We start from the raw sequence: 72,089 nt of genomic DNA on the forward strand, positions 1-72,089 counted from the left end.
GAAAAAATTGACACCGAAATTTATCTTCAGGTGGCTAGGTGGTTATTTTTTCTTCAGTAAGGCAGTGTTATTTATTTATTTTTGATGCGGAAGTGTAATTTCATATTTCGGCAGAATAATCTGGAAGCTTCCGATCCCGGAGATCAAAATTTTTAACTGGACTTGCTATCATAATAAAATCCTTACTGGTGAGACTTGGCAAAGAAAGAATTAAGGGTGACCAACCCCTGCCCGTTATGCAGTAATCATAGCGCAACGACCAATCATCGAATGCTTGGGAGCATTATGCTCAAAGCTTTGGGGTCTCCTCCTTCAGAATCTCAAGGTTTGACCCCCTCCATTACAGTATCAAGACTTGTGGAATGCATGGAGGCGGAAAAATTTGGGCAAGAAGCTGACCCCGGCAATCGAGAGCCTAATCGCAATCGGCTGTTGGAACATATGGAACGAAAGAAACGACAGACTTTTTAGGTTTGAAGCTAGATCGGCGAGAGAAACGGCAAGACAAGCTATCTTTCTTTTTCAAAGTTGGACCTCTGTTGCCAATGGAGATGACTCTAAAGTCTAAATGGGTGGGGATATCTCTGCACCATCTCTTGGACAGTAGAAACGGGGTCGACTCAACACTGCCTTCCCAAAGGCAGTTAAAGATCTCTCGGGGACGAGAGGCCGAAGCCGAGGTATTCTTTTTCGATCTTTATTGTAGACCCTCTTATCATACCATCAAATGGATACGCAAATTATAAACATGAACGCGTGAATATCGTAACAAATGCACACATGTTACTTAAGAAAAACAGGAAACAAATGGACACGTACTCCAAATCATGCACATATAAGCATGCTCTTATACGAGAGCAATGATGCAATGTTCCAATAAAATCTATTTTAAGTCACTAATAAGAAAATAAAAATATTTTTGTATATTAAAATGAAAATAAGTATTTATTTTGGCAAAATTATGTTAACGCAAAGCCTACATTATATCTATAAGAAGCACGCCATCTAACTCCACTTCTTTCCTCCTCCTTCATCTTCTCTTTTTTCTTCTTTTTTTTTTCTTTTTTTTTTTTCCTGCGCGCCGAGGTCCTTATGGGTTGCCGGGTCCGCGTCTAAGAAAGCTGGATCGGCTAAAAGGAGAGTGAGGCGCCCTCTGAAAACCAAATCAAATGGAATGAGGTTTCCACCCGCCAATCTCATTCGTACTCTCTCTCTCTCCAAAACTTTCTCCACCTCCTCGACCAGCCTTGCCGCCCACTTCGCCCGCGTCGTCGAGTCCTCCTCCGTCGCCTCATGGAACGCCGCCATCGCCGACCTCGCCCGTTCCGGCGACTCCGCCGAAGCCCTCGCCGCCTTCGCCTCCATGCGCCGCCTCCGCCTCCGCCCCGACTGCTCCTCCTTCCCCTGCGCTCTCAAGGCTGCTGCTGCCCTATCCTCCCTCCGCTCCGGCCGCCAGCTCCACCTCCTCGCCTTCCGCCTGGGCCTCCACCCTGACCTCTTCGTCGCTTCCGCGCTCGTCGACATGTACTCCAAGTGCCGCGAGCCTGTCGACGCCCGCCGCGCCTTCGACGAGACCCCCCACCGTAACGCCGTCCTCTGGACTGCCATGATCGCCGGCTCCGTCTGGAACGGCGCCGCCCGCGAGGCATTTTCTCTATTCAAAGAATTCTTGGCAAAGGAGGGAGCTTTAAGCTTGGACACTGTGGCGGCGGTGGCGGCGCTCTCAGCCTGCTCCCGTGTTTTGGATAGGAAGGCCACGGGAGGGGTTCATGGGCTTGCAGTGAAGGTCGGGCTCGAGATGGATGTCGGGGTGGGGAATACTTTGGTGGACGCCTATGCAAAAGGTGGTGATTTGGGGATGGGCCGGAAGATGTTTGATGGAATGGCTGAGAGGGACGTGGTGTCATGGAATTCTATGATTGCTTTGTATGCTCAGGATGGGCTGTCAGCAGAAGCACTGGAGTTGTACTGTAAGATGTTGAGTGGTGGGGTTGTTAGGTATAATGCAGTTACGCTCTCAGCAGTGTTATTTGCTTGTGCGCATGCTGGGGCACTGCAGATTGGGAAGTGCATTCACAATCAGGTAATGCTGATGACTTTTAGTCCAAACTTTTTATCTGGTTTATAGGTTTGCTTCTTCTGAATTTGGGTTCATCTTTTGCCAATTGAACAGATCTGGTTCTTTAGTTTCAATAGATTTTGATGTGACTGTGATGTTCGTTCACTTCACAAGAAACTTTTCTATAAAATATTAATATTTATAAACAAACATGAAGAGATAACTGGGAAGAGGAAAATTTTAGAGAGAGAATACATGTCAAGGATTATATAGAGCAATTCTGAAAAGAAAGAAAATTTGTTCATGCTTTGCATATAGAGCTTATTTATGTTACTGAATGAATTGTGTTCTGTTAGTATGAAAGTTGGAATGTTCTGGTTTTCTCTTTTAGTTTGATAAGTTTTTGGTATCACAAGGGCTGCATGTTTGATTCATGATTACGTAAAAGCTATGACATTATCCATCTTTGTGAGCAAAACATGGGGATATAAGTGAGAAGTTAAAAAGCTTGAATGAATGAATAAGAAAAGCATGATATGGCAAGGAAGTGCAAATTCATTAGAGGAACAAAATTTGCTCTGTCAGTAGAAGCAGAATTGTATTAGTGAATGAGTCAGATGGATGGTATTGAAGCTGGACTCATTGGAGTCAACGTGAATGAATCTACATGATGTGTTTGGAGGTAGGCAAGCTTCACACTGTTTTCAGTTTGGATAAGATGACTAATTTAGTGAAAAAAAGTGAGTTATCCCTTGGCTGAAATTCCAAACACAAAGCCTAAAATAATATGTGGCACTGCTGAGTTATGAAGAATCTTGCTCTAACCTGATATATTTGCAGCCCTTGTTGTAAGAGACTCTTAATCTCTGGGTTCAAAAGTTACCCTTCCTGGAGATAAGTGTACCTTTCAACAAGCCCAACATATAATGTGATTTGCCTTTGTATTTCCTGGCATTGTTTAAATTTTTGTCAAAAAGTATCTTAGCTGGTTGATGCATCATCATTTGTCTTAAATAGCTCTGATTGCACCTTCTAATTATTTATCATGGTTTTAGAGATGGTCCTTTCACAATATATAATGTTGAAATGTTGAGATAGATTTAGTAAACATAATTAAGTACAAGGCATAATCCTATATCAATTTGAAATCTTAACAACATGTCTATCATTCTATTTTGGAGGTTGGCTTTATGGATTCTAATCTGACATTGGTCATTGTCCAAAGCCAAGTCCTTTAAAATGATAAGTAGATTATGTACTCCTTCTTATTAAGTTTATCCAACTTTTCTCTGGTGTTTCCCTCTTTTTTACCCTGGCTTCTGGCTTGAATTTAATAACCACTCCAGGGTATAGTACTTACATGGTCTAACCATCTCATGTAGTTGCTGGGTCATATCTGTCTTATGCTTATACTATAAAGTATCCACTACTCTTTAGGCAGATCTAAACACTTACATTGAATGTTTTCAATATTTTGTGATGCAGTATTGTTGTACTTCTTATAGATTTCCTGACATTGTAAATGTACTGCTTGGGAAATCTAATTTTTCTACAACTGGAGCTTTTCTCAGGTGGTAAGGATTGGTTTGGAGGAAGATGTGTATGTTGGAACATCAGTAGTTGACATGTATTGCAAGTGTGGGAGAGTAGAGATGGCAAGGAAAGCCTTTAACCGTATGAAGAAAAGGAATATCCTCTCATGGTCTGCCATGGTTGCAGGTTATGGCATGCATGGCCATGGCCGAGAAGCTCTTGAGGTTTTCTCTGAGATGAGGAGATCTGGAGTGAAGCCAAATCATATCACCTTTGTATCTGTCCTAGCAGCCTGCAGCCATGCGGGGCTTGTGGATGAAGGCCGTCATTGGTTTCATGCCATGAAGAAAGAATTTGGTATTGACCCAGGGATGGAGCATTATGGATGTATCGTGGATCTCCTTGGTCGTGCTGGTTGTCTCGATGAGGCCTATGGTTTGATTAAGGAAATGACAATCAAACCTGATTTTGTGGTCTGGGGAGCTCTTCTCAGCGCATGTAGGATTCATAAAAATGTTGAGCTAGGAGAGATTTCTGCAAAGAAATTGTTCGAACTGGATCCAAAGAACTGTGGATACTATGTGTTGCTTTCAAATATATATGCAGATGCTGGAAGGTGGGACAATGTGGAGAAGATGAGGGTTTTAATGAAGAACAGAGGACTGGTAAAGCCACCAGGGTACAGTTTAGTAGAGCTCAAGGGTAGGACTCATGTATTCTTAGTTGGGGACAAGAAACATCCCCAGCATAGGGAGATCTATAATTATTTGGAAAAGCTAACTGTTAGGATGCAGGAAGCTGGCTATGTCCCAGATACAGGATCTGTTCTCCATGATGTAGAACAAGAAGAGAAAGAATCAGTATTACGTGTTCATAGTGAGAAGCTTGCTGTGGCTTTTGCAATCATTAACACAGCTCCAGGAACAACAATCCAGGTCATTAAGAACCTCAGGGTGTGTGGGGACTGCCACCAAGCAATCAAGTTGATTGCCAAGCTTGTGGATCGGGAGATTATTGTCAGAGATTCCCATCGTTTTCATCATTTCAAGAATGGCTTCTGTTCCTGTGGTGATTATTGGTGATTGTATATGATGGGAAGATATTAAGACTGCAACTCCCATGTACTGCTGCCAGGAAATAAATATAATCAGGGGGGTGCTACACAGAAACTTTCAGGAAAAGAAGTTTACACCTTACAATTAAGATCCTATTTTTAAGGAGATCAGGTTTTTTGCCAGTGAGCATTCTTAATAGTGCTAACAGAAGCATTAACTTAATTCCTTCCATAGTTTTTTGAGAATGGGATTTTTACATGTTTAATTCTTTGGCTGCTAAAGTAGAAGCCCGGGGCCCAGATGATGTGTGACATTTATAAAAATTAATAGAGAGAAGGTTATCATGGTCAATTCAAGCTTGCAGGTTTAAGTTTTCTCCTGCCTTGCTCCAATGTTAAGTTTACTGTATTTTTTTTAATAATTGAAACATAAATATTATGTTTCCTGAAACCTATGCCGGATAATAATCACAACCTTTTTAGAATATAATCAGTTTTTTCAAGCTACCTAGTGTTTGATATTTCTGTCCATGCCTTATACTCAGAGTAATGATTGCCAACTTTCTTATTAATCTTTTTCACCGCTTAAAGAGAATTGAGCTTGAGAAGAAAATTTAAGTCCAAAGTAGTGTTTCTTTTGATACCTTATGTTGCCTACTTCTAGTGACAAGCTAAGAACCTAGTAGACTAACAAGTGGCTATGTTAATTAATTTTTTCTTCAAATGTTTTCTTAGTATTTCTTGTTCTTAGTTTCTTTTTAGGTCGCTGGTCATTATCTTTTTGGAGCAAAAATATTTCTCTTAAAGGTGGATTTTATTTTAGGATCTTTAGCCAGTCCATTATCCCTATTTTGATGGGTTGATATCTAGATCAATTCTTTCAGCAGTGTTCATTTGATTTATTTTCATATCATATGTTTTATCTATTGCCTTGCCTTCTGCTGTTCCTTTGTGGTGTCTTCATACTATGTAGAAAGCTTCTTTATTTTATAATAGTAATTTTGAAGTTAACAGTTAGGGATGATGATGTGGAAGAGCCTTGTTTCTAGTAATCTAAGATTTGGTTTGGTCAGGTTAGGAGCAAGTTCCTTATGGTGCTTTTGGAGTGAATAGAATCTCTGATATTTCATGGTTTTACATGTTTTCAGAAATGGCAAAATATGATTATAAAATATGGGATTTATCATATTTGTGTGACATCAGTTATTGGTTGTCCTACATCATGGTGTTTTGTTGTGCAATTAATTTTTCATGAAGCTCTAAAATCATGGAATAAAATTGTTACTATGAGTAGAATCCTCCAAGTTCATGTTTTATTTGACTTTTCAACCTGTTGTGTTAACCAACTAAAAATTTTAAATTAAGAAGGTGAAAATCATAATTTTGACATATAAACCCCAAAGTGCAGCCAGATCTGATTTTGATGGTGCTTCTACTTCTTAAAAAGATCTTCCTAGGATATGCTTCTATTTAGGGGTTAGTAGTCATATGACAATTATTTCTTCGCAAATTATTATCAATAGAGAGGTAGGTATATGTGGATCTGATTGAATAGGGGTTTAGCCTGATCTAGGTTCAAGTTGGATGACTAGTATTAAAACTTGATAGCATCATTCCAATTAATTTTAGATTAATAAGTCTAAGGGGTAGCACCACCTGTTTGAAATTATTTAAAAAACATCGAAAAAGTTATACAAGAAGAAAAGTAAAAAAGAGAACGTGTATGTCTATAAAGAAAAAAATTATTGTTAGCATTAATTAAATTGTACTATACTAATGCTCCCTTCCCCAAAATACAAAGTGATGACAAAAGCACAGCCCCTGATTGATGCCACACTCAATCCTCCTTCCAATTTATTAATTTTTTAACCTCAACCTTTCCAGTTTGCTGCACAATTACTCTGAATATCTGTCTTTTCCATGGTCATTTTATGTTACCATTCCCCTTTTGTCCAATAAATTCTCTTTGAATTTCTATAGTATTTTGCAACGATGTGATGATAAGAAAACAATCCTTTGGGTGTCCCGGGTTATGAAACATAGAAACAGTCTTTCTGCATATGGGGCTAAGGGTATGTATATTTGACCCTCTCTAGACCCCCTAGTGATGGGAGCTCTGTGCACTGCGCCGAATTTAATTATCTCCAATTCCAATTTCATCAGGTCCATGCATATGTCCAACTACAGTTGCAATCCGTGCATTTGAGTCGAGTTGAAAATACATATACGCTGCTGTCCTCTTGAACCATATTCTGTGATGGGTGGCTTTTCTTATTCTCATCAGCTCTGTCATATGTTATAACATGCAGCTAGGGACCCCTCCTGAACATTAAAAGATAATGTATCCATAAGAAGTCCAATATAAGATGATAACATATTTGTAAGTGCTGTTAAGACCGTCATAGTCATATCATAACTAGTACTTATCTGTCACTGCACTCTATACATGTCTTTATCATTATTGGGATATATAATCAAAATACTACTTTTTTTTGTTGGGTGCTAAATATTTTTTCTGGTACTCCATTTTTTCTTTCCCAGGATCAATAAATCATTGCTTAGGAACTTCATCTTCACTTGAAATCTGTTCAACAATTTTTTTGAATGACAGCTGGGTTAAATTTTCTATCCTTTCATCATGAGCTTAAGTTGATTCATGCAATAGACAGACTCTATTTGGGTATCTGCTTTGGTTGTACATGGATAACCATGCACTCCAGTGAAAATTCTGATGGAAACAAGTGCGAGTGGATGCTGAGAAGAAAATACGTGGAAGTGGAGAAGATTAGTCCTTGGTTTTCGGAGATAAGAGGATCCGATAAAACATTGATTTATCTTATCACTAGAAGACCAGATGACAGTTTCTGTAACAGGAAAAACTCTCCCATGGCTATCACTCCAGCTAACCTCTTCCCTGCCTTCACCTGGTATGATGTATCTAGTGGATATCTTGTTGGGGCATCCAAATAGGTCCTTCATATGTTTGGTATCATCTGTTCAACTACTATTTCGTGTAAGCTTGAAGTTTTACTGGGAAGTTTCACATATATCTAATTTGCCATTCTCACTTATATCACCTAAAACCTTGTTGAGTTGTTGTCAATTCTCTGCAAATCCTAGTTTCTGTTGTGGGAATCATTATAGCCTCTAGATTTGTCACCCAGACGGGTGGAATTAATTCCACTCTGTAGATGTCTTAAGGAAACAATTTTGGAAGTGCTCACAATTCTACAATGTGTCTATGGTCTTTCTCTCCAATCATATCATTGATGCATTTTGTTTTAAAATTTCTCACCATGTCTATTTCACTAGCAATTGCAACTTCTTTCAGGTAGATGAATTGTCTCTTTTCCTATCTTTTTTAATTGCATTGTGTTTGGATGGGTACTTATTGTATCGTTTTTCTGTTGTTATCGATTCACATAACAAAAACTAATAAATCTTTTTTGCTTCAGATAACTCATCATTCTTAGACATCATGCATTGTTTTTCTTTTGCAGAAAAGTGATCTGCTTGTGTAGAACTTATTCCACTCTGTGCAATTCAAGCTCTAAATAACAAATTAACATTTCCTAGTGCTAAATGCAAATTCACCTCCTTTTTAAAACTCTGCTTCTATACCTTCCATTTGGTGCCTGCTGTATTTTCTTACCAATTTTCTACCACATTCAGGTCAATGACATTGGTGTGTCGGACTGGCTTTCCTCCAGGTGCAACAAATTGGGAGCTGTCTCAGAATTTCAGTGCATTATTCAGGACATCTTTCAACTCCATGCCGACTCTTCAAATGATTTCTGGAGTCCAGTTGGGGAGTAGATGTTGGAAGCACTAAGCATATAGCTTTTTTGCTGTATAAGTTGATAGGGTGTTTCAAACATGTATCAACTTTGACATGAAAGTGATGTACTGGCTATGTTGGTGTCAAAATTTTTTTGGCCTTCCCATTTAGATTATTCTTTCTTCTCAATTATCAATTGTAATTAAATTTTAAATATCTTTCTTTTTTGTCATCATTTGGGGAAGGCTTGTCTCATTATTACTTATTAATCGAGCTAGAAAATGCTACTGTACTAGTGGATGATCTTCAGCCCATTGTGGTGATTATCTTTTCAAACCACCTAAATTGCTTACTCTGTTCTTTTAATCTTGATATTGCAGTTTACTCCATTGTTCCTTTGTCTAAATGAGAGAATCAATCAGCAAACAAGAGTAAGAATATAGATCTCTGATCATGTGGAGCAGCACAAGCAATCCCGAGTTGCCATCATGGTGCTCATTTCTTATTTCCATTCCCACCAAACTACAATTAGAGGATGTCATCCTTTGGAGACAGCGTATGTTTTTGCTGCTGATTGCTAGTGCTAGCATTGATTATTATTGTTTAGACTACTCGGTGCTCTGGAAAGCTGAAGGCAGATTGAGTCAGTTGGCCCAACCAACTGAAACTGCCATTGTGGGATAAGCTGTGTTTTTCTGATTGAGAACTTATTTGGGTAACCCACAAGGATTGGGTTGAATCTGTGGATTGAACAGTCTATTTGGGCATGGTCCATATCAACCAAACATTTTTCCAGCCTAATCTTGTAGGATAAAAAACAAAGATCTAATGCAGACTAACAGGCCCACAAGCAGGGACTTTAGGCTGGGAAGACCGGATCGTTAAATATATTTTTTTTTCCTCTGAACCCTCCCTCACCCTCTTGTGGAGGAAAATATATCTTATTTCTTTTGAAAATAAATTTTATTTTATATGATGAAAATGCCTCTAATGCATAGGGAAAATATTCATCTAAATAATCATTCAATTATGGGACATGTAAATGTTAGGGTTAATTAGTGTATTTATTCAAGCATCTAAATATTCCGTAGATGTTTTGACTGTTGGTTACAACAATGGGGTGGAGAGAAGGGATGTAGTTGGATAGGAAAGGAGAGGCTGGTGATGATTTTTAGATGACCCTAAAGAATCAATATAACTTACAACTCAAACCAATTCTAAAACTGGATCAGGTTTTGGAGACTTTTAGGGCATGCCTGGAAAAGCCCTAAAATAGAGAAGAAGAGCAAGGAGGAGAGACTGCAGGATCATGCCTGCCTGATGCCCTAGGAATGAAAAAAAATGATCTATGGATTAAAAAAATGAGCTCGAAAAGTTTTCTTCCTCACGAGGATTGAGCAAGCACGACAACCCCACTTCTTTCTTCTATTTCTCCCATGCTCATGCTCTCTGCCTTTCTTCCCCAGGCATCCTATTAGGTTACAGATCCTATAGGATTTGTCTACATAGGGCCTAGAAGTTTGCGACTTTAAACTATCAAGTGCTCACTTAAATTCAAAGAATCAAAATGGAACACGTCATGTAAGTTTATGTGCTAATAACTATACCGTTGGTGTGTGTGTGTGTGTACATATTCAAAATGGTACTTACTTGCTCGACTGCATGGGAATCAGAAAGTACGGAGCCAAGGGCTATATGTACAACTACTAACTTTTAAAATATAAACATTTAATATATATGACATGCATGCCAGGGACAAAGTTCAAAGCATCCTTGCCTTCCTCTAATGAAAGGTAGGCAGAAAAAAGAGAACATATCAATGTATGCATCAAAGATGTTTAAAAAAAAGTGCATACTGATTTCTAAAAGCTTGCTTTTAGATTTCATTGACATTCTCAATTTTTTAGCAGTTGAAACATAAGATGGAAGAACAAAATGTTAAAAGTGAAAACAGGAGCTTTATTTAATTGATAAAATATTCTTTTGAATCATAGATGGGGGCTACAAGAGCATAAATTGATAAGCCTAGATTTTTTTTCGGTTTTGCTGGAGTTGGCCTATAATTAAAAAGTCTACTTAGTAGAAAGATAGCGCGGTATGTTGATTGTAGCATCCGGGAAAAAGTGGGTGGGCACTACAGTGCACTTTAGGATAAAAAAGGTTCCCTTTGACAAGGGATTTGTATCACAAGTGCATTCTGGTGGTAGAAGGACAATTTTCTACCAACCTGCACTGACTATTTTTGTGTATCCCACACCCTAGTCATGGGTAAATAAATTGAAATTGAGATCCTAAGCTGCTACATAAAGACAGATGGCTCCCAAACATCCAAAAGCTGTGAAAGCTGCTACATTATTTGATCATAAAGACGGATGGCTCTCAAACATCAAAAAGCCATGCATCGCACGTGCCACATAACACAACATGATCTGCCGCATCCTATTTGATAGCCATTCATTTCTATAATTAGCTGATATAGCAGCCAACAAAAGTTGCCCAACTCTACAATGCAAAATGTGCATAAAGAATCCGAACCCAATGCATTGAACTCCATCTATAGAAATGCAATCATACACACCAACTTGTAGCCCTAGAAGTAGGGGATGGAGGAATCTAGGCCACCACAAAAGGGGTACACATTAGAAGCCACCCATATGCGTGGATTGCTCACCTTTATCGGTGTTTAGGATGGCCAACAATTGTTGGCTGTCGTGTCCTTTGCGAGGTTTATGTGAGACATCAGTGGATCGTGTCACATGGTCGCTCCCAGCACAAGAAGGCGCATCTTGACACACCCCACCAGTCCCGTTTCATCTTCTACTCCTTTTTTTCCCACTCTAGCCTCCCCTTATTGTAATCCAACCATGCCAACAGTAGGAAGAAACAAAAGTTTGAATAAAATATTTATCACATCAACACCAGTCCATATCATTAGAAAAAAAGGTCAATCTCGGTGTCTTAACCACGGTTATGGTGGTAACCATAGTCCCAAAGGAACCTATTTCTCAACTTGGTTAGCATCCATGGGAAATCAGTGACTTCAATTACTTAAAAACCTATCATTTGATCTCTGGAGAACCATTGAGGTTAATGTCACCCTTGAAATGAAATTCTAATCAGTTTTGTCTTGCATTGCATACAGTAGTTACTTTTTTTAAATAGGACGGAGGTTGTATCGTTCGCACTAAAGAAGGATTCATCTTTCTTTACACGAAATTCTTCTTCCTTTACAAGAATCCACAACTCGATTGTGCAATAGTGGTTTAGGTATCTATGCAGCCAGATGAACATGGTAAAAAGATCAATCATTCTTTCACATGAAAGATATAACCTTTTCAAACATGCCATGTTCAACGATAAAGCTGCATTTAGTTCTGCATTAGAGGAGAAAAAAAGAAGTGGTCTAATACCTTCAGTATGGAGAAACTAATAGCCACTTCTACACTAAAATATTTAGGTACATAAAAGGCGCATCAAATTTCTTCCTTCTTTGCTTGCCATCAAGAAATCTTACCTTTTTTTTTAAAAAAAAGTATAATAATAATAACAAGGAATATACTTTTCCAAGTGGTCAACAAGACCCACAAAACTGCAGAATAGAAGAATAGACGACTTTTAATTATGGCAATGCCTGCCTAGAGCGGCATCCTCTTTATTAAAGTGACAGGAAAGGAATCCCTATATGCAGTTTTAAAAAAGCAGGGTGGGGGAAGGTAGGAGGCTACTCCATTCGAATATATATCTGTAATTGGTACGTCTGACAAGTTGTAACAAAGCAATGAAGTTCTTGTTTCAGTGCCCATGTTGCTCATGCTTCTGCTTCATGAAGACCAAAAAGAGCAAGCCGAAGGAGAAGGTAGCCAAAGGTGATTAAAGTAAGGGTCTTTGAATTTGTTTAGCTTCACAATAATGTAAACATGCTGTCCATACCTGTGCTTGGGCTCTCTTGGACAGTATTCATCAATTGTAGCTATCTGTCTAAGGGTCAAAAAATGTAATGATGTCTTCTTTCCGATAACGATGCCCTACTCTGTTAGTTTCCTTTGTCTTTCTCATTCCCTTCATTATTTAGCATACCCATCTCCTTCATCTGTTGTTCAATTGATACCAGACCAGTCTGTGCAAGAAAGCTGCCAAAAAAGAAAGATCGTTAAAGGTAAGGATTAAGGAAACATTGTAAAGTTTTTATTTATTGCATAAGTTTAGCCAATTCAGAATTCGGATTTGGAAAGCACATCGTTTTATCCATGTGATCCAGTGGCAAAGGAAAGAAAAGGTTTTAATCTCCAATTAAACAAGTGGATGCCAGTTACATGATTTAGATTCTTCCAGCCGACGAAGGTTTGCATAAATATGAAGCAGAAAACCTGGCCTCTGATGGACAGGCAAAGGACGTAACAGCATTACTGAACAGAGTGAAGAATGCAAATTGTAATTATATAATCCGAGATGCAGTGAGTACAAGGAGGTTCAAGTAAAAGCTAATGATTGACATATCTCTTCAGCCAACGAATAGAAAGTTCAAACACTTTGCTTTCAGAAAAGCTGAAATATGAGGCATCCAACACCAGTTACCATAATCATTCTATATCTTGTAAATTCCATAATTTAACTACAGGTCTGTCGATCCACAATGTACTTCAAGCCTTTATTCAGCAAAAGATTAGTTGATGGTCCATCTATTTAAGTAAGGATACAAAGATTATCATTACTTTGCAGACATCCTAACACAGACTAGCTCCATGTCAATTACTTAGCAAAGTTAACAAAAATTATAGCACTTCGTAACAGGAAAGTGAAGTCATATGCATCTAACATGCAGATCTTAGTACATACAGGCTGCAAGAATGTTGTCACCAAAAGCAGATTATTGGCTGATTTGTCAGGACACAGAAAAAAAAGAAAAAGGAATAGAGCGAGCAAGCGAGTGAGTGAGAGTGAGAGAGAGAGAGAGAGAGATCGGATGCTTCGATATAGTTGCTAAAGTGCAAAAGATTCTGCACAGCTGAGTTAGAATTATTAAATGCAAAATTACTCAATTTAAAGTAAAACTTTGCCGATTTTAAGGGAGAGATACATGTGTATGAATCTAGAAGCTTCAGAAAACAGAAGTCATGAACAGTACACTATGTTTTCTCTGATCATTCTGCATGACACAGACAAGATATTCAATCATAGCCTCAAGCACCTTTTTGTTCATGCACTGTATGGTCATGAAAATTCTGCAACCTCGAGTTGGATCAGGTTAATTGAAGTAGATTGAGGATGATATGGTAAATCTTAACACCACTACTTAAAAATAACAACTAATATGCACATGCTTTCAGAACACAAAACATAAGAAGGTATACAAAAGATAGACCATTATAATTAACCTAAATTGCAGGCATCAATGTGTAATATTATCTTACAAATTATCACAATTTAGCTGTAAATTTTTCATTCTGGAATATAGAATACAAAGAACTGAGCTAATATTTCTTCCACACTTGCCTTAGCCACCACTGCATGATAGATGCAAACCTAAATAATTTTTTAAGCATCTATTCAGCTAAGGCACCAATTATAATGATTATTAATTTATCTTCTGATTCTTTTTCCTATTATCATTTATATCTAAGTAAGCAACCATTTTTATTAAAGATAACAATTTCCCCATTGGAAAGGGAGTCCATTAACCTGACTGCGGCCTCAGCTTCAACAAATGAAATGAGCAAAAACTAATGGCTCTTTGTCTAAGGGCCAGCAACTGGGAAGATTAAGCATTATTGGAATATAAATGAAAGATCTCACAAAACATAATTATGCAGGTGAATGGTTTCACTATAAAATGCATTGTTGTGACTACTGAAAAAAACCAAATGGGAAGAGGTAAACAACCAGGTAAAAGCACAAGAGGAATAACATGCCACCTCAACTCAATATATCTTTTCCATGCTATGACCTTCATAGAACTCTCTGAAACAGATAAAATTAGAGAGAATGTTCTCATGTGGGTTCCTACTAGTGTCCTGCTATCAAAAATACACTTATATGCATATACATATATATCGGTGCACTAGAATCCGGTCAACTGGATTTCGACTCAGATCCCATTAGGTCCTGATTAGACGATGGCGGTCCCACATCGATGCTTAGTTGGGTGTAATCTGCTACCTCTAAATTGCTTACACACTAAAAATCATATAATTTGGAGACTTCTAGACATGCATCTAGTGGTCAAAAATTAGATAATTTAAATAACAAGAAGCCATACATGTTTTTTGACCACTCGATGCATAGGCTAGAGATCTCCAATCACATAATTTTTTGTGTGTAAGTAGTTTATATATCGTTGATCACATCCAATGGCTCGAATCATTAATGTGGGGCCCCATCATCCAAGTCAAGACTGACCAATTCTAATTTGAAGTCCAATCACATAATTTTTGCGTGTAAGTAGTTTAGTTGGAGTTGATCACATCTAATGACTCGAATCATCAAAATGGGACCCTATCATCCAAGTCAAGACTAACCACTTCTGATTTGAAGTCTGGCCAATAGGTAGGGAGTAAATTGCTTATGCACTAAAAATCATGTAATTTGTAGACCTTTAGACATATATCTAGTAGTCAAAAATTGGACAATTTAGATAACAGGAAACAATATATGTTTTTTTGACCACTTGATGCATAGGCTAGGGATCTCCAATCACAATTTTCTGTGTAAGTAGGTTAGATGTAATTGATTACATCCAATGACTCGAATCATCAATGTGGAACCCAATCATCCCAAGTCAGGACTGACCAATTCTGATTTGAAGTCTGATCGGAATATGGGACCCCATCATCCAAGTCAAGACTGACCAATTCTGATTTGAAGTTTTGAAGTTCGACCAATAGGTAGGTAGATAGGTAGGTAGGTAGGTAGGTATGTAGGTATGTCCAAATGAACGTGCGTACATATGTAGGTACGTCCATATGAACGTGCGTACGTACGTGTGTATGTATTTGTGTGTGTGCTTATAACCTACCAATTAGTTCAACCTACCAGTTAGTTCCTCTAGTTATTAATCTTAGCTCCCGCTCTCTTTATGGTTAGGAATTCTCTTTGGTCCTTGAAATATGAGGTTACGAAGCTTTTTAGTTGTTCTATCATTTTATACATCACCATCATTCTCCCACTCAAAATTTTCTATTCCACAAAGCATCAAGATGCAAACTAAAATGATGCTACTCAAAAGTTTGTTGCTATACTGCACTTTTAGTTTATCACAACTTCTAGGTATAGCAAAATATCCCAACATCCCAAGTGTTTTAAAAAACTCAGTGTCCATGTGAATATATGCAGCATTGCTCAAAACCATATTGGTAGATAACGGACAAAGAATTTCAAATACAGGGCAGGTTTTAAACATGTCCGCTTAATCACTTATGATTCCTCTTATTTTCTCAAAATATGAGGTCAAGAAAAGTGTTTTAATTGTTTTATCATTTTAAACATCACCATAACTTACGATTCCTGGTCAAAATTCTCTTGAACGAAGCATCATAAACGCAAACTGAAATGATACTACCGGTATACTATGCTGTTCATTTCTCACAACTTTTAGGTATAATAGAATATCCCATTTTTTTAAAAAAAACAGTGTCCATGAAAATATATACAGCAATGCTCAACAATGATGTTAAGAAGGTTTTAGGCAGGTTATAACACAATACAGCAAATGTTATAACACAAAATAACTTAAAATATAAGGCAGGTTTTAGGCACCAGTTTTGCTTATTCACTTAGGAATTTTCTTTTATTTTCCCAAACTATGATGTTAAGAAGTATTTTAATTATTTTGTCATTTTAAACACCATCAACAATCTCGTAGTCAAATTTTTCTCCTTAATGAAGCATCACAAATGCAAATTGAAATGATACTACTCAAAAGCATTGTTGTTATATTGCATTATTTCTCATAACTATTAGGTATGGTAAAACATCCCACATTTTTGAAAAACTCAGCATACAATATGAATATATGTAGCATTCTCAAAATCATCTTGGTTGATCACCCAAAAGAATTTAAAATATAAGGCAAGTTTTAGACACCAATTTGCCTATTTATTCTACTATGCAATGCCAACTCCCCATGCATAAGACATCTTACTTCCATGTTTCCCTACCCCACTTTTTCTATCCCCAACATTTCCTCGCCCCACCTCACCCTATCCCACGTTTTGTCTACATGTTTCTCCTCTCTCCAATTGGATGTTAACCATAAGATCAAAGATTCCAGTCCTTTTTTAATATTGATTATTTATTTGTATTTTCTTATTTTTAAAAAAAAAATAAAATAACATGTGCATTGGACATGCCAGATTCTAGTTCACATATAAAAGGGAGTGATAATTACCCATTCAGCAGTATGAAAAGCATTGAACCTATGATTACAAGCAAAAGAACATGGCCAGCAATAATGAAGTCGCTTGATGAATACGCTAGCGAAAGCAAGGCAGTAAGACAGACTCCGAGCAGCAAAAATATAATTTTGAGTGCAAGCCATGTGGGACCCTGGAAATCAACAGAGAATGAAGATCAGATATCTTCACAGTCTAACAGTTTATATATATATATATATATATATATATATATATATATATATATATATATATATATATAAGGAACTAAAGCCACTGACAATGGTTTGGAATGAAAGTATTTAAAAAGATATGGCTGATCAGGGTTTAGAAATTTTACACACATTAACACCAGATGCTAAAGCTCCCAGCAACACAGCTTTTGCAGATGATATATCATTTGAGCCGGGCCTTTCCATTATAGTTCTACAATAAACTGGAAAAGCAATCCAACATCATATACACTGAAATTGCACTCTCCTTTAAAAGAATCAAATAAGAATGTATTACAGATATAATTAAAACAAGGGGGGAATGATTCAGGTAAAATCAGTGACCTTTTAAACAGATCATAACTATGCATCCCTTGGTGTTCATGCATAAAAAATTTGGAAAATTTTGTCATCAGTGTATTCACATAAATAAATTACCTTATTTAATCTTTTGATATAAAAAAATGAATATATATGCATAAACAAAAGCTGCAGTAGCAGATTGTCAACATTTTATGCCCCAGCCCTATGGATAAACATGTTTTGTGGTTTTCTATAGTATGCTCAAAGAAGATGACATGCTTGCCATATCATATCCTTTCATATCATCGATACTTGATAGCCAATCCATCTTTGAGGCTGTCCAGTTTAGAAACAGAAGATTCATTTTCCTCACACTGGCTTTTCATCTAAACTAAACCCTAGGCAAGAAAGATCTTAAACTAGTATGAATCCACCCGAGCTCTAAGCTCTAATGTTTTGAAGGGGATACATTCTAGACAACCATTTTTCCCTAAAGACATCAAGGTACTTGATTTGGACTTTTTTCCTGTTTTCCGGCACATCTTTGATAGTTATGGCAGTTCCAAAAAACCTTAGCCAATAAAGGATGAAACAACGGATCTATGAATGCATGCATGCACACATATAGATGTATGGATGGTGAAAAGATATCAAGCAAAATAGAAGAAAATTCAGTTACATAGAATACCCACCTAAGCATCTAGAACCAGATGAGGTGGCTTGTGCAACGTCTTTTTATTTGTAATATCCCATAATTGAAACCTAAACAATATTTTCCTCCTAGAAATCTGCATTGTTTTCCTCTTCTAAGCATATCATTTTGCATAATATAAAGAACCAAAACCCAAACAAAATTTTCCTGCATCCCCCAAAAGAACCCTCCATTGGTTGGCTCTTCTAATCATATCAATTCCACCTAACTTTACAATGAAGTGGATCCTTCTTCTCTTCCTCACATTCCAGTCTATTTAGTCTGTGATTCAAGACTATGATTCCGGCTAGTCAAACCAAATAACTTTGAATGCAGGTTGTCTCACCCGAATAATGCTAACTGGGAATGGTGTTGTTTAAAAAGAAGTACCAAAAGTTCCTCTTCCAGACAAGGGGATTGTCACCAAGATTCACTGTATTGGTATTGGTACTTACTGGTGCATATAGTATGGTATGCCTAGTACAGCATTCCACACCCACTATGGTACAATACATCCCCATATTGACACAAGATCGGAAGATTCTTTTCTCATGCCCAGCCATGGTACCACTTGAAATCAGATGGTATGCGTTAGTACAACATGAAAGTGGATAGAACCGGTATGTTCTGCCCGATACATGCTGGTTTAGCCCTAGTGCCAATATCAAATCTAGATACTATACTGGTACTTTATTGGTACAATATAGTATGGTATATTCAGCACCGAGTGATACAAGTTGGCATAGCAAACCATGGTTGGCACCCCCATCCTGCTGGGGTAGGTCCCAAGTTTGTACCCAGATTGTAGCATTCCAACCATTTTTCTCGAAAAGTTTCAAAAAATAAAAGGAAAAAGAAAAAGAAGAAAAAGAAAAGATGGTCCGCTTCGAGCCTCATTAGCTTCATGCATTTCTTTTTGTTTGATAATATACTAATTGTTTCCTTTTTGAATTTTAAGCTTCTTGGCGACCATGCCATTTTCAAGATAATATTTACCATTTTATTAAATGATGTCTTAGCACTATGTCAAAGTATCTATGCCAAAAGAAAATTGGCTGGCTTTTTGTTGTTCTCCCATGAAAAAGGCTTTGATTTTTATCATGACAATTGAAAGAAATAGGGAAAAGATAAGATCTTTAAATAAAAAGTCAATTAATTAAAAGGTGAGGATTGATCCAAAGATTGTTGCATATGAAGCATTTCTTACCAATTGCCACCCACTTCCTTTAAATATTCTTCATCAGGAAGTGCTCATGGCACATGGTGCATAAAACTTGCTTGATTGGCATAGTAGAGCAAGCATGCACGTTGGATCTAAGCAAGAGTAGTGGTAACTTTTAATTTCCAAGATTTTATATCAATCAATTTTTTTTTGCTTAAATACATATATTAAAATGCAGAAAACATATTTTCAAATGTCTAAATTTCAATAGGACTTTTACTTATTTAAACAGTACATAAGCGTATATTGCTTAATTTATAATTCTCAACCTCTTCAAGTTTCAACCCGATACTTCCCCCCCTACATAAAGATTTGCAGCTATTAAGAAAATAATTGATAACTTTTCGCTGAAATTATAAACTATCATATGATTTTTCTTAAAAAATTGCCTTTTCAAAAGACTAAAACACTAAAACTCAAAACACAATAACATTTGAACAATTCTTCGCTCACTTCCATTGGCTTCCTACTAGCAATCTTTTGCTCGGTATGGTATTAAACACCTTCCCTGTCCAGATTAAAGAATCAGAGCCTTCTGTTGCTTAGAAAGACAATCTAAATGCTCCATTGAGTTGATTCTTCCACATTTTTTGCCCTCCTTTGATCTGCAGCAAACATACTTCGATTGAAGTGACCATTTGCACCCCCTCTCCAGGCACGATAACTTCAAAATTATCAAATTGGAGTGTAGATCAAGAATGTCATCTTCATTCAATTTGGTCAATAGAATTGATGTCATATTGATCAAATATTGATATGGATCAAGGAACAGAAACATTGGAAAGAACCAGCTCAAAAGACATCTCAAATATGTTTTTTTATCTAATGGAGGCTTCCCATTGCTCGAAGAGGATGATAGGAGGGTGTTCTGAGCCCAGATCCAACAAGCAGTCACATTTGTGAAGATGGTTCATATCTTATCATGTTTGTAAGTCCATAATGTCAGTCTATTGTGCTAAGGACAACTTTAGAATAAAGAAAGAATAATGTTTATGAGTACTCTTCACACTATAATTCCATTAACAGTGACAAGGTTTAATTGACACATTTTCCTTTCTCTAAATCCCAGTTAAATTAGATACTTGGACATACATAGTCTAAGTTTGAGTGGATATGATAGGGTAGAGGTCCCAATTTTTAGCAACTTTTAAACTTTGCCATTGGATAGGCTTACAGAAGAAAGGGCAGGATCTCTACAGAATTATAGGACTGACTGATCCTCCTCCCTTCTCTTCTTTTCTACTCAACTATATTCTTTTTCCTTCTAATCCTTCTCTCTTTGATCCTTATTTTCTTTAGTTATTTATTATTATTGTTACTCTACTATAAAAAAAGGATGGCCTAGTGCATGAGGCTCCTACCATTGCAAGGTCCAGGAAGAATCAGATGTATGCAGCCGTACCCCTGTGTGTGTAGAAGTTGTTTTTGTGTCTCGAACCCGCTACCTCTCAGTCACAATGGAGCAGCCTTACCATTGCACCAATGCTAACCCTCTACCCTAGTATAAAAAAAAACTATATTACTTTTTTAATGTCATATGCCTTGTTATTTTTTGATTTTATGTATCTTTGGTGATTTGTAATATTGGTGTGCTTACTCTTTTATTTATTTATGCAAATATAATTCTTCTCACTTTCTCTTCAATTCAGCAGAATTATTTGTTTCAAGAAATTTGATTTCATTTATTTATTAGCTTTGACCTTCAATTACTGAATTTGGTTACAAGATACTTACAAACCCTTAAATTAAGTTATTAAATCTTTTATAATCTCACTCCCACCATCCTCCCTCATCAATCAAACCTTGAATCCCAGTTGTTCTTCATTGTTGTCCTATTCTCAAATTTTGAATATCAAACAACTAAATTAACTTAGAACTCCAAGTTAAGCATTTTTAAGTCCTTTTGTGCATCACAGAATCATTCATAGGAGATATTGCAATAAGCTAATGCTTGGTAACAAAGCTAAACATTTTGCTCGCTCTTGTTATTCTTCTCTCCTTTCTCTTCCATCTTCCTTCAATTTCAAACATTTTTCCTTTTTATTGTCTTAGGAAAACAAGGTTTTCAAAATTGAACTTGATTCAAAATTTGAAGTGAAAGCACCAGACAAAATCACCAAGAGGGCTTGGCATATGAGAAAACTTATACCGCAACATTAGAGTCTATCATGGCTTTTAAGAAATCCACATTAGATATTCTTGTTGGTAGTGCCCTCAAAAGCCATGAAAAAGGTGCAAAGTGACATCTAAAGGTGCACTCATTCTTATAAGTTTTCAATCCTTTTCAAGTACTCACCCCAATTTCTCAAAAAGCCATCCACACTTCCTTTATAGTAATTGCATTTTTGGGTTCACTTGGAGTAACAAGTAGCACATGTAAATCATTGAGGAAGTTTGAAGTGGCAAATTTCCTTGTAGATCATAATGTGAAATCTTCCTCAACTTGGCATATAACCTCCAGAGCTTCTTCCATTGACCTCGAACGCTAAATGAGAGAGAACTCCTCTTCATTGAGGAAAAACTTAAGGGGACGGATTGCTTTCATAGAAAATAACTATCATTAAATTAATTATACCACAATTGAAAGCTGGAAGGACATGAAAGATTCAATTAAATTAGCCAGTGCAAGGATGGCTTGAAGAAAAGAAAAGCAATTGAAGCCTTTCGCCTTTAAGTTTCTTTAGATCTGGAACAATCAACACCAGAAATAAGCCGTTCAAGTCTACCAACAATCTCTTAGCAACAACCTAACAACGTTTTTTTAAGAACACAATATGGGCACTGAATTCAATACTTGCAAAGGATTCAGCCACTTCTGTCCACAAAACATTGATCAGTTGGTGATTTCCATTGACAAGGCTAATCTCATTGACCAGATAGCAACAGAAGCAAATTAAGCAAGAAAAAAAAAACGGGAGGCAGCATAATCTCCATAGAGAACTCATAGAGGGAGTCGAAGGAGGGAAAGGAAGCAGGCGGAGGAGGAGATGGAGGCATGGGAAGGGATCAGGGGAAGGGGAGGCGGAGGAGGGGGAGGTTGCGATGTGAAAGGGGAGGGGGAGGTGGGGAAAAGAAGAAAAATTTGGAAGAACAAGTACCTGTGCTCGTTCTCCGCCGTCCGCCGGTGACCGCCGGTCCCGTGAACCCCCAAGAGCGAGGAAATAGGGTGGAGGGTTTCGCACGACAGGAGGGGATTTGGGAACGGCCCAGTTTCCTTTAATTATCCGCACCTCACCCGTTTCCTTTAATCGAACGCAGCCATTTTCATTCCAATAATGCTCCAATTCTTACTATTATTATTATTATTATTATTATTATTATTATTATTATTATTATTATTTAAATATTATTCTGAATTCGATTTCATGAACTAAATATACCATAAAATATGGTTATTCCTATTTTCCATGGGAGGTTGGAGTGTGGCATTGCAAAGCACGCGATGCACCGCAGGTTCTTCACAACTTCGGGATGGTTATCTCTCCCTTCGATGGATGTTAATGTTGCTGGGAGCTGGTGCCCTTCCTTTAGCGCCAATCCGTTATCGTCGAATCTGGACCGAGGTGGGAGTGTAGCTCAAATGATCCTAGGGTCAGCTAGAGGCGGGCTAAGCAGGCCAGTTGACATGTTGATATTGGGTCCCTCCAGAGATGGCCTACAAGAAGTTCGCTTGTCGAAAGATATATAGTAGGAGATCCTTAGATGTTTAGTTAGAATAACGAGACAACAACATGGAAAGAAGAGAATTTCAGTAGGGTCTCTCTACCAGTAATATTGTGTGCGAACCTGACGTCTCCGGCCTACTCCTTTATATAGAAGAGTCCATTTTATCGTTACATGGCCTGATGTGGCATGCAATGATAATCAAATAATAGTTGTTAATGCGACCATGGCATTGGTGCCAATCTGTATGGGCGGTGGCAACATTGGTGGGGCGCAGGCCGTGGCGTTGCCACGACTGTAGGCTGTCAGAGCTGTCGCTTACAAGGATTGTTAGTCCTTGTCAATACATGCTAATTGTTCTTTTCAGTTAATGACTCCTTGGTTGATTAGCTCCTCAGCCGAGGCTGAGGTAGTTCACTTTGGTTCACTTAGCTGGGGCCAAGGTTGTTCCTCGGCTCATGTTCGAGATAAAAAGGATAGGTTTGCCTTGAGGTTGAAGTGCCTAATATTTTCCCCAACAATAGCCATCATGTTTTGCCCATCTTGGAACATAGTCTTTACAACTCATCCTAGGAATAGAAAGCATCATGTTGGGATGCCAAACACAAGGGTTAAAGGATGAATGACAGCCACCCATTTTCTAGATCGGTGATGTGGTAGGGAATTAGGATGCCAAACATGATGATTAAGAAAAGAGTCGCAGTCCATAGATAAGCAAAGTAAGGGCCATCCAAGCATGGATAGACTTTTGTGGTGCAAAATACAAACCACAGAAGATCCCAACTCTGACTCCATAATGTGGCTATGTTTGGACAAAATTATCGTCTAGAAGTTTGAGATCTTATTTGAGGTTGTTGTTGATAGTAAAACTTTTGCAAATTAGAACTTTTGCTATGAGAGCTTTTACAAAAAGCTATTTACTGTTTCATAACTATATTCCTAAAGTACCGTAGAATTTGACATTTGTTTGGTAATTAAATTGAAAAAGTGCTTTTGGTATGATAAATGATAATAAATAATATTGCATAGTATTGTATAGTATAGTGCGATATAATATAATATTATATGCTATTATATATTAAATATTATTACAAAGTATAATATTAATATAATATAATATATAAAATTATGGCGTAACATAACAAAACAATATAATATAGTATTATTATAATTATCATATGAAAATACTATATAATATAACATTATAATATCATATAATACAATATACTAATGTATTATTATATATTAATGTATTATTATATAGTATAACATTATTATAATGCGATATTATGTATTTTATTATTGTAACATAATGTAATATAATATGATGTTGTATAATATAACAATATGATATGATATAATAATAATGTTTTATTATATATTAAAATATTACTACATAATATAATATTAATATATGTAATATAATGTAATGTAATATAATATTACATAACAATATTACTGTATAATATAAAATAATATTATATTTTATAGTATAATATTATAATATAATATGATATAATATAGTAATGTGTTATTTATTACTATGACAATATAGTGCTGTGTCGTATGATATTATCATAATATTAGTATAATATTACAATGTATAATATTTATGCATCCTTATCTCTTAGGATCCTCCCATCCCTTGGCCATCTCAAGGTAAACTCTGACGGTAGTATGTCCTCTAGTGGAGACAAAGTTGGAGCTGTTTTTGTGATCAGGAACCATGACTCCATGCTGATTGCTGCGGAAGACGATGCACTTTCAAGGTATCAGCTTTTCGGGTGGAGCTCAGGGTATCGTGGGAGGAAATTTTCTATGCGAGACGGATGTTACTGGCTGGGAGTATAATTCTCGTGGGAGGCTCAGTCATGATGATCAAGTGGATACGAAAAAAGGGGCAGATGAGTATAGACCTTTCAGGCCATGCATATATACACTGGGATAAATAGGGCAGCTAACTCAATTTTTTTTTTTTTTTTTTTTTGTCTAACAGTTTGAAAAGATTTTATGGACCTGCCATGCATCTACTCTTCTACCGAGCCGGCGCAGCTAGTGCGAAAGAAAAAAAGAAAAAGGAAAAAAACCCGTCGCAAACGGGGACCGACCCTTTCTCCAAAACGAGCCGGGACTGCGAGCGGCTTTGCCTCTTAACCCCTCAAATATGAACCCCCGGCAAAGCTCTGACTTCCCGACCATCTCCTTCTCTTCTCCCACTCCATTTTCTCGATGGGAGACGGAGCGAAGGGCACCATCGCCTCCCTCGATTCCCTCTTCTCCCCCGAGGAGGTCCAGAAGGCAGCGCTGCGTGTCGAGGACGCCATTGCCGACCGCCGGAAGGAGCTCGACCGCCTCCGTGGCTTCATCTCCGACAACTCCGCCCTCATCCACCTCGTCCGCAAGCTCCCTGACGAGCTCTCCCATGACATCATGGAAGGCTCCTCTTTTCTTTCCTCTTTTCGATCTCTTTTCCTTTCCAATCTATCGATTTCATCGTCACAACCTCCAATTTGAGATCTTTTTGGTGATTGAATCCCTCGGCAGGTCCCATTTGGGAGCGCGGCCTTCTTCCCCGGCCGTTTGATTCATACGAATGAATTCCTGGTATTTTTTTAGTTTTCTTTTCTTCAGTTCTATTCAAGAATCGATTCTTTTTTTTTGGTCTGTATTTATTTTTAATATTTGGTGTGAATTGTTTGTGGCATCTTAGGTGCTATTAGGGGAGGGGTATTATGCGGACAGAACAGCGAAGCAAACGATTGAGATACTGCAGAGGAGGGGAAAGGCTTTGGAAGCTCAGGTTGAGTCTTTGAAGGCGATGATGTCGGATCTCGAAGCGGAGTCTAAGTTCTTCAATTCAACGGCTACCGAGGCTGCTGTAAGTCTTGCGGTTTATGAAGTTTTTTTGGAAAGGAAACAGTCCTGTCGTTTTGCTTGTGATTCTTTTACATTTGGAAAAAACGAATATTTTGTATGTTTGTGCCATTTGGTTTTGGTTGAGAATATGAAGCATTGGTACATATTCATCCACTCGACCCATTCTTCTCTCATTAGATTTTTTTTTTTTTTTTTTTTTTTGAGTAGAATCGTAGTTTAATTTCGTATGCTTGAAAATTCATTCATTTCCTCTCAAACAGGAAGGTCTTGTAGAAATAAGGGAGGAATACATTGAAGATACTCCAAAAGATGTGTCTGAATCTGGTAGATATTGTAAGCCTCAATTGCTCATTTGTTTCTTCTCTCGCCATCTGTATTAGCTTATGTGCAATGCACTTGTTTTAGCAATCATCTAGAAATGTTTAGTTTGCATGTGTTAAAAGTACTGTTAGTTGTAGTGTCTATTCCACAATTTTGTATATTGTGTGTACATGCTTTAATAATAGGGTATGACTTGTGATAAATTTCTAGTTGCGACTGTCATTAACCATGTGTTAGAAGTACTGTTGTGTTTGTGTACTGTCAGATAATTGGAATATTTTGTCTTGACCTTTACTAAACCTTTGAAGGTGTCTTACATGGATATGACCATTTGCGTCGAGGTTTCCTTTATTCATTATCTATAGGCATTCCTGAAACTCCTTGTTATTCTTTTGTTCCACTCGCTAGATCCCGCAACTTTTCATTTAGTATCTGTCAAACAGTTCATTGTAGGTATGGAATCTTCAATCTTTTCATAATCTCTCTAAGGGGCTCAAATTTAAAGTTTGACTTTCAGCTGATGTCAGCAACTAGAATCAAGCTTTCCTTTTCCATGTGATAAGATAGTGTCTTGAAATAGGTCTCTTGAGATGTTTGTTTTTTCAGTTAATTAGAGATTCTAAGATTAGTATTATGTGAGTTATTTGGACCTATTCATCTTAACCAAGTCACTGTTCAAAAGCTTTTATCCGTCTTAAGGGCATTTTGTTCTTCCTACATTCCTAATGCCTTTATCCCAGATTATATGAACCCAAATTGGGACAAATTTAGTCCTTTTTGTTGTGCAACTGCAGCTCCCCTTTTACATTGGCACTCTTTCTTAACCTTTTTGTCTATTTTCTTCTATCTATTTTGAGTGTTTAAGTCTTCAATTATGTTGATCCTATGAGTTTTGAATTTTGGTTTCGTGCGTGCTTTTCTTTTCATCATTTTCATTTTGCTCCTTCCCTCTTTGTTGTATTCTGTTTGCATTTCCATTGAAAATTTGGCTTCATTTTTCCATTGAAAATTTGGTTTCGTTGTCATTGTTATAGCAAATTTCGAGTATGAACCATGTTCCAAGAGAGGTAAGGGTGACACATATGATGAGGATTAGGCAAAATAGAGTTCATGTGGGTGCAATATTTAGACTTGAAGCATGTTGTGCCAGCTAGCATGTGGCCTTAAAGATCAACTTTCAAGCAGACAAATATATGCTGAGGCAACATGCAAAGCATCCACTTATAAGAAAATAAAGAATCAATTTTATTTGTTGTAACTGCTCAATAGGTTGACAAGCCCAGTATGTGCCTGCTTTCTGAGCCACCTGTGGCTTGCTGTTAGTGATCGTGTGACTTTCCCAGTTAGATCAAAATGAAGTGGAAGTTCACAAGCTAGGATAATGTAACCAGCAATTATCAACTCTTTTAGAACCAGGTGTGGGAAGAATGTTGTCTTAGAAAAGAGGGGAACACAAAATTAAAGCTGGTAGGATCTTAGGATGCTAGGTCTGATATAAGGGCTTGCCAGAATTTCATGTTTTGACCTCAGTTTTTTTTTTCTTTTGCTAAAGTTTGACCACAATTTTTCATAAAGATGAACTCAAAAGGTAATATTCTTACGGAAAATAAGTAATGGATGAATGTTCTGATCTAGCATTAAAGATTCATTTTTGCAATCAAAAACAAAAATCAGGTGCTGGTTGGGATTTTCTAGAGTAAATCTGATACTCATATGACATGAAAGAGCTATAGGAATAAAGGTATATCTATGATTAAGATCTATTAGAAAAAGAGCAGGTTATGACTATACAAAGAAGGGCACTGGGAAGAGCTACTACACACACTTTGGGGCCTATTGCACATAGGTTTTGAAGGTCTAATGCCTCTTACGGGATCAGAACAAAATAACAAGAATATGTTCTGTAGATTACCAATCTTCATTGATCAACTGTCTTAAGTCTATCACACAAACAGTACCCTCATTTATAACAGCAAGAAACCCTACCACGCCCACCCCCTCCCATCAAGCTGTCAAATAAGATCTGTGATCGTTTGCTGTCAGCCCTTTATTCAGCATAACTCAATAGAAACTAAAGATAACTAGAAAGAAAAGGTAAATACTACAGATTGACAACAAAGGTAATAGTAAATATAAGAGTAGTCTCTAAGTTGCAGCCCTCCTATGTATCAGGGCATGAACTTGAATCTCGATCAATATACATGGTAGTTGCTTCTTGCTAAAGTATGAACACATATATCCTCAGTTATTGATCTAATAATGGAAGACTGAAGATGAGGCACAGCTTCACATGAATGAGCTGGCCTTGAATTGGCTCAAACTAGTGACAAAGATGCATTAACAGATCACAATGTTGTTAAAATTATTGATTTAATGGTGCTTTTCCTTGTCAAAATAGTTTATTTTATATCTTTCTTCATTGCCAAGCATAAAGTTATGGCTAAACTAGTTTGTTGTCACGCAATCTGATATTCAATACTTGGCTGTGCTAGCCTGGGCCACACTACAAGCTCTGGGAGAGGTTCATATCCATCCAGATGTTCATTGGATATGGTATGGACAGACATGTAGCTTCACCAGCTAAATGTTACAATAAGTCTGTCTATATTCTTTTTGATACTTGAAGTGAAAGTGGAGGCCAAATGAAACCAGGTGTCTTGAAAGTTGGTTGTAAGGCAAGAAAAAGCAATAATTTTTTGGTTGTAATTATCACGATGACTCTGCAACTTGTGTCTAAAGATATGGAAGTGCAAAGTGACAGACCAACTTGGCATGCTATTGCACTCAACCAATTGAACATACATACCAGATAGATAAAAATATTCTGCATCCGAAAGGCAATGTGAATCTTAGAAGGTAGATTTTAAGAAAGAAGAGGGTTAATGGCTCAAAAAGACAATGTTGAGCATTACTGTGTGAAAAACCTGTACACACTGAAAGAGATTATGTAACAGTTCAAGGACCACGGGTTGAAGGTAATTTGTTGAAGAAATAACTAGAAAACAAGAAATATTACGCCGAAAAAGGATACACAACTTCAAAATAAGAGACATGATGGTCTGAAAAGACCCTAAATAGTTTGAAAACTAAGTCTCCATGCATAGCATAAATAAAAGAGTCATAATAGTTGAACTCAAAGCAGTAGTCAAATCAGTACAAGAACAAGGGAAAGTTAGTAGGAACAATTAACTTTAAAAGTTCTTAAAGATAGAATGAGAGAAAAGAGGAGCCATAGGATGTTTAATTTGATGTTTCAAGCAAAACCAAGTAGAAATAAATTCCTGACATTCTAGAGACATGGATGCATTTTGCTGGCTATTAGCAATATTACTTCTCTCTAATTAGAGCTCAAAGTGCCTTTGGAGGCAGGAGGTAGGGAAGGATCATAATTCATAACAGATCTTACATAGTAGATTACGGTCAATGTTGACAACTGATGATCGGGAAAACTAAAGAAGATAGTTTAATTGTTATTTGTTGTCCACAAGAAATTTTTCTCAAGTTAGTATCATCCAACATATAGGAGGGGTGGCAATCCGGGTGCGTTCGGGTTAGATAAGAGTCGGGTTGGACCCGGGTTGGGTAAAAAATTTGTTAACCCGCACCTAAAGTGTCTATTAAACAGGTCAAAAATTTGGATATAAACCTGACTTGCTTATTAAATAGTTAACCTGACCCGACCTGCATAACCTGTTTATTAAGTAGCTCAAATCTGGTTAAATAGGTCAAGTGGGTTTTTAATAGATTAAGGCCCTGTTTGGGGGAGCTTTTGGAGGGCCAGAAAGCACTTTCTGGCCCTCCAAAAGTACTTTTAGATGAAAAACTGTGTTTGGTAAATTTTTCAAAAAGCTGTTTCAGCTTTTGCGGGAAGCTGAAAACAGCTTTTGGGAGGAAGCTCCAATTTGGAGCTTTTGGGAGGAAGCTGTTTCAGCTTTTTCGGAAAGCTATATTTTTGACAAAAATGCACATATTAAAATAACATAATTACATAGTTTATCCCTGTATAAACCTAAAAATCTGCTAGAGCCAAGAACCCAAGCCGTCAAACTCCCTTCCGTAAGAAAAGGTATTTTTCTTTTCAATTTTTGTATGCATCTCTTGAACCACATTTTAGAAGAAAAAAATTTTAATCTTTTTTCATACCTTCCAAAATCAATCTATTGTTTTTTTTTTATCATCAACCTCGCAGCCCACGCTGAGGTCCTCCTCGAGCGTGGACCATGAAGAAGAGCCCCTGGACCGCAGAAAATTATTTTATGGAAAATTATGAAAAATTATTATGAAAAATTATTTTATACTAATAATTATAATATTTTATACCTTTATTTTTGTATTATACTATAAATATAATATCATATTATATTATATCATAATACATTAATATGTTATGTTAAATAATTTAATATTATGTTATATTATGAAAAATTAATTTATACTAATAATTATAATATTTTATACCTTTATTTTTGTATTATACTATAAATATAATATCATATTATATTATATCATAATACATTAATATGTTATGTTAAATAATTTAATATTATGTTATATTATGGAAAATTAATTTATACTAATAATTATAATATTTTATACCTTTATTATTGTATTATACTATAAATATTGTATTATATTACATTACATTATAATACATTAATATGTTATTTTAAATAATTTAATATTATGGCATATTATGGAAAATTAATTTATAATATTAATTATAATATTTTATACCTTTATTTTTGTATTAAACTATAAATATAATATAATATCATATTATATCATAATACATTAATATGTTATGTTAAATAATTTAATATTATGTTATATTATGGAAAATTAATTTATACTAATAATTATAATATTTTATACCTTTATTATTGTATTATACTATAAATATTATATTATATTACATTACATTATAATACATTAATATGTTATTTTAAATAATTTAATATTATGTTATATTATGGAAAATTAATTTATAATATTAATTATAATATTTTATACCTTTATTATTGTATTATACTATAAATATTGTATTATATTATATTACATTATAATACATTAATATGTTATTTTAAATAATTTAATATTATGTTATATTATGAGAAATTAATTTATACTAATAATTATAATATTTTATACTTTTATTATTGTATTATATTATAAATATAATATATATTACATTATATCATAATACATTCATATGTTATGTTAAATAATTTAATATTATGTTATATTACCAAATATTAATTTACTCTAATAATTATATTACTATTATGCTATATTAACATAATATTATTTTATATTACAATAATATTATACTATATCGTATATTTATGTATTAATTTATGTTATGTTTTATTATGTTGTGTTGTATAATACTATGCAATGTCCTTTATGGTAATTTTGTCATATAAAAGTACTTTCTCAGTTTGTTTACCAAACACAAAACAAAGTACCACAGCACTTTACGAATGTAGTTACCAAACAGCAAACAACTTTTTATAACAGCTCTACTTCAAACAGCTCTACTTCCAACAGCTCTACTTCCAACAGCTCTACTGCCAACAGCTCCCCCAAACAGGGCCTAAATCAATTTAAACGGGTTAAACAGGTTAAGTGGGTTCGGTTAAACGAGACAGAAATGGGTTAAGCTGGTTTTAAATGGGTTAAATGGGTCGGTCATGACCCGACCCAATTATTAAATGGGTCAAAATAGATTAAACGAGTGAAACCCAAACCCGCCTAACGCAGGTCGTTTGTGGGTGGGGTTGACGAGTCAGGTCAAAAATTTTCACTTCTAATTTAAGTTGTAAATCAAAGTTATTATTAAGGTGTTGAACAGGAAAACCATGTCAGTATTGGAATTGAGAAACCTTTTTGGCAATTTTTATAGCTTAACTCAATGCAATAAAAATTAAACAAGGTTAGCTAGCAAAGGTAATGTTGTGCATTATCAGATTAAGTGGTCATATTTCCAATCTTTGTAACTAATCTGAAATAAAGTTCTCATACTCTCTGGCCATGTAACTTGATAAGCATATTGCAGTAATTTGGTAGTTTATTTTGAGGTGCTCACCAAGCTTTTGTGATTATACTAAGATATGGTTCTTTTTTCTATTATATGTGAATATAGTACATGACCAACTAATGTGTGTGTATGCACATGACAACAGTACAGACTAGGTATCTCCATCAGTCTGTAATAAGTTGGTCAAGTGAAAAACTTTGAATTAGTGACTCCACAAAATTTTATTCAGGACATGAAAAAAAATGAGAAGGAAACTTTATCTGTATAGAGATGTCTAAAAGATGTGAAGGAAGTTTTAAGTTAAGTTAGTATGTGCATATGGTTAGTTATGAATGGTCTGCATATGCAAGGGAGAATTCTGAGTTCTTGCTCTGTTGGATTCCGGGCATATCAGTTCCAAATCCTCTGGACTCTTCCAAAGAAGACAATTCAGGAAAGCCTGATGAAGACGAGGTGCATGCTCGAATTATGGCAAAGCTAGATGAACTTGAAAAGGAAGAAATTGAAGATGGAAGTGCATCTGGCAGTGATGAAGATGCTGAGGATAGTTTTCAGAGTAATGTTAATGATGACAAAAATGAAGCTTCAAAGGTAAGGTTTGATTGCCTGAATTGAAGACATGCTTTTGTGATTGATCAGTCCAGAATCTTGTGTGTTGTGATTGAGTTGGTTTCCATGTATGATGACATAAAAAATAAGTCATCGAACACAATACAAAAGTTTAGAGGTCAGGAAATGCCCAATTCTACTGCTTGGCTCTCATTGATGACTTCTATTTTGTCCCAAATTTTTCATTGCATTAACTTATTATGTGTATGTTTTTGAATTCAGATTGCAGATTTAAGCATGCAATTTTCTACCAAAGGTTAGTTCAACAGTATCCTGCATACCCTACATTACTTGTCTTACAATCTGTTTATATTGGTGGGAGTTGAACGCAATTTATTAACTATTCATTTTTGTCATATTATGTTCAATCTGTTTACATATAAGTTTGATATGATGATATGCAAATTTCATGATATTTTGCTTTTTCTTTTAAGTTTATAATCTGTACAAGGTAATTTGAAGTATTGAAAGAAGTTCTTCTGATTGCTGTATTATATAGTCCCCAGGACTAGGTTTTGATGTATGAAGTGATACCATGGTGCTGGTTGATGGGGAAGAAAAAGTAGCACTGGTGGATGTTGATTCAATCTAGGTTAATCAGAAGGTTTCAGTTGATTGTAGTGCCTCGCTTTGCTGGTCACAAGGGCCCAATGGACAGCAGAATTGTGCAAATGGCTGGTTATGTAGTAGTGAAGGGCTCGGAAGGGGGAAGAGGTAGATGAACAGGGTTAGAAGAAGATGATAGAAAGAGGAGATGAGAGTAGAGAGAGAAGTAATAAACAAGCTTTAGAATAATCATTTATCTAGCCTGTCCTCTTTATGCCAGAGAAGTAGATCACCTATATTTCTAAGGGCTCCTAAAATGGTCATCTCTCTTGAATCTCTCCCAAATCTCACTTAAAAAGAAAAAAGGAAAGTAAAAAATTCTAGCAGTGCAAGTATCAAAGTAACATTTTCCTTTGTTTTATTGGGAAATATGGTGAGCATCACCATCCTGACTTAAACTCAGGACTTCTCCAAAGAGAAGAGTGTTGCTGACCAGCTGAGATAATTTTTTCAGTTGGCTAAAGCGACATAATGTTAACATTAAATTTTCTTCTTGAAACTTCTTGACTGGTTTCTGTCATGTTCTTCTTTCAGCTGGTTCCTTTCAGTGTGACAAAGAACAGCCTGACAGTATGCAGAAGTCTCCGTTGCCACCTGAGCGAAAGGAAAATCTTCACAAAGCTTCTATCCCGAAGCTGGAGGCAAGTGTTTATATTGATTCGTGGATTTTTATTGAATTGTATTTGACTTTTTTTTTTGGTAACAATGGCATTTGACCTTTTGAGTACATATGACAGGCCAGCACAGATGGCTGGCATGAATGTAGGAAGAACTTGTGTTGCCACTGGATGATCTCCATGATTGCGTGGAAATTTTTAAATTTATTGAAGCAATAGGAGTCTATGATTTTCTTCTTAACATGCTTATATGTATTGTGTGCCAGTTCTGGTTTCTGCTTTTATTGAGATCTGTATCTTCATCAGTGATCTCTTCTGGTCAAATCCGGCAACTGATGCAGGAGCTATTTTGCAGGATTCTTCTGAAAATTCTGCAAGCCAAAATTCTAAGATTGGTTCAAGTAGTCACAGGGTGTGTCTCCTGTCCCTTCTATGCCTTAAATTCTTCCACTCATGTTGAGGATTTAAATCTCATTACGAGTATACCGACTGCCATGTGCAGGCATTTACAGGCTCTATTGTTGAACATAGTCATGGACTCGCACCCGTCCAGTCAGCCAAAAGCCCCACCCCAGAACAGGTACACTGACAACTGCACAATATTTTTCTTGTGTGTATTCTCCACTTCTTTTGCAGTAACAAAATCAGGGACCCCTACAATGAGGTGTTACATGTATTCCCTGGACCATGGTTGCACTCTGGTTCCTCTTACCACTTTGAACTATTAGTGACAAAAATTTATTATTCCTTTCATGAAGTTTTCTTCTTGCTATTCCTCCGCTACAAATTCTAGCAGCTAAATTCCAGCACAGCTTGTCCAGTACAACAGAACTGGTCTAGCCTCTGATCTTTGCAAAGGAATTACACCTAATTAGCTGAAACCTAGGTGCCTTGGATGGCTACTTCAACTCCTCATGAAACTAATGTTGTTTTGCAGGCTTCTGGGTCAAATCCGTCCAAGCCTGTCTCCAGGTTCAAGATGCAGAAAGGCATCCGCTGATACTGGACAGATACTGGTAAATTATCTGCAATAAAGTGCACTTTTCTTTCCCTTTCTGGATGTCTATGCAAGTTCTCAAGGGGGAACAAAAGAATGTGAATCATCCTTCTATAGAAGGACAGTTCTATCTGCACTTCTTTCCTGGGCTGCGAGTTAATGCTCTAAGATCTTTTTCCTGTTACAGTGCTGGAACCAAGCATCCCGCATGTTGATGCCGAAGTCTTCTATCACCTGCACATAGTGGGGGAATTGGAGAAAACGTGGTTTTCAAATCCACAGCATGTCAACTTCAGTCAAAAGAAGGCCACGTATCATTGATGAAAACCTGGGAATTTGACAGAAATGTTTCTATTTGCCCCTATCTTTTGGGGAAAGAGATTGTGGTTGAAGACTATATTTAGTTGGCTGAGTCTGAGTAAAATATTCTAATGGAAGTTGGGATTGGTGATCTTGCGGAGATCTGCTCTGAAAACATTATGTGCAAACTGATTGTCACCTATACAAAATAGCCTATGAAATCTTAATCCCGCTTCAGGTAGGAATCAGATCAGTCGAACCATCTCGTGGCTTTTCTCCACAACTTTAGCTTCCGTCTCAGCTTGAACGAAAAGGTTCATGGAGTGCCTAGCTAAAGCACTCAACTGATTCTGGAGAACGGTATAATTTCAATTTTTGGGTTAAATATCAATTCCATTTATAATTGTTTTTTCGTCATTTCTTTATTTTTTGATATATAGTTCCATTTATGATCCGTTGGTAGAAATCTTGTTTACCTCTGTTGTATGTGACATGGCTTTCGGCCTGCTTGGTTTGGTGTAAGTGGGCTGCTTAGAAGCCCAGATCACAGCAGTTTATTCGGCTCTTGGCTAGAGCCGGTTCCCACTTTTTCTTCTGAAATTGGGCCATTAGGTATTCAGGTGAGATTCTCTTCGGACCAATCAAATAAGGACGTGTTTGGTTTGCGACTAGAATCTAAATTAGAATAAATCAGAATAGGGATCGGAATGGCCATATTTTCCAATATATTTAGTTCATGACTAGAATCTTTTTGGAATCAAAATAGGTATCAGAATCTCTCCAAACCAAATGCCTGTAATTGGACTCATTTATTCATGTTCCCATTTTAGAGTCTAATGTCCTCTAACGAAACATGCCCTAATTGGGGTGGGTACTCTTGGCCCAAATTGAATTTGAATGCCTCGGGCAGCCGAACAGACTTTTTGTCATGCCACAGAATTTTTGGTAACATCAAATAGAGGTCAGCAAGTTCCATGTAAGATCAATCTCTCTCTAAATGCAGCAATGCATGAATCATCTTCTAAGATTTTATCACAGTGTACTAGGTATTCAGTTCATTCTGCATTGGAGACGTGTTATACTCATTCACTTGCCTTTTATCTAATGCAGCATGAGAGCGGTCAAAATCTTTTTGCATGCCAAATAGAAACTTGTAATCATCCAGGGGAGATATGAACTGCTTTGAGAATAAGCAGGACATGCCCTTTTTTCTTGAACAAGAAACTCAACCTCTTCCACATTTATCACATATTTTATGTGGAGTTTCTAAAAGATAACTAAATTAACCTCCTTGCAACCAACCTGCCAGTTCAAGCCATTTTTGATAGATTTGAAAAAAAAAAGGTAAAAAAGATGATATAAAAATTAGTAGGAGCACAATCCTGCTGAAGGTAAGATTTTGAACGATCTTGTGATGCTGCTTCTTTGTAGTGCATTGTCTTGACATTTTCCCCCCTTTTGAGTGATACTCAGGATTTGAATCCTAGACATCTCTAATAGTTGTTCGTAATTAAAACTATCAAGCAGTGAGCTGTTTTTGAGCAACTCAAGTTGGACTCAAATTTAGACTGCTTGACTTGAAAACGAGTCAAGCTAGTATTAGGTTTGGCAAGTTCATGCTTGAGCTGACTCATTTATATAAACATAGCCACAACGATCTGGTTTTTCCTAACTATTTGGAATTGGTTTGATAGGTCTTCATTCTCCAAGTAATTTTATTTAAATTGAAATAAACAAGGTAAGACAACAAGCTAGTACCTGTGTGCGTTGGACAGCGCATATTTTCCGGGTCTCTTTCCGAACTTGGTACTAGCTTTCTTCTCTTCTTACCTTGTTCTTGAGTTTCCAAGGCTCTTTCCCATCGAAGTCCTTGTTGGGCAGGTGCTATTCGGGCAGATTCAACTTCGAGCTAGGCTTTGCTGACTTGAAAGTCCAGGTGGAAGTAGTCAGAATTGCTGACAAGCGGAGCTCTACTGAACCTACTTTATAAATGCAATCGCCGGATGATTTCCCATCTCCTGAAAAATATCCTAAGTGAGGTGGACTTTATCCATACCGTACTGGCAGGTACGATGAGGTTTCTTAAGAATACCAATTCTTTCGGACCGAAGCGCTCCCTTGTAGGAGTTTGATTCCATATCACCTTATCTTCCAGCAAGGGAGGGAAGAGAAGAGGTGGTGGGGAAAGCGCCGGGCAGGGGCTAAGCAATGGTTTTAAAGACCATGCGGATAAGGGCAAGACCATCGGCGGGATCTCGATTCCTACTAAGCCTAGTCCGCGAACTAAACGATATAAGATCCAACTGAATATTTATATTATTGTAGCTATTATTAATATATAAGAGCTTATTTCATATCATAGTTGTTAAAGACCAATACAAGTTACATGTATACATTTCAACTACAGACTCCATTTTTTTTCAAAGAGAAGCTATAATATTGAGATATTATGGTGAATAGTAGCTTGAAGTATATACACGAAAGCCTAGAGAGGCCTCTTGATCTTATTGGATCTTTTAAATAAGCTATTTGAGAATAGCTTGAGTTTGATTCAAAATTAAATGATTTATGTCAGGGTTGAGTTGGTTACAAAAAGAGGAAAGTTTGAGCTAGCTAGGCAACTTTCTTTAGCTTGACTTGTTTATAACTGCCCGTAAAATAGAGTATTGCCTAGAGTTAATCTACTCATATGGCCAATAATTGCTTACCACCTCAGCAATCCCGCCACCTCAACCATTCTCTCATATTCATTTTCCTCAACCTTCCAAACCCTCCTCTCTCTCTCTCTCTCTCTCTCTCTCTCTCTCTCTCTCTCTCTCCGCCTCCCTTTTCCTTTGTATTGTCAGCGGTCCTCTTCCCTGGAGCAGGGTCAGAGGTTGGTGCGGGAGAAAGATGGAGGTGAGGGAAGCAAAGGGAACTTGCCGAATCAACTCTTTGGAATCGGAGGCCTGATTGAGAAATGCCTGATTCACTTTCAAAAAAGAGGTCTTTCTTTCTAGTTATAAAATCTTCAATAAAGAACGGATACACCTAATACATTGAAACTCATTGCTTATAGATAGTTTCGATGGAGGTCAAAGGAGGCGCGAGGGTGGGGAGGGAGTGCCAGTTGGGGAGGCCGAGGGTGAGGATGGCATGGAGATCGGAGAAGAAGGCGAAGCCAAACTCGACCTTAAGGCAGGTGCACTCGGCATCGGCGAGGCCCAGATGGACATGCATGGTGGAGGGCTTAAGGTGGGAGATGAGGGCCTCCAGATTATTGCTGTTTTTTGGATGGTCAAACATCTCCCACAAGATTATTGCCATTTTCCCAGAAAGAGAGGATATTTTTAGACTATAAAGTAGTGGCATTATTAGAAGAGACTTCCTCTCTATATCCTTTAGGCCGTGACCGTTGGAGGAGGATGGTGAAGACCATGAGCTTACCATAAGAACCTCCTACTCCATTCATGGGTCTTACTTGCCAGCTTGGGACAAGGCAATCCACTCAAGGCCAACCAAAATATTATTAGATGAACTAGATCCAGCAGACTAGTCCAATAGCCACTTGCCATAGCATCCTTCCTTGTATTTAAACAATTCAATATCAAAATAGAGGTGAGAATTTATCCTGTTAACTATAGTACGCATGCCTTAGGATATGGACTGGTTCAAATCCATCTAATAATTTCTTCTAAGAATGAAGGAATATACAATGACTTTGCTATAAATCTTCAAAGTTCTTCCAATCTCACAAGTCCTTGTTAATTGGAATCTCGGCCACTCTGACTCACAATCTTGATTGTTGTAGGAACATTGTTTTCAATTCTATGTTAGAAAACTCTCTTTTTCTTTTTTGAAACATTGTCCAGAGCTATTTACCAAAAAAAAAAACTTGTCCAGAGCTTTTACATGAAATATAGCATGGCCTTTTTCTATTCAACTTCTTCTAATGTTTGGTTACCACGAAAAAAAATTCTTTCACCATTTTGATTTCTATTCAAATTCAACACCCACTAAAAGTTAAGATTTATCACTACTAAAGGATAAGGATAAGACTTATCACTACTAAACGATAAGGATTCTTGTAGAATAAAACTAGCAATGATTCTTAACAAGTTCTCTCTCTCTCAAAAGAACTAAACAAAAAAAAATTTCTTTCACCATTTTGATTTCTACTTAAATTCAACACCCACTAAAAGATAAGATTTATCACTACTAAAAGATAAGGATAAGACTTATCATTACTAAACGATGAGGATTCTTGCAGAATAAAACTAACAATGATTCTCAACAAGTTCTTCCTCTCTCAAAAGTCTATGCCAATTTGAATCTCAGCCATTGTGACTCACAAGCCTCTATGTATAGATCATCACAGGAACTATACGTTCTTCATTTTCTCTTAGAAAACTTAGGGCCTCGGCCATCCTATAAATCTACCATAACCTCTCTTTGCGATCCCCTACCCTACGAAGCCCAAAACCCTAGCTTGTTCTCAAGATTGCCGAGACCCATGCGAAACTCCTCCTCTAAAAGAAGCTCAAGGAGCTCAATCGAAATGCCATCAAAGGCTTCTCAAAGCCCTTCAAACTTTTTTATTCATATGTTTGCACTAATTTCAAAACATCCTTAATATATGTCTCATAGTCAAGGAATACCCATCATGCAGATATCAAAGTATTTTGAACCCTTTCATTTATCCGCTTGTATAGAATTCAAAGCACCCTTAGTGTATAGCCCACAGTTAAAGATCATCTACTACACAGATCCCAAAGCACTCGAAGCTTCTTCATTCATTCATTGCATAGATCTCAAAGCATCCTTTGCATGTGGTTCATAATTAAGGATCACCCACAGTATAGATCATACCGAATTCCTTTATTTATTAACATGCACAGATCTTGAAGCATCATTAGTATATGACTCATAGTTAAGGATCACCAACAATATAGATCTCAAAGCATTCTGAATCTCTACAATCATCCATTTACATAGATCTTACAGTATCCTTAGTATATGGCACATAGTTAAAGATCACTCATTGCACATATCTCAAAATACTCTAAATTTTTCCATTTATCCTTTCATGCAGATCTCAAAGTACTCTTAGTGTATGGCCTATAGTTAAAGATCACCCCTCACATAGATATCAAAGTACTCTAAACTCCTTCATTCCTTCTACATAAAACTTAAAAGAATCCTCAACATATGGCCTATAGTTAAAGATCACTCACTGTACAAATCTCAAAGCACTACTCCTAGACACATCTTAAATTGAGAGGCTAATATGTATGCACTTCGGATGATAACAATATTTTCACTTTGTTTGACTATTTAAATAATAAATTTGAATCCTGTGTCTAAAATTTAAAATATTCATCAATCCCTTCCATGCGGTGTGGGAAGTACCACGATAATTAGGTTCTCGTAGGTTCACAAAATTGGGAGTAAAGGTTATTATTTTGACAAAAAACTAAAAGACAACTACGGACTCCGGAACCATAAAGTGTATTCGATGGCTTTTTGATCGACCGTATGTAGTTTTTCTATATATTTTAATTGAGGAAGAACAATATATAGTAAAAATAAATTATTATCTTTTCAAATTTTTAATTGTTTTTTTGCATTTGTACCAGGAAGACGATTTCCTACCAGAGTCCCAAGCCGAGTCCTGTGGCCCTCAGGGCTCCTAACCGAGACTGCATCATACCACGTTGGAATTCTATTATTGTCCGATGTGGGACTGCAATTAGGACGTTATGTTGGCTACGAATCTAGGCAGAAGTGTAATAATTGAATCATCCAAAAGGCAAATAGGCTAAGAATTACCAAGATAAGTAAGAACGAAAATATCACATGATTTTAATTAACTAGATGGGATGAGGCCAAGTTTTTTGATTGACAGAATAGGCCTTGAATGGGCCTTACCGGACCCTGATGGGCCTTATTGGACTAAGATCGACAGGCCCAGCCGACTTTAGCCCATGGTTGAAGGAAGATGAGGGACAGAGGATGGCGATCGCGATTTTCTTCCTCGGGAACTTGTGGGAGCTCCGTGGACTCCTTGAACGGCCGCCGATCACGCTCAACTGCCGTGAGAGTCGCAGCGGTGAACGAGCCACTTGCCTAATCCCTTCAAGAAGCCCTCCTATAAATTCTCCCTCCCCTCCCTCCTCCAGTGGCCACGCACAACCTCAGTCGAGCTCCGCCACCCCAGATCTTCCTCCTTTTTCTAGCTGTTCGATTTCCCATGCTTTCCCTATTTCGAGATCCATCTTTCCATCGGAAGCGCCGTCGCTGCTGCCACAAGATCGCTATTCATTGTGGGCGGAGTCTATTCATTTTAGGCCCTATTCATCTATTGTGGGCCGTGCTCATTTTGGTTCGTGTTCATTCATTTTTGACCCTGTCCATTCATTGTGGGTCGTACCCATTTTGGGCCCTGTTCATTTATTATGGGCCCTGTTCATTATTGGGCATGTTCATTTGGGGTCGTGTTGGGCTTGTTCATCCATTGTTTGCCGTATTCATCTTGGGCCCTGCTCATGCATTGTGGACTGCATTTATTTTGGGCCATATTCATCCATTGTGGGCTGTGGTTATTCATTTTGGGCCTTGTCCATCCATTGTGGGCCGTACCCATTTTGGGCCCTGTTTATTTTGGGGCCGTGTTAATTTTGGGCCCTATTCATTTATTGTGGGCCATGCTCATTTTGGGCCGTGATCATTCATTTTGGGCTCTGTTCATCCATTATGGGCCAAGTTCATTCATTTTGGGCCAAGTTCATTCATTTTGGGCCCTGTCCATCTATTGTGGGCCATGATTATTGTGAGACTTGTTCATTCATTTTGGGCCTTGTTTATCCATTGTGGGCCGAGTCCATTCATTTTAGGCCACGTTCAACCCCATCTTGGGCAAAGAGAAAAAAAATAAAATAAAAAATAGTCCCTAACTCTCCTTAACCGAGTAGATCCGGACATTTTCCCTAATGGTCGACTCGAACCACTCGGATCGGGCCCGTGATCAGGATTAGACCAAGACTTGGACCGAGATTCTTTCTTTAAACCTCTTTCTCTCTCTAAGCCAGACTTAGGGATCTTAGTTAAAGCCCTTGCTTTCTTTTTGCTCAGATCCAAATTGACCCTTGGGTAGACGCCTTGCACTGCCTCGATACCCGAGTGATAGACCGACCCAATACTCTAACCCCAGCTAGATTTGACCATTTTTGATCTTCACCATTAGATGCTCCTAGCTTGAACCGACCTGAGCGGTCGGGCACAATTACCCTACCAACCTGATCTAGGGGCATGACGGCAATACAATTAGTCTAGATTATAGAAACGTAGGGCCATGCTGCATGCCACTGAAGCAGTTAATGCTGAGTTGTCATCCTTTGTATGGAGGGCATCGTATGCTGTGGTATCTCGAACTGACTGGCATGAACATGATTTGCAGTAATTCAGACCTTGAAACGTTCGTATGCATTCGTAATTAAGGTTGGATTTAGAAAGTCGGCCTAATCATTTGTCTAGTAATATACTCTATAATCGTAAGTGTGCATATGATAGTGTTAGAAGTATGCTCTATAAGCCAATTTGGCAGACGCATTGTAATTATTTTGGGACATAAAATTTGTACTTAACCTTTTTATTAATAAATAAAATTGGGCATTCTTTTTATTCATATTATTATGTGTCCATGAATCGTCTTAGGAATTAATAAGATGATAACACATATTCTTAAAAGTTGAGAATTTAAGACATGTGTCATTAGGTAGTTAATTCCTGAATTGCTCCTGATCGATAGATCATCACAAAGGACGGTGATCGATCCGATAAGATTAGTGCACATATCACTTTTCTTGTTAGACGAGTCTTGAATTCACAGTGTAAGGACACTGGAGTGATTGTGCAAGTGCTTGTTAGAGAACAAGGGTACTGAGCATGACCAAGGCAAGAAGCTACTTGAATATCTATCCACTCGTCTATGACTTACTTGATGCTGCAGTTGTATGACTAGTACTTAGACCTGTGATGCCTCAACTAATTACAATAAGGTTGCTGTAGTTTGACGAGCATATAAATATGGGCCCTAAAGGTCCTTGTGGTGCAAATTGGCTGCAGTAGGTTCGCTGTCGGATTAGGACTGCATCTAGATGGGATCTATCGACCTTGATAGATTAGGAGTAATCTTATGTAATTTATGAGACTAAGTTCGAAAGATCTTGGCCAGGGCAGTTTTGGAAAAAGAGTTTTTCAATCTCGAACTTGAGTCAAATAAATTTGACATGTGACAGACGATGGAGTTTGGCGAGTTATCCATAACCTCCATTTTGTTGGGATCCACGATAAAGGTAATATATCATATGCTAACTGCACCTAGAGATTCATCTATTCCGTTCTATTGGGTTGCCACTATATGCTGCTAGGTGTCATTAGTGGATTGTGAGACTCGAAGGCATTCACTGGATGATTAGTGAACCCTGAAGAGAAGAGTTGAAATTGTTTTAACCCATTGAAAGAAGTTTCAATGATATTGTGATGGAGATCGCAATATATCTCACTACTAGATAGAATAGAACCTATGGGGTCACACACATTAGAGATTTTGATCGTTTCGATGGTTGGATTGCGATTTAGAATCACAATAGATCTTGATTGTCAATTTGATTGACTTAACCCACTAAGAGTTAGTGAGTTAAAGAAGAAGGATTTGCAATTGGATTGCAATTTGATAGATTCAATTGGGCTTAATCAATTAGGCTTAAACCTTATTGGATGAGGAACTTAATTCATGAAGTCCAATTTGGATCCTAATTGGATTAGGATTCATATGAATCAATTTGGAGGACATATTGGGTCGTAATTGGATTAGGATTTAATTAATCAAGAGGGACCACATATTTCCTAATTGGATTAAAGAAATTTAAGCATGAAAGGAAGGGAGTATCCCTTCTTTCATGCGGGCCAAAATAAGGGAGAAAACAAGGAGGGGCGTCCGCCCCTCCTCCTTGTCACACGCCCAAAGGAAGGAGGGGCATCCCCCTCCTTTCCTTCTTTGGTTCCACATGCCCCAAGAGGAGGGGCAACCGCCCCTCCTCCTTCTCATCTTGGCTTGCCACACGGCGCAAGGAGAGGCCCTGTTGTCTCTCCTTGATTCTCTCCAATCCCTTTTTAAGTAAGGGGTGTGAAAGAATTAAGTAAGAGGTATGCAAGAAATAAGCAAGGGTGTGGAGAAATTAGGAGCGGTGAAACAAGAAAAGACTTGGAGAAATATTTTTCTTGTTTTGCTAAGGCATAAGATGCCTATAAAAGGAGGGGTGGCATGAGGGCTTAGTAGTATTGGAGATCCCTTGATTCAGCTGCCCACCCCCTTCCTCCTATCCTTCCAAGCATGAGCATGAAAAGGGAGAAGAAGTAGTGCCGTCGTCTTCTTCCTCTCAAAGCAGTCAAGGAGTTGATTGAAAGAGAGAGAAAATCAGCCACCAAGAGAAGATCTCTACAAGGAAGCTAGCACCCCTACGAGATCAAGATTCTTGGAGCGATCTACCTCGTGTGGATACTATTAAGTGCACATTTGTGCACTTTTTAGCACTCTTTGGGATCTAATTTTCTAAAGTTCTCTTGCATATAACTCTTAAAAAGATGTATTTCTTTATTTTGGTTTTCTTATTGTAATTGAAGGTCTTTCCGGGCCAAGCCTACCTAAAACTTGGGTCATTCCCTATCTTTCCACTGCATCATCACAATTCGTCTCTATTGTTATGGACAGAAGTTCATCTAAACCAATTGCGATCAAGCATAATTCAACCATGAATCTCTTCTCTTTGCACCACTTTCACTTCATCATAAAAGAAAAGATATTTTTAACCTCCAATCCCATGAGCAATAGCTGAAATTACTATTCATTCCTAAAGTTACTATTCATTGTTGAAATCACTGTTCATATGAACATTGTTCCGTGAAGAAACTGTTCATATGAACAGTGTTCCGCGATGACATTGTTCATATGAATAGTGTTCGGTGATGACACTATTCATATGAACAGTGTTACAAAAAAAAACTGTTCATTTTTTTCATTGTTTTTCTTCTTCCTTCCGCGCCCCCAGAATTTTTCCAATGTCCCGCGTCCGCTCCGTGTCCCCGCAATCGGATCCCCCGAGCACCGCGTCCATGATCAACTCCCTCCCATCGATCACGCGATCCGGACGATCGGCTCCTCCCAGCGTCTTCCACCCATTTTAGCCGCATCCAACCTTCCAGATCGGCATCTCAGCCTCCCGCTTCCAATCCAGCATCCACGAAGCTTCCGATGATTCCGCATCTCTTCCAGATTCGAGATTCCCAGCATCAACGCCTGCAATCAAGAAGCCGCTCCAGCCCGTGGTCCCAGCCATCTCCGCGGTGGATCCACGTCTTCCTCCAAGTGATCCTGCGGCCAGCTCCATCGATCCAACTGTTCACGTGCGATCCTCCCAACGATCCCACGGCGTCCTCGCCTCCCCTGCGTCCATCTCCTCCATTTCTCGCCATCTAGGAGGGATCCTCTTCCATGATCAGCGCCCAGCGATCCTGCGACCGTTTCGATCCTCAGCCGGCTTCAAGGGGTAGGGGCGAGCTATATAAGGAGCTCTCGGCTGGGCAAAGGGGGGGAAGGAGGGGAACTCACATCAAAGAAGAACAGAGTATGCTCTATTCTTGAAAGAAACAAAAGAAAAAAAAATGAGAGTTCCACCGTGGGAGAGAAAGGGAGAGAAACAATGCAATTTTCTTTTTTTTTATTTTATTTGCAGAAGAGAAGAAGCATTAGGCTTCCAATCTCCATTTTTATTTTTGTAATCAATTTTCTTTTTATGAAATTCATTAATTTTCTTTCATGCAATCCATGTTCTAGGTTCAGTTTAATTTCTGCTCTGCTTGGTTAGAGATTAATTGAATATCCTCAATGAATTATTTTTTAAAAAATAAACCTTACTGAAGTTTCTATTCTCTATTTGTGTACTCCAATCGCTTCCTTGTGGATCGACCTCCTACAACCACTATTCATCGAATAGAGGATGGTAAGAGTAAATATATATATATATTTATTTGTTTGTTGGTTAAGATTTTGACAACGACATCCTTTTTAAGTCATCCTCAGGTCTACAAGAAAGCCGATAACAAATTTTGGCGCCGTTTCCGGGGAGGCAAGGCGAGTCACAAGGAAGATTCAGCGAACGCCACTAAGATCAGGTGTGAAATTTTCAATTTCAGCTTTGATTTATTTTCTTAGATTATTTTAATCTTGCCTTATTTAATTCTTCCTAGATTAAAGTAAAGAGAAAAGAAAGTTAAAAAAATTAATTATTTTTTTTGCTAGTAATTGATAGGGTGCAATCCTCCGAGGTTATCATACCTCTATTGGGGCTCCTCACGGAGTAATCTCCAGAGCTTATTCAACGGGCATTCGGAGATTGACTGACGAATAAGGATTAGTTTTTAGTTTACATTCAAGTTATTCTTATATATATTTTTTTAAATAAACCAAAAAGAAAACATAAAATTTAAAAATTTAAAAATGTAAAAATAAATAAATAAATAAATAAATATATATTTGCTTGATCATTTAATTAAAGAAATTTAATGTCATGCCATAAAACTTTTAAAAATAAATTTTTTGATTGTTGCATGTAGTGTAAAGCATTTGCATAAAATATTTTAAAGGCAGAACCCATTAAAAAGATAAGGTCGGGATTTCATCGCTCGTCCTTAGTCCAAAAATCATCACAGTGCATAAATATCCTAAGCCTAATCATATTAAAAATAATTAGACATTGGCCTTAAGGTTTTCGAGCTCAATAGGCTCTTGGAAAGAAGCGACTGAAGGCCACTCCAGTGAGAACTTTAGTAATTGGTGATGTCTAGGCTAGTTTTATAACAGTGAAAACTGTTATGGAAATTGTGGTACTTAAGTGAGCCTAGTGCACCACCACACACCCTGAGACTTACCTGTTCACTAGTTACTAGATCTTCTTAACTGGTAAGCTCAAGTTTAATCCGAAAGGGAGATTAGGAGCTATCTAATCTAGGAGAGAATTTTAGAAATTTTTACTTAATAATTCTCCATGCAACTAGATTTAAGAAGCTACTAAACCTCACTTAATTTTAAGACTAATAGAGCCAAATTGTTGTGTCGTGTTGGTTGTGGTCATCTGTGTCTAGCCCTTCTTTTCTCTTTCCGGATGTTACTAGATCTTCTTAACTGGTATGCTCAAGTTTAATCTGAAAGGGAGATTAGGAGCTGTCTAATCTAGGAGAGAATTTTAGAAATTTTTACCTAATAATTCTCCGTGCAACTAGATTTAAGAAGCTATTAAACCTCACTTAATTTTAAGACTAATAGAGCCAAATTGTTGTGTGGTGATGGTTGTGGTCATCTGTGTCTAGCCTTCTTTTCTCTTAGGATCTTGTTCATTTTAGGAGTCAAATCTAATGAATTGTTGATAGTATATGCATGGTAGAAGGTCATTAAGGGGTAAGTTAACACTATTTGATCCTGAGATTGACAGAACTTTTCATTACACAAAACTTTTCATTTGTTCCTGTCTATCATGAATGAATTAGAATTGTCTGGCTGAAGACATAAAACTTAGCGCTCTTTGGAGGCAACCCAACATGTAAAGATTAAAATTATCATTAATAAGTTACTAACATGCAGGTTTGGGCGTATTTTTTCCAATCTTCAAGTTATTCAGCCATATCAAAGTCCAATATCATGTAATGTCTCCTCTACCCTATTACCGTTTTAATTTTCTCAACATTGAGGACAATGCTGAATTTAGGTATGGGGGTGAGAATATTTTTGATTTTTCTTCTTTAAATAGTAATAATAATAATATAATATAATAAAAAATAATAAAAGAAAAAAATAAAAAATGGAGGATTTCAAATTTTTAACTCAAATTTTAATCTTTTTGGCTGTATAAACTAGAAATTGCTTTGACAATAGCTTTGAGTTAAGGAATATGATAACAATTCTAGCTTGAGTTTTTGTCCTATCTATCTCCTGCTAACATGATAGAAGATGATTTAGCACCTACTCGTAAGCACATGAATAGTGGGGTATGTAAACTTGCAACTAATATAAATACTTTTAATCTTTTGGATAATTTAAAGTTATATTTGTGATGAACACCCTAAAAAAAAGAAAAAAGAAAAAAAGAAAAAGAAAATAAAATGAGTTTAAGTCTTCTCACTGAGTAACTGGACCTTTTGCCTGGCAAGCGGCGAGTGTTCGCGTAAAAAGGTAAGGATGACTTAGATTAAACTCTGAGTGACTAATTCGGCCTTGGAGCCTAGTTGACTTGAGTTATTAAGCTTGTTAGGGTGTCTTTACACCTAGTGCCCTAAGCCATCTGGATCGGGAGTCATTGGCCTAACACTTGCTACATGGGTTAGCTAGAAAGCTTAATAAGGCTAGATATTGCACAAGTCATTCTTCTTAGTATTCAGTTTGATTAAAAGTTAAATCTTGGGTGTTCATTACCATTTAACTCTAGAAAGTCTTGGAAATTAGAGTGATCATGTTGGAAGTAGGTAAAAGCCACTCATTTAAATGATACTATCTTGCACCTCACTACATTTCTGACTTGTTAGCAGATAGATGGGGTGTAATGGAACTTGAGTTAGAGCCTGCTTAAATATGATAGCAATAAGTCTCTATTGTCCTTGCAATTCAAGGTTCATACAATAATACTTGTTCAAATTTCGAGTTAAACATTGGAAATTCCTGACTGATAAAGTTTGTGGATAACTTTACTACAAACCCTCACGAGACAACACTCGTCCACTAGGATAACCTAGGGATTTAACGGCTTGTTGCATTTGCCAAATGCAACCGCGATGCCTGCGAAAGTGAGCTAGGATATTGCTTGAGGACCAGCAAAATTCAGGTTTGGGGGTGTGTTAAGTGCACATTTGTGCACATTTTAGCACTCTTTTGGACCTAATTTTCTAAAGTTCTCCTGCATATAACTCTTAAAAAGATGTATTTCTTTATTTGGGTTTTCTTATTGTAATTGAAGGTCCTTCCAGGCTAAGACTACCTAAAACCTGGGTCATTCCCTATCTTTCCACTGCATCATCACGATTCGTCCCTATTGTTATGGACAGAAGTTCATCTAAACCAATTGCGATCAGGCATATTTCAGCCATGAATCCCTTCTCTTTGCACCACTTTCACTTCATCACAAAAAGAAATGACTTTTTTAACCTCCAATCCCATGAGCAATAGCTGAAATTACTATTTATTCCTAAAGTTACTATTCATTGCTGAAATCACTGTTCATATGAACAATTTCTTTACGGAACACTGTTCATATGAACAGTGTTAAGAAAAAAAACTGTTCATTTTTTTCACTGTTTTTTTTCTTCCTCCCGCGCCCCCAGAATTTTTCCAATGTCCCGCGTCCGCTCCGTGACCCAGCAATCGGATCCCCCGAGCACCACGTCCATGATCAATTCCCTCCCATCGATCATGCGACCCGGACGATCGGCTCCTCCCAGCGTCTTCCACCCATTCCAGCCGCATCCAACCTTCCAGATCGGTATCTCAGCCTCCCGCTTCCAATCCGGCGTCCACGAAGCTTCTGATGATTCCGCATCTATTCTGGATTCGAGATTTCCAGCATCAACGTTTGCAATCAAGAAGCCGCTCCAGCCCGTGATCCCAGCCATCTCCGCGGCGGATCCACGTCTTCCTTCAAGTGATCCCGCGGCCAGCTCCATCGATCCAGCTGTTCACGTGCGATCCTCCCAACGATCCTGCGGTGTCCTTTCCGGATTAGCGTCCGCATCACGGCCATCCTCTTCATCCGCAAAGCATCCTAGCGTCCGCATCATCGCCTCCCCTGCATCCGCCTCTTTCCCCCATTCAAAAATCTTCCCATGAGCGTCATCGCCTCCCCTGCGTCCGTCTCTTCCGTTTCTTGCCATCCAGGAGGGATCCTCTTTCGTGATCAGCGCCCAGCGATCCTACGACCGTTTCGATCCTCAGCCGGCTTCAAGGGGTGGAGGCGAGCTATATAAGGAGCTCTCGACTGGGCAAAGGGGGGGGGGGGGGGGAAGGAGGGGAGCTCACATCCAAGAAGAACAGAGCATGCTCTGTTCTTGAAAGAAACAAAAGAAAAAAAATGAGAGTTCCACCGTGGGAGAGAAAGGGAGAGAAACAATGCAATTTTCTTTTTTTTATTTTATTTGCAGAAGAGAAGAAGCATTAGGCTTCCAATTACCATTTTTATTTTTGTAATTTTTTTTTTATGAAATTCATCAATTTTCTTTCATGCAATTCATGTTCTAGGTTCAGTTTAATTTCTGTTTTTTATGCAATCTAGTAATTTTTCTTTCATGCAATCCATGATCTAGGTTCAGTTTAATTTCTGCTTTTTATGCAATCTAGTAATTTTTCTTTTATGCAATCTGTGTCTAAGTTTTAATTTAATATTGTGCAATTTATTTTATGCATTCTGGAATTCTTATTTTAATTGCAAAAACTCTCTTTCTTTTCTTTGTTTATTTTTTTTAGAAAAATAGCTCTGCTTGGTTAGAGATTAATCGAATATCCTCAATGAATTATTTTTTAAAAAATAAACCTTAATGAAGTTTCTATTCTCTATTTGTGTACTCCAATCGCCTCCCTATGGATCGACCTCCTATAACCACTATTCATCGAATAGAGGATGTTAAGAGTAAAAAAAAAAATATATATTTGTTTGTTGGTTAAGATTTTGACAACGACACCCTTTTTAAGTCATCCTCAGGTCTACAAGAAAGCCGACAACAGATACCTGTAGAGGCCAGACACTTGTGCGGCTTCAAGCGAACCAAATACAGCGATCATCGGATAACAGTGAAGATCTATTTTCTCAAAGGTAAAGAAAGGATCTTTACAATTCCTAATAGTAGATATGAAATTAATCAAGTTAGTAATTTTAATCTTTTGTTAGATTTCATAATTTTCTGAGTTAGAGTACTCAGATTTTTTTTTGAAATCTACGTTCCCTAGGACGTTCATACGATGAACGACCCTGCGCGTGTATTTTTGCTGCGATCGTTGCAATGCGTGCGGGGGTAACCCGAGAGATAGGACTTTGACAGCTGGCATCTTCCCCAAGGAAAAGCAGTATCTAGTTCTTAAGTTACTAGAGTAGGCTATATCACACTCTAGACTTGCTGGCTCTTTACATATCAGAATGCAAACTCAACTGAGGCATTCTCCTATCTGTTATTCCATTTTTTTTACTGTGTCTTGCAGGATGCTAGTTCTTTTTGTCTATCATTTTCCCTGTTCTTGAGTGTTTGTATTGTCACGCCCCGGATCCGGATCCGTGACACGGCCGTGCTATTGCCGACTACCGCCCACAATAGCACGCAGCCTCATACCTGGGAAATAGGGTAGTCAAACCAACCAAATCTTTTCATGTGTATTCATCTAGTACAACATGCTGGTCAGTACCCAAATACAGAGCTTCTACGTAGTTTATATACACAAAAGTATATACTTGCTTTACCCCAAAAGAAAGAAGCGCTAATACCAAATTAACGTGTCTCTGGCAGCTATCAGTGGTGAGGATCTGAAAGAAAAAAGTAAATAAACGGATATGAGCTACACGGCTCAGTAAGTAATCCTGCATAATCCTACCGGATCAACCAGTAGACTAAACATGTAAATCAGGGTTTTGAGAAGCTGACATGCATGTTTATCTAATAATCATCATGGCATAATAAGTATGCGATTTAAACAAAGCAGTAGTGCAAATCACAACAATTTTCATAATATATGCATATGAAACCGTGCCCCCCGGCATGCCGTGGTCCTTTTTCTCTCGGATGCTACTACGAAGTCCATTCGGCCACTGGCGGGGCCAGCTAGTCATTCTCGGCCACTAGCAAGGCCAGCGAAGTTATTCTCGGCCACTAGCAAGGCCAGCTCAGTTGCATTCGATCAGTAGCATCTTTGAGCCCGTTACAGTGCCTCTTGGCTAACTAAGACTTTATAAACTTACATGCATGATTAAAATATCAGTATCATCATGTCGCATACATAGCCATAGCTTCTGGGATCATGCAAGTTACTTATGCATTGTAACATATCAGGCATGAAACATATATACTTAAAATAAATGCTTAGGAAACATTAATAACATAATATGATCCATAACAGGATTAGGACAGGTTACTTACATTCTTCACTAATCATGCATACAATTCAAATTGTATAAAAAAACACTGGTTCATCTTATAAAACGTATTACAAGATCTACGATAGGATTAAGACAGATTACTTACCTCAATTCGCTTTCCAAATTGTTCAAGTCCAGGTGACTAATCCTCAATCACCTAAAACAACATCATAGGGATTACATTATTCCCCCTTCATTTATTATAAAATTTCTTAGTTCATCATACTATGAACTTACTTGCTTGGGTCCTATCCAAGGATTTAGCCCAAGTCCAATTTGAAGCCTTTGGGATTCGATTTAAAACCAGATTGGGTCCACCTGGGTTGATTGGGTTTTTAATTAAAGGATTGGGCCTCGTTTATAATTGGGTCCAACCTTTTCTAGCCAATTGGGTCCTCTGATTTGGTCAACGTGGCTCATTTGGGTCTGAGTCAGGATTAGCCCAAGGTCAATTCGACCTTCTGTCAGTTAAATTGGGCTTGAATTGGGCCTGATTTACAATCAATTAGGTATGCTGAGACCAACTCAGCTTAATTGGATTCGGACCCAATTTAATTTGGGCTTAACGTGTTTCGGATCCGAACCCAATTCCGGCCCGTTAACCCACTCTTTTCTTTTCTCTTCTCATTTTCTTTCTTTTCTTTTCTTTTTCTTTTTCTTTTCTTCTCTTCTCTTCTCCTTTTTCTTTTCTTCTCCTTCCCGAAGCTTCCTCCCCTCCTCCTCTCTTTCCTTCCTTCTCTCCCGATCTCCCCCTTCCTCTCTTCTCCGACGATGGCCGGACGGCGAGCGGAGGGGAGGATGGCGAGCGGAGGGGGACGGGCCACGACCGGCGGCGTCCGCGGCCAAGCCCCACGGCATCCCCGGCCGAGCCCGCGGCCGAGCTCTCGGCTTCCCCGGTCTTCTTCTTCTCCTCCGGCCGGATCTACGGCCTCTTCCTCCTCTCTCTTTCTTTCTTTCTTTCTTTTCTTTGGTCCTTCCCCTCCGGCACCACCCCATATTCTCTCTCTCTCTTACTCCCAAACCCTCTCTCTTCCTCTCTCCATTTTCCCCTGTGAAGGAAGAAGGGGGGTTTGGGAGGGCCGAGCCACAGTCGGCAGTGCCATGGCCGAGCTCGCGGCGTCCTCAGCCGTGCCTGCGGCTGAGCCTGCGGCCACGCCCTCGGCCTGCCAGCAGCCCCCCTTCCTCCCTTCTTTCTTCCTTTGTTTCTTTCTTTGTTATTCTTGCACAAAACAGGGGGAGAGAAGGCAGGGGGCTTACCTGGCTTTTTGCCCTTCCTCTTGGAGCTTCAGGGTTCCTTCGCCTTCGACTCCAGGGCTTCGGCTCTCTCTCCCGTTCCGTGTTCTTGGGGTCTGTGACTTAGGGTTGCCGGCAGAGGCTTAAATCAGTGTTTAGAAGATAAGACCCCCCTCTGAGAGGTCCCTTCCCTCTCCATTCCCTCCTGCTCCGGGACTGGCCGCCGCCCCCCTGTCTCCGGCGCGCCGGCAGCGGCTGTCAGCAGGGGTGAGGGTCACCCCTCCCTGTCGGTCTTATCCCTTCGTTTTTATATATTTTTTTTTTTTTTCAATCCTTATACAGCACTGCCCACAGTGACATTTGGGCCCAACCCTTAACTGGGCCCATTTCTTATTGGGCCTAGTAGGTTCTGGGCCCGGACATTACATCCTACCCCCCTTAAAATAAATTTCGTTCTCGAAATTAAACATACCTTAGATTCTGGTTTTTAAAAGTAGTCAACCATTGAGTCATCTTCTAGTTCTCGGTTAGTCTCCCTCTTAAAATGCTTGCTGATAAGATTTTGGCAAAATCATGGCACCTCAAAACTTGAACCTTTCCATCTATGACACGTAGGAGTTCTTTGATCTCTCCCAAAAGAAGACTAATCTTCCCACCTTAGATGCTATAATCCTTGGCCCGAGAAATTAATTGCTTTTGATTAAGTCCACACAAAGATCGTAATCGGCTTAATAAAAATAGGTGAGAGCATTAGCATCAAATACTTTTCATAATCTATAATCTTCTTTCTTCTCTTAACCTTGCCTACAATTTTATGATCAACTTTTATCCTAGCAAAACTTCAAACCCCTTTTAGATAGGTAGATCGAAGATGTCATAGCTAGGAGTAGGGAACATTTCAGGTCTAAGCCCAACCAAGGCACCATCAATCCGTTAATACTAAATTTAAGATGCCAAGATTCTCCCGGGAGTTACCAATAATAGAAAAACTCACGGGTGAAGATTATACAGCTCTCTCTCCAGATTATTCATAAAATCAACATCTTAATTCTGAATAAGAAGATCAAGTTTCTTTGTCAAAGTATCAACTGCTCTCGATTACCCGATCTATCACAAGATTAGATCATAAACAACTTCAATCCACCCTTGATAGATATTCATCAAAGTCAATTGACAACCTTAATTTCTTTCAATCGAATAAAGGATGGATATTAATTAAAAAAAATTCAAGCTTCAAATTTAGGAGGGAGAAGGTTCATACCAACATATTCTAGATCCAAGATCAAAATCGATGATCTATTAATTCATGTCAAAAGATGCTAAGAAGTTTCTTAGCATGACATAAAACTGGAGAATCTAGGATAGCACAGTGCTATCCAGAAATCAGAACATTCTCCTTTTATTTATCCAAAAAATCTTACTATACAAGAAAACAGATCAAATCTTTTGTTATTAAAACTTTCCGAATCAAAAGAATAATACTTCTGGCCAACTTAGATAAATAATTCAGACCACTATATTTTCGCTGCGCACTCTGATTCAAAACATCAAAATCCTTTGAATTCACTAATAACTTTTGATCAACATACTATTTGCCTACAAACAGAACTATTTAATTCCTCATCTGTATTTGCACTTCAAATCTTTCCTCCATCTAGATCGTATGTTACTTAGCCAAAACTTCTTTTTTACTTTTCCATGAGCGAGCAAAGAAAGGGTACCCCAACATAAGATCCTCTTAAATAAGCGACAACGCTTTAAAATGAATTTTACATTTTCAACAACTTCATTCATTGAAAATAAGCCTTCTTTCCTAATACGAGATAAGCTCTCAAATCATCTTAGAACATTTTAAGCTCGGAATTATGTAAACTTCTGAAAATTATTTCTCAATATCCCAATCTTTTATTAAGTATCTTTAAATTGCATGAACAATAATCTGCCCTACTTTAGCATTGCTAGAAGGTGATTCTGGATCTCACATCCCCGTTAAAAGAAAAGGATGTATACTTTTGTTGTAAGATCTCTATTTAAAAATCTTCTTCTATTGTACTCTTTCCACTAGACGATGATATGTGGAATTATCATCCATAATTTTTTCACCTTCCTCATAAAACAATTTAAACTTGCTTCTCAATGATAAACGAAGGCATTTAGTAATTGCCCCTCTATTAGAGATAAAATAATTTATTTCAAATCTTACAAGCATGATCACTAATACAAACTCCTGCAACATCATGTGCTATTGGGCATGTTCCCGTATCAATTCTATTGCTGATTCCACTCGCATTTCCTAATGACCCCATGTCATCATCATTCTCTCTCTCTTTTTTTTTTTTTTCTTTTTTTTTTTGTCAATACATCAACTAATATTTGTTTAATTGATTTATCACAGGATCACAAACTACTGCACTTTATCCAATGTAGAACATTTGAGCCTAAAATATTCTTCAACATTGAAAATTATTCTCAGAATTTACTAAATGACTTCACATTCCAAGTAAACAAAGGGAAAACTCTTAGATCTCATTTCTCAAATATACTTTCTTTCTATATAATAGTTGCCTGCATAATTGTCATACAGATTTTATCCTCGAAGAATATTAAAAAAAATATCTTTCCTTGTCCAAGCCTGAAACAACTTATGAATAAACCCTATCTTGTCATCAAAATAATTAACTTCAAACTAGAAGTATCATCCACAGTACCCAGTACCAAGTTAAACTTCCAATATCACCTATATACTGATACATAAATAATCACAATGTACTTTAATATTCCATGGCTAGTATTCCACTTAACATCGGTCAAAATCTAATTTAATCATAATCCAAAATACAAATTACTCCGTCGAGAAATCTCCAAAATAGCTTTTTCTTATTTTGGCATGGCTCGTTAGCATTCTGATTCAAAACACCAAAATCCTTAGTAGTCTTAAATCTTAAGCTCTAATACCATACCTGTCACAATCATGCCCCTAGAATGGCTTTGTATTAGCCCTAGCTTCTTTCTTTTTGTTGCTCATTATCACCTATCAAAATATTTGTGTCAAGCAATTTTCGTGACTGACCGATGATACGACCAATAAAATCTTTTCTTTCCTTTCCGGTTATGCGGAATCTCACTAAATGAGACTTAACTACCCATTTCCTTATTAAAGCTTAAAATTTTTACTCATGGTTAACCTATTGCTCTGATGCCACTAGATGTCACGCCCCGGATCCGGATCCGTGACACGGCCGTGCTATTGCCGACTACCGCCCACAATAGCACGCAGCCTCATACCTGGGAAATAGGGTAGTCAAACCAACCAAATCTTTTCATGTGTATTCATCTAGTACAACATGCTGGTCAGTACCCAAATACAGAGCTTCTACGTAGTTTATATACACAAAAGTATATACTTGCTTTACCCCAAAAGAAAGAAGCGCTAATACCAAATTAACGTGTCTCTGGCAGCTATCAGTGGTGAGGATCTGAAAGAAAAAAGTAAATAAACGGATATGAGCTACACGGCTCAGTAAGTAATCCTGCATAATCCTACCGGATCAACCAGTAGACTAAACATGTAAATCAGGGTTTTGAGAAGCTGACATGCATGTTTATCTAATAATCATCATGGCATAATAAGTATGCGATTTAAACAAAGCAGTAGTGCAAATCACAACAATTTTCATAATATATGCATATGAAACCGTGCCCCCCGGCATGCCGTGGTCCTTTTTCTCTCGGATGCTACTACGAAGTCCATTCGGCCACTGGCGGGGCCAGCTAGTCATTCTCGGCCACTAGCAAGGCCAGCGAAGTTATTCTCGGCCACTAGCAAGGCCAGCTCAGTTGCATTCGATCAGTAGCATCTTTGAGCCCGTTACAGTGCCTCTTGGCTAACTAAGACTTTATAAACTTACATGCATGATTAAAATATCAGTATCATCATGTCGCATACATAGCCATAGCTTCTGGGATCATGCAAGTTACTTATGCATTGTAACATATCAGGCATGAAACATATATACTTAAAATAAATGCTTAGGAAACATTAATAACATAATATGATCCATAACAGGATTAGGACAGGTTACTTACATTCTTCACTAATCATGCATACAATTCAAATTGTATAAAAAAACACTGGTTCATCTTATAAAACGTATTACAAGATCTACGATAGGATTAAGACAGATTACTTACCTCAATTCGCTTTCCAAATTGCTCAAGTCCAGGTGACTAATCCTCAATCACCTAAAACAACATCATAGGGATTACATTATTCCCCCTTCATTTATTATAAAATTTCTTAGTTCATCATACTATGAACTTACTTGCTTGGGTCCTATCCAAGGATTTAGCCCAAGTCCAATTTGAAGCCTTTGGGATTCGATTTAAAACCAGATTGGGTCCACCTGGGTTGATTGGGTTTTTAATTAAAGGATTGGGCCTCGTTTATAATTGGGTCCAACCTTTTCTAGCCAATTGGGTCCTCTGATTTGGTTAACGTGGCTCATTTGGGTCTGAGTCAGGATTAGCCCAAGGTCAATTCGACCTTCTGTCAGTTAAATTGGGCTTGAATTGGGCCTGATTTACAATCAATTAGGTATGCTGAGACCAACTCAGCTTAATTGGATTCGGACCCAATTTAATTTGGGCTTAACGTGTTTCGGATCCGAACCCGATTCCGGCCCGTTAACCCACTCTTTTCTTTTCTCTTCTCATTTTCTTTCTTTTCTTTTCTTTTTCTTTTTCTTTTCTTCTCTTCTCTTCTCCTTTTTCTTTTCTTCTCCTTCCCGAAGCTTCCTCCCCTCCTCCTCTCTTTCCTTCCTTCTCTCCCGATCTCCCCCTTCCTCTCTTCTCCGACGATGGCCGGACGGCGAGCGGAGGGGAGGATGGCGAGCGGAGGGGGACGGGCCACGACCGGCGGCGTCCGCGGCCAAGCCCCACGGCATCCCCGGCCGAGCCCGCGGCCGAGCTCTCGGCTTCCCCGGTCTTCTTCTTCTCCTCCGGCCGGATCTACGGCCTCTTCCTCCTCTCTCTTTCTTTCTTTCTTTCTTTTCTTTGGTCCTTCCCCTCCGGCACCACCCCATATTCTCTCTCTCTCTTACTCCCAAACCCTCTCTCTTCCTCTCTCCATTTTCCCCTGTGAAGGAAGAAGGGGGGTTTGGGAGGGCCGAGCCACAGTAGGCAGTGCCATGGCCGAGCTCGCGGCGTCCTCAGCCGTGCCTGCGGCTGAGCCTGCGGCCACGCCCTCGGCCTGCCAGCAGCCCCCCTTCCTCCCTTCTTTCTTCCTTTGTTTCTTTCTTTGTTATTCTTGCACAAAACAGGGGGAGAGAAGGCAGGGGGCTTACCTGGCTTTTTGCCCTTCCTCTTGGAGCTTCAGGGTTCCTTCGCCTTCGACTCCAGGGCTTCGGCTCTCTCTCCCGTTCCGTGTTCTTGGGGTCTGTGACTTAGGGTTGCCGGCAGAGGCTTAAATCAGTGTTTAGAGGATAAGACCCCCCTCTGAGAGGTCCCTTCCCTCTCCATTCCCTCCTGCTCCGGGACTGGCCGCCGCCCCCTGTCTCCGGCGCGCCGGCAGCGGCTGTCAGCAGGGGTGAGGGTCACCCCTCCCTGTCGGTCTTATCCCTTCGTTTTTATATATATATTTTTTTTTTTTTCAATCCTTATACAGCACTGCCCATAGTGACATTTGGGCCCAACCCTTAACTGGGCCCATTTCTTATTGGGCCTAGTAGGTTCTGGGCCCGGACATTACATGTATATTCTCATCATTGATGTCTTAAAATTTATCATTTTGTGCATCATTCTGGAAACTATCTTGCATTAAGAGTTGAATTATTTTTTCCACAATTCCATGTCAAGAGTTTAGGGAAGTGCTTTAATTTTTAGTATTTCTTGAGCTGTTGCCATCCACTTTGAATATGACCATGTCTCTACCTTGAATGTTCCGTTGCTAGTTATCTTGCAAGATATTTGAAGGCATATACATGGCCCTTGCAGGTCAATCCCCAATTCTATGCATTTAGATGGATTACTCTGCCATTGACACAAGAACTCAATTTTGCTGATAGCCTTCACATCTGGGACACACTATTAAGTGATACTGAAGGCCCTCAGGTAATCTCTCTCACTCTCTCTGAGAGAAAAAATTCGAATTCACTTTCGAAAGATAATAGAAATGCTCATTGACACAGGAAACACGACTTTGAATATGGTGTGCCATGCTGATCCTGGTTAGATCGAAGGCATCTCTTGACAAGAGACTTCAGTTCCAATCTTAAGTTGTTGCAGAATTATCCATCGACAGACATCAGTCATCTCCTCTATGTGGCTAACAAGTTGCATGGGTGTTGATCCTAGTGTGATTTTGATGTTTACAAAGCCATTGAGGTCATATTGTTGTAGTAATGCTTTTAAATTTAGTATTTCAGATGATCTAATACATAAGTGTTTAAGGAAGAAAGAATTGAAACATTCTTGATACGTATTGCTGATACATTAAAAGAACTTTCAAGAACTCATCTAAAGACAAATATAATGGAAGAACTTGAGGGAAGACCTAAATTTTAGTTTGATAGACTGGAGAGTCAAGTTTCCTTAGTTGAAGTGCAATTCTATCTTTTTCGAGTTTAAAGAGATGGAATATTTATGTGCCAACATCCTAAGTGAAAAGAAACGACTTGCAATGTTTTTACTTCAAGAAGTTCAGTTTTATGTACAAATCTAACTTAAAGATGTAGAGAATCAGTGTTAGAGTCGATCCCAGAAAGTTTGGAGCCGACTCCGACACGCCCTGAACATTTGGCACAGAGTTTAGGTCGATCCCACCAGACTTGACAGAAACTTGTTCTTCTGCACCCAGAACTCGAGTCGACCCCACCAGAGTTCGGGTCGACCCCACCAGATTTGACAGAAACTTGCTCTTCTAGAACCTCTGCTCGAGCCGACTCCACCAGAATTCGAGTCGACCCCAGATCTGCTCAAGTCGATCCCAGCTCGACTAACAACCTAACAGCTAGTTCCGTAGAAGTCTTTTTGAAGGCTCCAACGGCTATAAATAGTTAGTTTTTTCAATCCAACAGCTAGTAACTACTATTTGGAGGTTGGAGAAGTATTTAGGAGCTACTATTCATTAGAAAAATAATTTTGGTGAGAAATTAAGTGTGCATTTAAGAGAAAGAGCAAAACCAAGAGAGTTCATTTATTGCTTCAGTTAAAAGCCAAGAAGAAGAGTGTTGAGCAGAAATTCCAAGTGCTTTCAAGAGCTTAGCCAACTTATTAAAGAGTGAAGCAATCTCAGCGAAGAAGAAAAGAAAAGCGCCATCAAGTGATATCATTCTCTTCTTTCATCTCTAAAGCATAATTATTTTGTTTGCTCATTTAAGGAGCTTTAAATTTTGAATTACTTATTCTCCTTATAAGATTTTGTTGGTGAGCTTTAAAACTAATTGAGTTGAGGGTTTTGTTGGTGGGCCCGAAAAACCAACTGTGTGAGTTTTTGAATTGTGAGCCCGGTAAAACAATTTAACTATAATCCGCTGGATTATAGTGAATTTCCAAGAGGATGCTTGGAGAGTGGACATACGTGCCTTGGAGTGCACCGAACCACTATACTTGCTTGTGTTTGGATGGTGTTCCTTTGTGCATCTTGCTTTACTTTTCTTTTTGCATTGTGTAGTTGCTCTAGCTTAATTTCTTACTGATTTACTTGTGATTGCTTAGAGCTTATTTATATTCTCTTTCACTGCATTTACACCTTTCACATAAGTTAAATTGTGCACTTATCTGTAAGTTAATTTGGGATCATACTTTTTAGAAAACCCAATTCACCCCCTATCTTGGGTTGTCACCTTGGGCAACAAGTGGTATCAGAGCCAAGTGCTCTAGTATTAGTTGTTCGTTTTGTACCCAGTTTTGTTGAAGTTCTATTCCATGCCTACCTTATCTATATGTGCTACCTCAGTGCATCCCAATTCTGTGCAAATGTGCTTTCACAACCACTTTGGCAAGTGCCTTGTCTTCTTTGCTAGTAGGTGTTTTGTTAAGCAGGAAGATGGCCTGGTTATGTGCTTTGATGTATTTGTGTAAGAAATTCTAGATTTTCACCTATCTCTTGTCAGAGCTATCATCTTTAAAGATATAGTAACAATGTTATCTTTATCTTTATGCTCTTGTACTATTTTATTTTGCCCCTTATACCACTTCATTATGGTTATTGTAATTCAATGTTCCACAATATTCGCTGTCTTAAATAATATTTCCTTTGCATAATTATTGGTGAAGAAGTTGCTTAAATATTTTTTGGTGCACAATGAGAATTTTCTACTCATTTGCCTTAATTTGATGATTTAGTTTTGTCCAAGAGGGAGTTATGAAGGGGAGGGTTTGATCATTTTAAGTCCGATATTAGATGCATAGGTATATTTGGTTGTTGAGAGAATCTTACTCCTTATTTATAATCATTATGTGGTTTGTAACTTCTCACAAGGTTGTTTTTAGAAATATATCGATTTATAGTACAGTGTCTGATGCAATGGAACATCGTCCATGGTATCATTCATACTTTAACATCAACAATCTCTTGGACATAATGATAAGGGACTTGTCCGCAGAGGGGGAAGATTCTTGTCTCAATGGTAGTAGAAATTTCTCTTGGTGGCTGTCTAGACTCATCCTCATTCCGCAGAGGATTCTAGATGAGCTGTCATCTTCTCTATATGAACTACTAAAACTATTGAAGAATAAAACCTTGCTTCTGTTTGGTAAATTAGAAAAAGTTACTAATTATTGGGGTTCTATATTATATGAGGGAGGAACTTGAACAATTGTATTGATGTCTCAACTAGAAGCAGGAATTACAGTTTATAAATACGGTGTAGCTGATTCCTCAAGGTGAGTACTTGACTGGTTTTTCCACTAGCAGAGCTAGTTCGATAGATCATCATTCTGACCTGGTTTTTATATACTGTTACCATGATTTCTCTCATTCTTCATTGGCTGAATATGCATGCAACTCAGTAAAATTTTGAGCTTGCTTAAGCACAGTGGAAAGCAATGCATTTTATCTTGTGCAATAGTACTTTTGAGCATGAGTGTACAGAACTTTGTTGCACTTTTCTTTTGAAAGTTGCAAAACCCTTCATATGAAAATGAAATACATTTTTTTCAAGACATGTAACTGTAATTCATGTCCAATTAACCCTATTCCAGATCTCTCTGATTTCTAAAGTGGTGTTGTTGGCATCATTTTCTGAGTTGTATGTCAAATGAATAATTTCATATCCACATCCACATTCACATGTTTTTGATTACTATAGAGTTGAAAACTTCTTCATAAATGTCATGCATGTATAAACACAATGTAAAGGGTAACCATTTCTGTTTGTGCAGGAATTTACCATTTGTTTGTATGCTTCATTATCTTACTAGCTCCAATAAATATAGAATGTCAAACCTTGGATGGTCATGAAGTAGTTAATATGGGAATAGTAATATGCTTTTTTTTAATTGACATGTGCTAGGAAATATGAGTATGATAATATGGTTTTTTAATTAACATGCACTACGATATCTCAAATGTAGGAGTAATGTTAGGAAAAGAAACTTGTTTACCTTCTTGACACCTTGATTGACACCATATTTTGAACATTGCCTGAATATTGACATTTTTTCTGAATTATACCTGAACAGTAAGACCTTGACCCTCACTAAGTTTCTCCAACAGCTCCAAGAGGCCGAGGAGCTTGTGGAACAAGCTCTAGAAGTGCATTATACACAAGCACCACATCTTAGAAGGACATTTAGGTAGAGGGGTGGTATAAATAACAGGGGAGTTGATCAAGGATCTGAGTAATAGTAGTAGCAGGTTCAACAACCATCAAAGCAGGACCATTCCAAGTAGAATAAGAAAAAGGCAGGAAAATGGTTGAAGGTTGCTTCTATTGTAGCAAGCTGGGCCACCAGTAGAGGAACGGCTAGTAGTATCTAGTTCCCAAAGTGCAAGGGAAAGCGGAAGACTTTTTAACGTTTATAGTCTTATTTGATGTGGGACTCACTATCTTGGGCTATGGACTAACGTTGGTCCGTGACTGTCCCATTTGCAGGAAAGGCACCGAAGCCAGGCATGGGTGATGGGATGGCGGGCTTGCCTGGAAGTAGTAGCTTAGATTGATGGTAGTTGGTCACATCACAGTGGACATGTTCTGGTCCATGGTTTTTTTAATGATATTCTCCACTTTTTATGATTATGAACAATTGGTCTAATTATGTGCATATTGACAATTGGTTTAAGTAGTTATTTTTTATTCTTCCTGATTATGCTACTATGGATGATGTGACAAGTTTGACTAGTGTTATGACTTTGGTATGAGCCAATTTAAATGCACACATAGTATGCCTAGGTATATGGAATTAGTAGGTGTTACAGTAGTTTGCTTGGAAAGTATATGGAATTGGTTATCTCATGGAATCCCTTCTCAAAGAGTTTTGATTTGAGAAAGAGAGATAACAATCTCTATCTAGTTATTTTCCCAGCAATTAGTAGTAGTTGTGATATGATAGCAAATGCCCGCACACTTCCATCTTCATAGTTGATGATTATTTTTATTACCATCAGTTGACATTTATAGCTATATAAAAATAGATTAATTTTGTTGAGCTTTAATGGGTGTAATTGGTTTATAAGAAAATCCTTCACAGATTTATGCAAACAGATATGATGCTATATTTTTCACAGAATAATTAGCACATATGTGTAAAGGGGCAACTTGAGATGACTATTTGTCCATTCTGCTTAGATTATTGGTTCTCAATAATTAAAAATAGGATTTTGGTTCATTAGATGAATCATGATATAACCATAAGGTCTTCTCGCTATTTCTATATCTTATAAGATAATTGCTTGTATCTAAAAATGGGATTTGCTGAGGTAGCTTTATACCGTAGGAAGGTTTTCGTTACTTGGGAAGTCATAAAAGTATAAGCACGCATTATGTGTTTGCCTTAAGGATTAAAGATCCACATGGCTTTTTAGTGCAAGTAGAAGATTGTTGGAAGTAAGAAATGTTGTAAAAGCCATTTATATATTTAATATAATAATTTTGAGATATTATGGCTGCCTTCTTTACGCAATCATAAATAATTAATTGGGCATGTCATATGTAGGGTTTTGAGCTAGAAAAAAGTCTGCAAGTGGCACTATTGGATAGGATGACCAAGTAGACAGAGTGTACTCTATAGAAAGAATTGGATCATTGCGGATGCTTAAAAATTGTTAGGGCAAGAATAGGCATCGCGCTCATATGGCTTTAATCAGATACAATATCTAATAATGGATTGGAGTGGCTATTTTTTCATAGTCATTAAAGCAATCCACTCCGAATTGGCACTATGGATACGTTTTATTGAATGATCAATGCAACGAGACCATCGCTCGGAAAATATTGTCGGAGTTGAGGATGTTGATTTCATATGCACAGTATTCAAGCGGTCTCCAGACATGAGGGCATGTCATGGAAAATGTAACTGTGTTGTTATAGATGATGCATGCATCTATTATTGATTAAATACTTGAAGAACATTGTTCTCTCCCAGTTGGAAGGAATACTAGAAGGGTGCTTGGAGCACTTCATAAGGCAATCCTACATCTTGTCCCCTTTTTAGAGGGCTTGTGCTGCAGTCAAACCATCTGTTAGCTACTCATTCATCAGACTAAGGTTTGAAAAATCATTCTTTCATTGATTATAATGTCTATGCTTATACTTCATAAGGCTCCACTAGTTGGGAAATGCATGTAATTGGGGTTACATGTGGTTGTAATTGCTGCATTTACAATTACATTTCCAGTGGTTGATTGGTTTATAGTTACAATAAAATAAAATCCTGTATTTATTTGCCCGTAAATGAGAACTATAACTGTAATTGATTATAATATTATAGCAGCATTAGTGATGCCTTGGCCACGTTGTTGGGACTTAAACCTATCATAAAGATCTCTCTAAAGTCTTTTGTCTTGCAAACAAATTGGGACTTAAACCTTGAGTATCATGCAAAAGCTAAAATACTTTGGCAATTAATGGACTGATTGAACATCTTAGAGCTACTAATCCAGCTTGTTTTAGGGAAGGCTTAGGGTAGCTAAAACAAAATAGGCCAAACTACGAGGACTAGATAGCCAAGAGGAAAGAGGGAAAAATAAAAACGAAAACAACCAAGCAAAAAAATACTAAGAAGAAGAAGAAGCTATTGGGATATGGTCGATCGGATTTGAAGTTGGATACAATCCTGAGAAATCTAAAGATGGGAGTCTAGTATTGATTTTCCAAACCACTGACTATGATGTATTATCTGTAAACTTTTTAAAGACATTTTCATGTAACCTAAGATTTCTAGCCAATGCATCAAATAATCAAAATGGATGGTCATCGTATTATTTAAGCTCTAATTTTTTACCACTGGCTACATATGTTAAAGGCCTTCAAATTAGAAAATCTTTTATCTGAAAGCAGTTTAAAGATAGTAGCTCGTATTCAAGGCTCATATCATTGTTGTAAGACCCTTGTATTAGAATTTCACTTGATCCTATCCTACTTCAAATCTAATCAATGGGAGCCTAGTTCATCTCAGACTTATTTTAGGTGTGTGGCTCAAGGACATGTACCACAAGTGAAACAATAATATACAGTCAGCATACCATCTCCATTTCACAAAACTACATTTAAAGAAAAAGACTATTTTATCCTTCGTTTTCATCCCTCTCTTGTCAATGCCTCATTAATTTCGTTCCACTCCAAGTTCTGTACCATGGAGGTTAATTTAAAACACTCCCTTTGCCATGGTTACTTATTTGAAATACATATTCTTTTAAATTCATAAGGTAGATCTAGGCCATATCTTGGGGGATGATGACAATAAAAGTTCTGAGCTCCTGATGTTTCTTATTGGCGCTCCACTCACGGAGGATTAAAGTTTGGGAGGGAAGAAGTGGAAACCAGTGAAACAGGGGAGTTCGGCATTGGAAGGGCACAGTGAGAAGAGGAAGGTGTTGGTCCAACTTTTCACCGTCCATAGAACTTATTCTATTCAGAGCAAAGCCGCCAGGGGTATTAATGCGATGCAGTTGTACGCCAATTGGCAGCAGTAGGTAATTGGACCTTTAGGTTGTGTGTTTGTGAGCCACACCTGAACTGATTTTGTTTAGCTCATATGATAATATAATATTATTAGTGTCATATTCACACTATATTAATCATACCATTAATATATTGATATATTATATTATATATAATAATAATTAAAAAAGATGAAGGAAGTTGGTAAGATATGTTATAAATCATTGGATACATGGAGATTAGGGTTGTTTATTGAACTGGTTGGGTCGAATTTGGGTTAGGCTCAATGCCATGCGTAACCAAAAATAACTAGGCCTTTAGCTCGACCCGCCCTGACCTTTAGGCTTCTTTTCAAAGCTTGAGCCCGGTAGCTTTGGACGTCAGATTGGGCCTCAAGCTTTCAAGATTGTGGTGGCGGCGAGATTGGGAGGGTATGATGTAACAGCGGCGAGATGGGGAGTGGACGACACGGGGGCGGTGAAAGGGGGACTAGACGACATGGGGGTGGTGAAAGAGGGTGTAGGCGATGCAGCCATGGCGAGAGGAGGAGCGGATGATGCAGCCATAGCGAGAGGGGGAGCGGACCATGCGGCCACTGTGGGAGGGACGACAGACGACGCAACGAAGCTGAGAGAGAGGGAGAGAGAGAGCGGATGACACGACGGGGAGCCAATGGGAGTAGGATTTAAGTGTTAGGTTAGGGATGTAAATTTGTAAAACTATAAGGGGATTTAAGAGATATCATATACATATATATACACACACACACACGCATATATATAATATTATATATTTATTAATTTAAATAATGAGGCTCGGGCTGGGCTCGGGCTGGGTCGATGCAAACCCGAGCATGGCCCGTTTAAAAGATGGGCTTAAATTTCTGGCCTGGTTCAGCCTGCCGGTTGAAAAACAAGGTCTAGATCTGTCTGAAATGTGCCAAGCTTGGGCAGGCCGCTAGGTTTTTGAGTAGGTCTAATGGAAATATAGGAATAAAAATGGAGTAAGAATTATTGTAGATAAGAGTTCAAATAATAAGGTTGTAGGCAATAAGAGAGTCGGAAATAGAATTTAAAAAATTGTGTTAAGAGAGAAGTCTATTAATATGATTAGTGATTAGGATGATGCTACAAGGTAATGCAATTGAAGGACATGGATGGACTAGTTCAAGACATTCCAAGTGAAGAAAAATGTTTATTGAAGGAAATTTGAATGGGCACATGGAGAAATATAGAGTATATTTTGAAAGGTTACATGAAAGTCATGGTTCTAGAGATAGAAATGATGAAGGGAATGCTATTTTGGAGTTCACAAAAGTATATGACCTACTATTAGCTAACACATACTTTGGAAAATACTCTTATTTGATAACTTTAAAGTGAGCATAATACTAGTCAATCAGATTTCTTTCTTACTAAACTAGATGAGAATTTAACCATCTAAAATAAATTAGTAGCTTTGGATGTGTATACTAGAAAATGGAAAAGGACTCAAGACAATAGGGACCCGAGAAATAGGTTGTTGAATTTGTGATGCGAGAAAATAACTGGCCTTTAAGGATAGAATGTCAAATAAAGGAAAATAAGATATATATATATGGAAATGAATACCATGAGGAAAGAGATGGCTAATTATAGTAAGAAAGCGGCCATAGAGGTATGAGGAGAATCAACGGAAAAGGGGCTATCTTATAAGGAAGCCTAGCAGCCGAGTAAAAAAATTTCAGCTGATGTTTAAGGCTAAATGGGTATTATAGAAGACTGCTTAAATGTAGGAATATAGAAGCATATGAAAGTTATAAGGTGGTTAAGAAAGCAATATGTGAGGTTAGAGATTTGCTAGGTTTTTCTTTGGTTTAGTTTTACACGTACAATTAGGGTATTTTAGGTAAACGATGTTATGAAAAAAAGTGAAAATAGAAAAAGTAGTTGGACATGATAGAATCTCTATTGAGATTTGGAAGCTTGTGATATGGGAATAATTTGGTTGAAAAAGTTGTTTAATAAGATTTCAATGACCAAGAAAATATCTGATGAATCTATACAGAATCTTTAACAAAAAATTTTTAGTAGTGTAGGAATCCATATATGTTGTGTTTGATGAAACTAACAATCTTTCATCAAGGAAGAAAAACGTGTGTGATGATGCAGATGCGATAGAAAAAGTGAGGAAGGTACCTTAAAGGAGACCCCAGCTAATGATGACAGCAAGAACAATGGACATGAGAATGAAGAAGAAGAACATAGGAAAAATCCACCAATCGAGGATCAAGGTAATGATGATCTTCCTAAGGAATGGAGGTATGCTCACAACCTTCCTAAAGACTTGATTAGCTGTGATCCATCTCATGGTGTTAGAACTAGATCATCACTCAAGAACATTTGGAATCCTTTAGCTTTTGTATCTCAAATTGAACCTAAAACCATTAAAGAAATTGAACAAGATTATAATTGGATAACTACTATGCAAGAGGAACTAAATCAATTTGAAAGAACAATATAAGAAATTTATTTAAAAAACATTTGAATCATTTTATAATTAGAACTAAGTGGGTATTTAGGAATAAACTAGATAAAAATAGAAATATCATAAGAAATAAGGCAAGACTAGTTGCACAAGAATATAACAAGAAGAAAGAATTGATTATGATGATTCATTTGCACTTGTAGCAAGATTAGAGGCAATTAGGCTGTAACTTGCTTTTGCATGTTTTATAAATTTTAAATTATTTCAAATGGATGTTTAAAATATATTTTTAAATGGCTATATTATTGAAGAAGTGTATATAGAATAACTACCTAGTTTTGAAAATCATAAGTATCCTAATCATGTTTTCAAACTAAACAAAGCTTTGTATAATTTGAAACAAACACCCTATACTTGGTATGAAAGATTAAGTAAATTCTTAACTAAAAATAAATTTATGAGAGAAAACATAGACACTACTTGTTTCTAAAAAGAAAGAACAATGATCTTTTGATAATACAGATATATGTAGATGATATTATCTTCGATGCCACTAATGAGATTTTATGTCAAAAATTTACCAAGCTAATATAGGAGAAGTTTGAGATAAGCATGATGAGAGAGCTAAAATTTTTTTTCGGACTCCAAATCAAGTAAACGGATGAGAAAATTTTCATCAATCAAAGCAAGTACACAAAAGAGCTATTGAAGATGTTTGGGATGGAGGATGCCAAGGCATTAGGCACCCCAATAAGTCCGTCATGCAAATTTGATTCAGATGAGCATGGTAAGAATATTGACTTAAAACTTTATAGAGGCATGAAAGGATGATTACTCTATCTTACTACTAGTAGACCTGATATTATATTTAGTGTATGTATATGTGCTAGATTCTAATCTAATCCTAAATATTACTTAACTGTGGTGAAAAGAATCTTAAGATACTTAATTGAAATTCAAAATATAGGACTTTGGTACTCGAAACAATCATCATTAAATCTAATAGGATATTTAGATGCTAATTTTGCGAGATGTAAACTAGATAGAAAGAGAACTAGTAGAACATATCAATTTTTAGGTGTAAACTTAAGCTCATGGTTTAGCAAGAAATAAATTTTGGTATCATTGTCCCTGGCTGAAGCTGAATATATTGCTGCTAGAAGTTGTTGTGCTCAAATTTTATAGATTAAGCAATAACTTGAAGATTTTGGAATAAAATATAATAAGATACCTATTAGATGTGATGATACAAGTAAAATAAATTCAATAAAAAATCTAATTCGACATTCAAAAACTAACCACATTATAGTAATATGTCATTTCATTAGAGATCATATTCAAAATAATGATGTAATGCTTGATTTTGTTAGTACTGATAGACAATTAGCTGATTTTTTCACCAAACCCATTAGTGAGGATAGATTTAGCATGATTAGACGTGAGTTAGGAGTGTGTGATCCTCTCAATTAATATCCACATCACAAAAGCCTAAATCTCTCTTGGTCAATCTGATTTTATTCTTGTTTGACCCTAAATTAATTATGTTTGTATTGATTTTTCTCTTCTATAGAGCCAACTCCAGTCTAAGGAGTCGACTTGTAGTTATGAGGAGTCAACCTCTCGGATTGAGGAAGAGTTATGAGTCAACTCTCAAATTAGAGGGAGTCAACTCAAGCTTGTGTAGGTTGTGGACGAGTGGACTTATGCGAAAAGATGGGTCGACCCCTTCTGAGGAGTCGACTCGAGGATTAGTTCGAGTCGACCCCGAGTCCCCGACTTAGGGATGCAGGATCTATAACCGAGTTGTCCCAAATTCTCTTCATTTCAACTCTTTTTTTCTCCGCTCAAAAATCTCTCCCATCCTTTTTCCTCCCAAAGTGGCCCATTGCAAGCCATTAATCTCTTCTTTCTTAGATCGATTGGATCTCAAATGGCTCCTTGGAAGCAACTTGCCCAGCAGATGAAGCGAACCAAAACCCTAGAGTAGACAGAACAGCGCACGAAATCTCGATCCGACCCCCATCCACCACCTTGTGAAGAAGAGGCTCCTATTCCTCCTCAACCCTCTCCAAGTAAGGTTCCTCTCTTTTCATGGATTGTCATAACCAGGAGGAACATGGATTTTTGATTTCTTGAATCAAGAGGGGTTTGCTATTAGAAGAAAATTGGAGAAGATGGTTTCAAATTTGTATGCTCCCGGAACGTCTCAACCTACCCCAACTTGGTTAGAGAATTTTATGGGAATGCAAAGTTTGGGGTAGGGAGTTTAGAGTCCATAGTCAAGGGCATTCATATTACATTCAATGTATTGAGCTTAGGAAGACTTCTATGGATGCCAATTGATGGATCTTGAGCCGATAGGCGAAACGAGCGTGGGATTGGTTTCTATCACATTCTAGACTATAAGGACATCAACGAACTGGAGGAGGTGAGTGCAAATCAGTTGTACGTAGAAATGAGACTCCTTCACTACATGATCAGTATAATTTTCTTCTCCAAGACTGAAAGGTTTGATTTTGTCTCGGAAAGAGACATTGTGGTGATGTTTTATGTGCTCAGAAAATATTTTCGGAACATGCCTGTGTTTATGTTTCGACAGATGCACAAGGCAACGAGTGGATCAAAGGTATCCTTACCTTACAGCATGATCCTGACCTTGGTGTTTCAGAAACATGGTGTCAAACATGAGAAAAAGACCTCGAGAGCATCGATACACACCAATAACTACAATGACTGCTCACTACATTGGATGGGATATACTAAGATTGACGACCATTAGGTGAGAAGAAGTGGCAGAAGACAAGATGAGCCAAGAGGGAATAAGCA

General features: G+C 37.7%; 3 protein-coding genes and 1 long non-coding RNA gene across 13 annotated transcripts; 3 read left to right on the top strand and 1 right to left on the bottom strand.

Annotated features, from left to right (window-relative positions):
- The first annotated feature begins 1,027 nt into the window (after positions 1-1,027).
- LOC103724262 (Tetratricopeptide repeat (TPR)-like superfamily protein) lies at positions 1,028-8,776 on the top strand. 3 transcript variants are annotated; one of them, XR_003383117.4, is made up of 3 exons: positions 1,028-2,083; positions 3,631-5,011; positions 8,319-8,776. XR_003383117.4 is itself a non-coding variant. In XM_026800428.4 (2 exons), exons 1-2 carry the CDS (start codon positions 1,175-1,177, stop codon positions 4,672-4,674), a joined length of 1,953 nt encoding a protein of 650 aa, XP_026656229.3. In that variant the 5' UTR covers positions 1,028-1,174; the 3' UTR covers positions 4,675-8,776. The 3 variants fall into 3 exon arrangements, 1 of the variants encoding a protein (XP_026656229.3); XR_003383118.4 differs by having other exon boundaries at positions 1,029-2,083; positions 3,631-4,818; XM_026800428.4 differs by having other exon boundaries at positions 3,631-8,776.
- A 3,137-nt stretch (positions 8,777-11,913) lies between these two features.
- Positions 11,914-22,485, bottom strand: LOC103724265 (uncharacterized). Of its 5 annotated transcripts, none has more exons than XR_606797.6 (5): positions 22,338-22,485; positions 17,156-17,247; positions 16,808-16,965; positions 12,355-12,554; positions 11,914-12,240 (listed from the first exon to the last, which is right to left on the bottom strand). XR_606797.6 is itself a non-coding variant. In XM_088708490.2 (5 exons), exons 3-5 carry the CDS (start codon positions 17,228-17,230, stop codon positions 12,458-12,460), a joined length of 330 nt encoding a protein of 109 aa, XP_088564616.2. In that variant the 5' UTR covers positions 17,231-17,247; positions 21,536-21,777; positions 22,338-22,476; the 3' UTR covers positions 12,314-12,457. The 5 variants fall into 5 exon arrangements, 4 of the variants coding, with proteins under 4 accessions (XP_008813695.3, XP_088564616.2, XP_089782630.1 ...); XM_088708490.2 differs by lacking the exon at positions 11,914-12,240 and adding an exon at positions 21,536-21,777 and having other exon boundaries at positions 12,314-12,554; positions 22,338-22,476; XM_089926504.1 differs by lacking the exon at positions 11,914-12,240 and adding an exon at positions 19,693-19,844 and having other exon boundaries at positions 12,314-12,554; positions 22,338-22,456.
- A 2,527-nt stretch (positions 22,486-25,012) lies between these two features.
- On the top strand, positions 25,013-35,669 carry LOC103724261 (Prefoldin chaperone subunit family protein). Of its 4 annotated transcripts, none has more exons than XM_089926633.1 (11): positions 25,014-25,334; positions 25,446-25,506; positions 25,613-25,780; positions 26,040-26,103; positions 32,532-32,728; positions 32,969-33,002; positions 33,887-33,993; positions 34,236-34,381; positions 34,472-34,549; positions 34,907-34,985; positions 35,154-35,669. In XM_089926633.1, the coding sequence occupies exons 1-11, from the start codon at positions 25,132-25,134 to the stop codon at positions 35,208-35,210; spliced, it is 1,194 nt and encodes a 397-aa protein (XP_089782759.1). In that variant the 5' UTR covers positions 25,014-25,131; the 3' UTR covers positions 35,211-35,669. The 4 variants fall into 4 exon arrangements, with proteins under 4 accessions (XP_089782760.1, XP_089782759.1, XP_089782758.1 ...); XM_089926632.1 differs by having other exon boundaries at positions 25,017-25,334; positions 26,040-26,112; XM_088708491.2 differs by having other exon boundaries at positions 25,019-25,334; positions 26,040-26,112; positions 34,325-34,381.
- A 15,109-nt stretch (positions 35,670-50,778) lies between these two features.
- Positions 50,779-61,955, top strand: LOC149751540 (uncharacterized). The gene is made up of 3 exons (XR_016398112.1): positions 50,779-51,153; positions 59,689-59,805; positions 59,883-61,955. It is a non-coding gene; the product is annotated as an uncharacterized LOC149751540 (long non-coding RNA).
- The last annotated feature ends 10,134 nt before the right edge of the window (positions 61,956-72,089 follow it).

Source organism: Phoenix dactylifera, chromosome 12, assembly GCF_051530095.1.
Source record: "Phoenix dactylifera cultivar Ajwa chromosome 12, Ajwa_hap1_PhDact_Kaust_v1.1, whole genome shotgun sequence".
Taxonomy (NCBI): Eukaryota; Viridiplantae; Streptophyta; class Magnoliopsida; order Arecales; family Arecaceae; genus Phoenix; species Phoenix dactylifera.

Excerpts from the sequence above, each read along its gene's own strand:
- LOC103724262 (XM_026800428.4), top strand. The coding sequence starts at position 1,175 with ATGAGGTTTCCACCCGCCAATCTCATTCGTACTCTCTCTCTCTCCAAA. Across the intron at positions 2,084-3,630 it reads GGAAGTGCATTCACAATCAG|GTGGTAAGGATTGGTTTGGA; the intron begins GTAATGCTGATG and ends AGCTTTTCTCAG.
- LOC103724265 (XM_008815473.6), bottom strand. The coding sequence starts at position 17,230 with ATGGAAAGGCCCGGCTCAAATGATATATCATCTGCAAAAGCTGTGTTG. Across the intron at positions 16,966-17,155 it reads CTTTAGCATCTGGTGTTAAT|GGTCCCACATGGCTTGCACT; the intron begins GTGTGTAAAATT and ends GTTGATTTCCAG. Across the intron at positions 12,555-16,807 it reads CTTTTCATACTGCTGAATGG|CTTTCTTGCACAGACTGGTC; the intron begins GTAATTATCACT and ends CTTTTTTGGCAG.
- LOC103724261 (XM_089926632.1), top strand. The coding sequence starts at position 25,132 with ATGGGAGACGGAGCGAAGGGCACCATCGCCTCCCTCGATTCCCTCTTC. Across the intron at positions 25,507-25,612 it reads TTCATACGAATGAATTCCTG|GTGCTATTAGGGGAGGGGTA; the intron begins GTATTTTTTTAG and ends GTGGCATCTTAG. Across the intron at positions 33,003-33,886 it reads CATGCAATTTTCTACCAAAG|CTGGTTCCTTTCAGTGTGAC; the intron begins GTTAGTTCAACA and ends TTCTTCTTTCAG.